Source organism: Periophthalmus magnuspinnatus, chromosome 2 (genome assembly GCF_009829125.3).
Source record: "Periophthalmus magnuspinnatus isolate fPerMag1 chromosome 2, fPerMag1.2.pri, whole genome shotgun sequence".
Taxonomy (NCBI): domain Eukaryota; kingdom Metazoa; phylum Chordata; class Actinopteri; order Gobiiformes; family Gobiidae; genus Periophthalmus; species Periophthalmus magnuspinnatus.
In genome coordinates, this window is record NC_047127.1 from 15,609,204 (window position 1) to 15,677,578 (window position 68,375).

The following is a 68,375-nucleotide window of genomic DNA, read 5'->3' on the forward strand; positions in this document are numbered from 1 at the left end:
GTATTTCTAAGGGACTACTTTGACTTCTGGAGTATCTCACCTGCTTGTTAGTTATTGGTACAGGAACATTTAATTCACCTGGGATTATGTATTTATTTGTTTTGTTTGTATTTTTCTGTATTTGAACTAGGCGCCCATGAAAAGGAGAGTTTGAGTGCTGTCACTGGACTTGTGTAAATAAAGATAAATAATAAATAAATATGACATTCCATTTCAATTATAATAACTTCAGTTATAATAACGTTCACATGTATAATTCAGCTTTACTTGTGTTTGGTTTTTTTGACTAATCTAAAGGACACACGTCACCACAAAAGATTAAAATACGTTACATTTTAATAGAAATATAATTAATAAGAACAACATCACAGCAGACACAAATAAAGCCAAACCATTTTTGACATTCCCGGTTTAACAAAGACAAATGCTTTAATTAACATACATTTTTGTCCAATCAGAGCCTCTGGACACCGTGTCATCGTCCAGTCAGGGCTGAGGAACCCCTGCAACCTGCGGAGTCATGCGACCCAGACGCTGCTGGAGCCAGGTCATGTGACGTGACAGCTTGGTGAGGACCAGGATGTGAGTGCTGCCCCCTTCAGGAGAGGACCCCCTTGGCACCGTGGAGGTCAGCAGCCCCACCAGATACGCTGTCCCCCGGTCCACACTGACCACGGGGCTCCCCTGGAGCAAACCCTGGACCCTGGACCGGTCCCGGGTCAGACCTGCTGAGTTCTGATGATTCTGGTCTGGTTCGTTTAGGTTCTGCTGGGGATGGCTTTCCTGTTTGTCCTGGTTTAGTCTGATTTGAGTTGGTTTTGGATGGTCATGAGGGTCCTGGTTTAGTCCGGGGTGGTCGTGGTTTAGTCTGGGGGGGGTTTGGTTTAGTCCTGGGGGATGTTGATGGACTTTCAGTTTGTCGTGGTCCTGTCCGGTTTCAGTCTGGTTTGTCATTTCCCTGTTCAGTTTTGTATCAGCTTGGTCCTGTTGGTCTGCTGTTTCTCCTCTGACGTCAGTTTCCTTGTTCTTTGGCCCTTTTTCTTTCTGTGGGTCTGGATTCTGATCCCTGGCTCTGATCCTCGTTTGGCCCAAGTCTGGATCAGTTTGGTGCTGTTCAATTAGGATCCTCGGGCGGACATCTAGTGCCTCATATCTTCTTCCATTTTGTCTCTCTTCAGTTTCCCTTTTTGGCCTTTCCTTCTCAGCTCCTCTGCTATGCTCAGGCCTTCTCTGGCCCTGATCTGAGGCGTGATCCTGGTCTCTGGTCCGGTCTCTGGTTTGGTCTATAGCCCGGTCTCTGTTCTGGTCTCTGGTCTGGTCTCTGTTCTGGTCCCTGGTCCGGCCTCTGTTCTGATCCCTGGTCTGGTCCCTGGTCTGGTCTCTGGTCTGGTCCCTGGTCTGGTCCCTGGTCTGGTCCCTGGTCTGGTCCCTGGTCTGGTCCCTGGTCTGGTCCCTGGTCCAGTCCTGTCCCAGCTCTGGGTTAGTCCTAGTTTCCAGACAGAACATCTTGTTGGTTAGGCCGTGGCTGAGGTTCTTGTCTCTGCACTCCTCCAGTGATACAGGTCTGGCACCAGATCCGTACCCACCCACAAGCAGTGCCTTCCCATCATGCATCAAGACTTTCTCGGCATGGTCGCGGTGGGCAGGGATGCAAAGGTGAAAGAGGGTGGAGCTCATGTGAAGGGGGCGGGGCATCTGCAGCAGGGCAAGGTCATAGTCGTGAGCCAATGAGAATCGTTCGTGCACCTCCACAGAACGCACCTGGAATGCCCTCTGCTGCCCACCTGCGGAAGTACAGGAAAACCAGAGCTAAACCAGGTCTTAACCAGGTCTTAACCAGCACTAAACCAGGTCTAAACAAGGACTAAACCAGGTCTGAACCAGGTTAAAACTAGAGCTAAAGCAGGGTTTAACCAGGACTAAACTAGATTTGAACAAGGAATATACCTGGACTAAACCATGACTGAATAAGTACACGGGCGAGCCAGGGTCTAAATCAGGACTGAACCCAATAATAGGTAGAACTAAATAAAGTCTCAAACTAGTTTATATCAGATTTAACAGCAAACAGATCTAAACTGTACAAAAAAACAACGTCTGACCCAGGTCTTTCTCTGGTCTAACCCAGGATTCTCCCAGAACTCACTGAAGCGGATGTAGATCTGGGTTGGATCCAGGTCTGGTCCCAGGTGAGACTGCAGACAGTGAGCAGAGGTCAGGATGGACATGAGTCCAAGCAGGGCACCTTTACAAAGCTCCACCCCCCTCCAGTTTAACACAGACACCTACGGAGACAAGAACCAGGACTAGAACAGGACTGAGCCAGGACTGGACCAGGACTGAGCCAGGACTAGACCAGGACTGAGCCCAGACTGATCCAGGTCTGAAACAGGACTGAACCAGGACTGAACCCAGACTGAGCCTGGACTAGACCAGAACTGAACCAGGTCTAAACCAGCACTAGACCATCACTGAGCCAGAATGGAGCCAGGTCTGAACCAGGACTAGGAGGGCGGGACTTACCTGCCAGGGACAGTGCTGATTGGTGCAGAGAGAGTCTGAGGAGTTGGACTGAAGCTGGTCGGGGATCTGCCCACACGGGAACTCCACTGAGGCACACACAAGTACAGGGTTAGAGTGTTCATCACAGTAGTATAAGTAGTACTAGCACCAGTAGTAGCAGTAATAGTAGCAGAAAAACTAGTAGTAATAGTAGTATAGTAGGAGTAGTAGTAGTACTACTAGCAGTAGTACTGGTTGTAGCAGTAGAAGTAGCAGTAGCAGTACAAGTACAAGCAGTTGTAATACTAGGGGTAGTAATAGTAGTAATAGTAGTAGTATTAGCAGTAGCAGTACTACTAGCAGCAGTAGTATTGGTAGTAGTATTGGTAGTAGTACTAGAAGTAATAGTAGCAGCAGCAGCAGTAGTAGTAGTGGTAGAAATAGCAGTAGCAGCCCCAGTAGCAGTAGTTGTAACAGTAGCATTGGAAGTAATAGTAGTACTAGTAGCAGTAGTAGTAGCTGTAGTAGTAACAGTATTCGTGGTACCCTCTGGCTCGCAGGTGCGTCCATCGGCCTGTAGTTTAAATCCCGGTAAACAGGAGCAGGTGAATCTGAACTCTGAGGCTGTGCACAGCTGCTCACACGAGGACGGCCCATGGGTCGGACACTCTGCAAAGTCTGGATCAGAACCAGGATTAAACCGGGACTAAACCAGGATTCAACCAGGACCTGCATCAGTTTAGATCTTTTCGTCTTGAATGAGTCACATGTGTGACCCTGGTTTAGTCCTGATTTAGTCCTGGTTTAGTCCTGATTGGAGCCACAAGGACAAAATAAGACTCATTCACATGAGACTGGAGGAAGAGGCTTTGAGCCTGGACTAAAATAGTCCTGGTTTACCTACCTTTAAACTGTGGTACTGCATCCTTGCTCAGTTCTGGGATCAGTGCAGTCTTAGGTCTGGATGCTGGTCCCAGCTCACAGGTCTCTCCGTAGAAGGGGGTGGGGCATGTGCAGTAGAACCCACCCATCAGGTCGCTGCAGTTTCCTCCGTTGGCACAGGGAGCAGACTCACACTGGTCCCCGTCATAGTACTTGGCCCAGAACACTGCCTGGTTCAGGTTTGGTTCAGTTAGACCTGGTTGTTTGGGACACTGTTCATGGTTAAATGTGATTTTTACCGTTTGTTGGTAGTCCTCAAACACCTCCCTGGCTTCCTCGTAGCTGCACATCTCCTCCATACACTCCCTCTCCAGGTTCCCCTGTAGAACCTCCTCCAGGAGGAATGAGTTGGCCCTTTTGGACCTCAGGAATGGGCCAGAACCTGACCACAACAAAGGGATCCTTCAGTGACTCTTATCCTAACCCTGTAGTGGTCAGTCTTTGAATCTACCCTAGGGCCTTTCTGCTGACAGGTGAGTGCAAACCACTCCTGATACTACTGAAGGCTGTGCCAGTGCCGAGCAGCCAATCACACAGCTCTCTTTTGTTTACATAGTCATAGTTACACAGTCCGGTGCAGTGCTCTCCCTCTTCTGGCTATAGGCTTAGGCCTCTACTCCTGCTTTACACTCAACTGAAGAGGAATATGTAATAACATATTCTCTAACATGTCTCCTGAAATGACTCTTACCTTGGTGCTGTCCAAAAACATGAAGAAAACTCAGTATGATCAGAAGACTCAAGTGGACCTGCGAGACCCAAGTGGACCTGCTCCTCTGCGCCATGACGCCTCAGCTGTCAATCACACAAGACCCGCCCACAAGTGTCATAACATCCGCTCATGACTGTCAATCACACAAGACCCGCCCACAAGTGTCACAACATCCGCCCGTGACTGTTAATCACAGAAGATCCACCCACCACTGTTGGTCGCACAACACCCGCCCACCAATGTCAGTCTCACAAGACCCGCCCACAACTGTCAATCACACAAGACCCACCCACCACTGTCAGTCACACAAGAACCCCCCACCACTCTCAGTCACTCAAGACCTGCCCACAACTGTCAATCACACAAGATCCGCCCACCACTGTCAGTCATACAAGACCCACCACCTGTCAATCACATAAGACCTGCCTCCTTTCTTATTTAATTCTTTGCTTTGGGCTATGGGTTAGGGTTGTTTCTTTCTACTGATCATGTCAAGAGCATCTTTGCTGTTTAAAATATTTTACTGTACATGGCTTATTATGTTCTGTCAAGCATTCAGACTGTTCATTTGTAAACACGTGTGTTTGTCCGTGGAGCAGAGATCAGCAGAGTCTGGCTCAAATGGACTTTGAACTGGACAAAAACAAACTGAAACATCGATATTTTGTGTTTGTTAAGTTCTGTAAACCGTAGAGTCATGGTTAACGCTAAAAACCCAGAGTTGCTTCACGAGTCATTTAGAAGCGCTTGCCTCAATCACAATAAATACACTTTGTCTTTTTAAGTTGAAGATATAACATAAGATATGCCTTTATTAGTCCCACAGTGGGAAATTCCAGTATTGCACCACACTAAGAAGACTTCAACAGGAAACAGTCAAAATGGCTGCCAGATGAGACAAAATGGAGGAGTCAGAATTTGAAAAGAACTTTATTTCAAACAAAAACAGTGATTTAAAAAAGTGCTGCAGACCCAAAAGGCCCTGATCGAGACTGTGGTATCAGTTCAGTCTTAGTTTAGTCCTGGTCCAGTCCTGGTCTAGTCCTGGTACTTGGTTACAGATATAAGACCTGGAAGCTTCTTGGTCGCTCTTGGTTCTGTTGTGGTTCTGGTCCAGTCCATTTGGTCTGCAGTAGATCTTCATCTGGTACAAAACCCTGTTCAAAATCAAATTAGCAACTCATTTACTACATCCCTGTGTGTCAGGTGCCCTCCCCTCCTGTCTCTGACCTGGTTTGGTGGTGGTCCCCTCTTCCTTCTTTTGGGCTGGTCCTGGCTTTGGTCTTCTCTCTGTGGGACTAAGACCTGGATGCCATCCCGTATCCAAGGAATGTATTTGGAGACCTGTGTGTAGACTCCAAATTTGCCACGGCGTGCACAGCCTTCGCCCCAGGATACGATGCCCGTGATAAAATAAGTCCCACTGAAGCGAGTGACGTGAGGCCCGCCAGAGTCACCCTGGCACGCGTCCTTCCCACCTGTTTCATAGCCAGCACAGAACATCCGCCCTGAGATCCGGAACTGTGTGGACTCCATGCATTTCGCCCGATCCACGTACGGCATCGCCAACCTCTGCAAGATGGACGACGGCCGCGAGAACTCACCCAAGCGACCAAAACCTGAGACCAGACCATCAGGCTCGCGCATCAGCACCTGCACAGGGTTAGACCTGAGTTAGACTAGAGACCTGGGTTAGACCAGGGTTAAACCTGAGTTAGACCAAGGTGACACGAGTTAGACCACAGACTTGGGTTAGACTAGGATTAGATCGGGGTTAGACCAGAGACTGGGGTTAGATTGGGGTTAGACCTGGGTTGCAATTCCAGCTGGTTGTGGTTCTGCCTTGGTCCAGTCCTGGTCTAGTTCTGGTCCAGTCCTGGTCTAGTCCTGGTCCAGTTCTGGTCCAGTCCTGGTGGAGTCCTTAGTACCTTCTCTGCAAAGTCCTTGGTGGGCAGACAGGCTGGAATGATGTATCTAGAGAAGGTGATATGAGTCTTGAGTTTGATGAGGGCGATGTCATTGTGGTATGTGTCTGGTCTGTACTTGTGATGGAGCAGGACCTTCTCCACCTGGTGCACCGCTTCATTCCCGTGTTTCACCTGTGTGTCGAACTCACCTGAGGACAAGATCAGCAAGCAATACAAGAACTGAAGGCAAAACCTCACTTAAGATACAAAAACTCTGAACCTGAGAAGAACTCCACAGAGTAATGAAACTAAACCGGAGTAATCCCAACAAAAGAGTTATACCTCATATACAAGAGAAATGACCTGTCAGGAGTAGAGGACCAGATCTGAGCCAGGATCCTGGTCAGGAGTACCTAGCGGGACCCTTCTCCAGATCTGAGACTCAGGAATTGAACTTGAAAGCCTTTGACTGTGAAGTTGGGCTTACCCAGGACCACGTAGATGTGCCGTGATTGGTTCATGCAGTGGGCAGCAGTCAGAATGATGTAGTCATTCAAAATGGTTCCTCCACAAAAGCCTCTGTGCTCTTCATTCAGCAGCAGGGCCTGGAATACACCAGAATCAGAACCACACCAAGCCCAGCCTAGTCTAGGCCTGGGATTGTATGTTTTAGACCAAAATAGTCCTGATTGGTCTGATGTAAACCAGGTTTTGTCCTGTTGTATTCTTGTTATCTTGACAGTCCTGGTTTAGTTCTGATTTAATTCTGGTTCAGTCCTGTTTTAGTTCTGGTTCAGTCCTGTTTTAGTTCTGATTCAGTCCTGTTTTAGTTCTGATTCAGTCCTGTTTTAGTTCTGGTTCAGTACCTGCCAGGGACACTCTCCTGGGGGACAGTCCTCTCCGTTAACGATCCGAGTCCAGGAGGCCATCTGAGATGTGACCAGCTCCTCCTGGACCTGGTCTGGATTTAGGTCTGGATTCTCTGGGCCAAAGTCTAGACCCCGGTGACCCTGGTCCAAGTCTAGACCATGGTCTACACTAGGCACCAGGTGGGCTTGCTCCCGGTGGGACTGTGAGGAGAAGGCGTCCTCAGCCGAGTCCAGGGTGTGGATTGGACTGTGCACTGTGCCAGTTATGTTATGTCCAGAGGAATTTGTGTGGGTCTCGTTGGACCAGGTCTCGGCCCAGTCTTGAGTCTGGTCTTGGGTCTGGTTCAGGTTCAGGCTTTGGTTTCGGTCATACCTGAAGACTGTCCTGGTGTGGTCTGTGATGACGGCTCCACATCTGAAAGGCTCTGAACCCAAAGAGACACAGCTCTGTCAGACCCACTCTATATACTACTATAACTACTGCTACTACTATTTCTGTCCACACAGCTCAGTTAAATCTGTATATTCTCTACTGGGTCTACATCTGTCTATACTGTTTATCTATGTCTATATCTAAATCTGTATCCATATATATGACCGGACTGACCGTTGGAGTCACATGACTGCTGGTCATCTGACAGGAAGTATCCGTCTGCACACGAGCACACGACACTGCCGGCCTCCACATCACAGAAGTGCTCACAGCCACCATTTTTGTTTTCACACAGCTCTGGGATCACTGCAACAGACCACAAGAAGTTCTGGTTTAGACCTTATCTAGTCCTGGCTTACTCCTGGTTTAGTCTTCGTATTAGACGTGGTCTAGTCCTGGTTCAATCCTGGTTTAGTCCCGGTCTTGTACCTATCTCACAGCTGGCTCCTTGAAATCCAATTTTGCAGAAACAGTCGAAGCCCCCAACGGTGTCTTTGCATACACCCTGGTGCATACACGGATTGGATTCACAGGCATCTCCATCTGGACCAGAATCAGAACTGGATTAGGACTGGACTATAATGTATTAAAACCATTACAATCCAAATTGTTGAGATAAAAGTGAGTCTTACCAACGTATTTGGCCCAAAACTCGTTCTGAAACAGAAGCACAGTGTAATATCTCTCAGTGGCAGCTATCTCTATGGTCCAGGTCTAGACTGGATCTAAACCATGTCAAATCCAGTCTAGACCAGGTGGTCTTGGACTCACAGTTTTCTGGACATCCTCAAAGATTTCCCGGGCCTCTTCGTAGTCACAGCGTTCCTCCACGCACTCCCTCTCCATATTTCCTTTCTTCATCTCCTCCAGGAACGAGTTAGCTCTCCTGCTCCGGACCAGGACCTGCTGAGCCTGCTGCCGAGACATGAAGACTGGTCCTGGACCTGGACCCAGACCTAGACCTGAGTTAGAGCAGAAGAAGAACTAGGATCACAACATCACTCAAAACACTGAGCACCTGAAGACTTAGCATTCCTGAACCAGGACTTTCCTATGAACATGGGCCCAGACTTGACCCTATGTAAACGGGAAGAATGTGGCTATGAAATTATTAAATTTGGCCAGAAACCAGGACTAAACCAGGACTAACACAGGACTAATACAGGACTTAACTTCTAGGTGTACACTGGGTCCAAAATAAGTCTGCACATAAGCTGAACAGAGGTAGAACAGGTTCTAAACCAGGAATAAACTGGGACTAAATAGTTCAGTTTGTAGTTCACTTCAAATGGATCAAAAAACTAAAGTCTAGACCAAAACTGACACCCGCTCTAGACAAGGTCTCAAGAACCAATGAAATGTCTAAACCAGGTCAAAACCAGGTCTAAACCAGGTTTGGTTATAGTCCAGGTTTTACCGTGAGTCCAGACCAGGTCCAGGAGCAGCAGAAGTCCGAAGATCCGCAGCATGACTTTCACTCTCTCCTCGCACACTCGCTTCCTCTCCTCCCCTGCCTCCTAGCTCCTCATTTCCTCCTCCGCCTCCTAGCTCCTCATTTCCTCTCCTCCCCCGCCTCCTGGTTTCTCGTCTCCTCACCCTGTCTCCTACCACCTTGTGTCCTAGCTCCTTTTCTCCTCTCTTTCCTTTGGTGAATAGTGTATGATGGGTAGGCTGCAGAGGTCTTTGTCCCAGAGTTCACTGACCCAGACCAGGTCCTGAACTAGGTCTGAACCCGGACTAAAACAGTTTAAGGTCCGAAACAGGTCTAAAACTGGACTAATTTAGACTGGTGTAAAACCAGAACTTGAAACACACTCTAAACTGAACCAACACTAACTCTAGGACTCTTCATATAGACTAGTCCCTTCAGTGATCAGACCCAGGTTTTACTTCAGATGACCTCCATGCCCCCTCCCTAAAACAGTGATGTCGTTCCTGTATGAGACAGTGTGTGGCGACCCCATGTGGACATATTAGATCAGGACACTCTTCTTTATTATTTATTTAAATATGATACAACAGTGAAAATAATAATTATAATAAGGTTATCCTTCTGTTGTAAATCTTCTGGTCCTGCGCTGGGGGCAGGGTCCTGTGAAGGGTCTCGTGGCTGGGTCTTGGTTTAGATACTGGTCTAGACTCTGGTCCTACATGTGCCTCTGCTCCAGCCCTGGTGCAGTTGGCTTCTTGTCTTGTTTCTGGTCCAGACCTTGGTCTTGCAAGGTCTTGTGGATCCACTCGATGAAGTGTGCCACGTTTGTGTAGACGCCGTAGAACCCTGGCTCGGCACAGCCCCTCCCCCAGCCCGCCACGCCCAACAGGAAGTGGGTGGAGCCAAACTCTGTGATCAAAGGACTGCCGTCATCACCGCGGCAACTGTCCTGGCGCCCGCTCAGGTACCCAGCACAAATCATGTGATCGGTCAGGTTCAGCCCGGACCTTTGGGCACACAAGGGGCGCTGTGGAGACAAGAGAAATAGAAATATATATAAAATATAAATGTGAAATCTGATTGTTATTGAGTTTGCATAAACACTCAGTGTTTGTGTGTGTGAATAATTTGGTATGGAAGTGTGTGTGTGAGTTGAATGTTTTTAGAAATGTCATATTTGGATGTGAGATGTGTTGTATTTGATATATGTATCATAGATTTACGGGTTTCTCATCCATCTACACCAAACTTATTTTTATTAAACATCAGCCTGTCCAGGGACTACAGGTGGAAATTAGTATTTATGCTATAACCTGGCACCAGACATCTTTCCTGTTTTTTAAGGTCAATGTAATGTCGTGCACTGTCCCTGTTTCAAATAAAAGCATACCATACCATACCATACCATACACAGAGAGCCCATAGGGGGTGTTGCTAAGCACAGGTAGCTGTGTGGAGCCACACACGTCAAAACATAATTCAATTCAATTTATTTTTGTAAAGAAATCACAACAGCAGTTGCCTCTTAGGACTGAACATGTGAATTGATTTAACCAACAGAAAGTTAGAAAATCTACAGTTTGTAGCAGTACACTAGACTATACAGTACTCTGCAGTACTTGTACTGTAGTACCTAGTACAGTAGTACCTGAATAATGGGCACTTCCATTCTCCTCATGTGTGGGCCTCCAGGTGCACTTTGGGAGTTGTAGTTCTTATTTCCTCCGCTGGTCCTCTGGCCCCAGCCTGAGACCGTGTGGTACCGGATCTGGACCAGTTCTTTCTCGGTCAGGTCCAAATTTGGTAGACAGATTGGGACCACATTTCGGCCCAGAACCAGGGCCTGGTCTAACTGGACCAGAGCCAGGTCTCTGTGCCCAGACACCCAGCTGTACTCAGGAGCCAGCGCCACAGACCGTACCAAGACCCTCTGCTCAGAACCCGACCAAGACTCTAGGTCCGAGACCCCTAAAACAGAACCAAACCAGGTCTCAGTAACACAGGGAGATTCTGGTCACCTGCCTAGGGTTATGGGGTTTGAGTTTTGTGGTTATGGGGTTAGGGTGTTACCTGCAACCACAGACAGGTTATGGGGGGGTAGGTCCGATACACAGTGAGCTGCAGTCAGGATCCAGTCTGGTCTGATAAGCACCCCCCCGCAATGAGGCATCTGGTTCAACTCCAGCAGCACCTAGCACAGAGAGGGGAGGGTCTCTTAGAACGACGTAATAATACATATGTAAATGAGGTCATGTGACACACCTGCCAGGGACATGCCCCTTTTGGACATTGGTTGGACCCCACAAGTCTGGTCTGTGGTCCCTGGGTCTGGTTCAGCTCAGGTTCTGGGGCCAACTGCCCACACGGGAACTCCACTAAAACATATAAACCGATTTAGATTCTGGTCTCGACCTGCTCAGGGTCAGTCCTGATTTGGACCTACTTTAGTCCTGGCTTAGATCTGCTTTAGACCTGGTTTACACCTACTTTAATACTGCTTTGGTCTCACTTTAGTCCTGATATAGTGCTACTTTAGACGTGGTGTAGGCTTGGTTTAGACCTGCTTTAGTCCCAGCTTAGTCTCAGTTTAGTTCTGGTTTAATCCTGGTTTAGACCCACTTTATTCCCAATTTAGACCTGTTTTAGTCCTTGTTTAGTCCTGGTTTAGGCCTGGTCTTACCTTGAGCCACACAGCTGCGGTCGTCCTCTCCAAGCATGTATCCATCTAAACAGGAGCAGCGCCGTTTGGCTCCGGAGCCGTCACAGAAGTGCTCACAACGGCCATTTTGGAACAGGCATTTCAGAGAGTCCTCAAACACTGCACGTAAATATTACAGTACAATACAATATAATACAGTACAGTACAGCATAGTACAGCACAGTATGCTATACAAAACAGGCACTTCAGAGTCCTCAAACACTGCAAGAGTAACATAGTAAAACCTCCACTACAAACTGTAGAGATAAATCAAATATTGTGATAACCCTAAAGCTACTTCAGTCTTGCAGTTGCAGCAGTAATAGTAGTAGTAGCATAATCATTAGTACTGATCTGACAAAGGGCTATTGTAGTACATGTATCAGGGTTAGTAGTAATAGTAGTATTTTGGTAGTACCGGTCTGACAGTGTCGTCCCTCGAAGCCCTCCGTACACAGGCAGGAGTAGGATGCCCCGATGCGGTGACAGGTGCCATTGTTCTGACAAGGGTTAATATTACAGGGGTCGGCTCCTGGATCAGACACACAGGTATACTTGTGTATACTTGTGTATATATAGGCAAGTATATGCAAATGTACACAAGTATACGCAAGTATATGCAAGCATACACAAAAATACACACATATACACAGGTATATGCAAGTATACATAAGTATACACAAATGTACAGAAATATACGCAAATATACACAAACATACACAATCGTACACAAGTATACACTAATATTCACAGGTACATACAGTTACACTGTGTACTTTACATTATTCATTCACTGTTTGTGGGTGCTTATCTTCAGAGGTCAAACCAGATCAGACATTCTTAAGATGGTATGAGACGTTCTTAAGCTGGTATCAGGCACTCTTAACGTAGTAGGCACTCTTAAGGTGGTATCAGGAGTTCTTATGGTGGTATGGCCGCGCTACTTTAAAACTGTCTAGTGTACTCTAACCTTAACCTCACTTTTGGTTGTGGTTCAAAACAGAAAAACAGAAATGAGGCTCAGCTCTCTGCTGTTAGTTTTATTGTCTTCACACTTTCATGTTTGGTCATGCTGGTAACCTCTCTTGACCTTTGTGTGACCCCTGTGTGACCCCTCCTGTGTCGGCGGCTCTGATTGGTCAGTTTGGAGATTGGAGTTAAATCACAAGCAGATGTTTGAGATACTTACGAGTGTAGGTCTTCCAGAACTCCCTCTGAAAAGAACCAAAAGACTTTTAGACCTGGTTTAGTCCTGGTTTAGTCTTAGTTTAAACCTGGTTTAGTCCTGACTTCCCTGTGTGTATATTGTGTTTGTTTATTGTGCAATGCAGGATAGGGTCGTGGCTTACTTACAGTTTAGTCCTGGTTTAGTTCTGGTCTAGTCCTGGTTTAGTCATGGTTTAGTTCTGGTTTACTTCTGGTTTAGTCCTGGTTTAGTTCAGTTCTAGTTCTGGTTTAGTCCTGGTTTAGTCCTGATTTCTCTGTGTGTATATTGTGTTTGTATATTGTGCAATGCAGGACAGAGTCTTGGTTTAGTCACGGTTTAGTCCTGGTTTAGCCCTGGTTTAGTCCTGATTTAGTTCTGGTTTAGTCCTGGTTTAGTCCTGATTTATTCCTGATTTAGTCTTAGTCTGGTCATGATTTGGTCCTGGTTTAGTCCTGATTTAGTTCTGGTTTAGTTCTGGTTTAGTCCTGGTTTAGTCCTGGTTTAGTCCTGTAGTTCTCACAGTCTTGGTGTCGTCCTCGAACACTTCTCGCGCCTCCTCGTAGTCGCAGATCTCCTCCACACACTCTCGCTCCAAGTTCCCCTGTTTCAGCTCTTCCAGGAACCCACTGTTGGCCCGTTTGGACCGTACCAGAACCGAGTGAGCCTCAGAGGGGTCTATGAACACTGGGGCACAGAGAGGGTTAGACCTGGACTAGTACTACCTTAATCCTGGTTTAGTCCTGCCTTAGTCCTGCTTTACTCCCACTTTAATCCTACTTTAGCCTTAGTTTAGACCTGGTCTAGTTCTGTTTTAATCCTGGTTTAGTCCTGCCTTAGTCCTGCTTTACTCCCACTTTAATCCTACTTTAGCCTTAGTTTAGTCCTTGTCTAGTTCTGTTTTAATCCTGGTTTAGTCCTGCTTTAGTCTTGCTTTAGTCCTGATTTAAATTTACTTTCATCTACAATATTAATCCCAATCAAGTAGCAGTTTAAATGGTCATTTAAACAATTAACCAACTGCAAAGACTGCAACTGGTTTCTCAATGGGGTCTTATTCTGTGTAAAAGTTGCTAACCCTAAAGTTCATACCTGTACAGATGTGTGCTGAAAATATGAGATTCTTAAGATTAGTTTAAAGTTCAGACTTCAGTCTGTCAGATGTGAATACTCATGGGTGTGTTTAAAATATGACCTATGACCTCTGACCTTACTGTTTAAACATACAGTTGAAACAAGAAGTTTATGTACACTATATAAATATATATTTTTTCATTGTCTGACTAAACTTTTCCTGTTTTAGGTCAATTAGTCTTACCAAAATTATTTTTATTCACTAAATGCCAGAAAGTCAGATGTTTACATACATTTCACTAATATTTGGTTCCATTGCCTTTAAACAGTGTGACTTCGGTGAAACATTTTTGGATATCCTTCCACAAGCTTCTCATAATAGTTCATTTTTGGCTGATTCCTCTGGACAGAACTGGTGTAACTGAGCCAAGTTTGTGGCCGTCTTACTCACACATTCCTTTTCTAGTGTGCCCATAAATTTTCAATAGGATTGAGATGAGGGCTTCGCAATGGCCACTCCAAAACATTGACTTTGTTATCCTTAAGCCACTTTGTCACCAGTTTGGCGACAAAGTGGCAATGACCCAGTATACTCTGGGTCATTGTCAATTTGGAAGCCCCATTTGCACCCAAGCTTTAACTTCCAGGCTGATGTCTTGAGGTGTTGCTTGAGCATGTTCTTTCTTCATGATGCAATCTATTTTGTGAAATGCACCAGTCCCTCCTGCAACAAAACAACCCCACAACATGATGCTGTAACTCCCATATTTCACAGTTAGGATGGTGTTCTCAGGCTTGGCAAACTTACCCCTTTTTCCTCCAAATGTAACGATGCTCATTATGGCCAAACAGTTCAGTTTTAGTTTGGTTGGACCACAGGACATGTCTCCAAAAATGAAGGTGTTTGTCCCTGTGTGCATTTGCAAACTGCAATCTGGCTTTTTATGTTTCTTTTGGAGTAATGTTTTCTTTCTAACAGAGTGGTCATTCAGCCCTTGTCGGTACAGTCCTCGTTTCACTGTGAATAATGACACACTCTCACCAGCTTCAGCAGCATCTCCACAAGCTCTTTTGCTTTTGTTCTTGGGTTGATATTCACATTTGGAACAAAAGCACGTTCATCTCTGGGACACAGAACCATCTCCTTCCTGAGTGGTGTGATGTCTGGACATTCCCATGGTGTTTATACTTCAGGCATCTGGAAACTGCACCAAGGATGAACCAGACTTGTACAAGTCCACAGTTCTCTTCCTGATATCTTGTCTGATTTCTTTTGACTTTCCCATGATGTTACACAAAGAAGCAATGCGTTTCAGGTCTGCAAATACATCGCCAGGTCTGTCTATAATTAACTCAAATGTTGTCAATAAACCAATCAGAAGCTTCCAAAGATATGACATCATCATCTGGGTTTTCCCACAATGTTTAAAGTCATAGTAATTTACTGTATGTACAACTCTGACTTTGAAGAAATGAAAAACTGTCTCTCATTATTCTGGTATTTAGCAAATAGAAATAATTTTGGTAATCCTAATTGAGGTAAAAAAAAAAGTTTTGTCTGATTTCATGTCAGTGAGAAAAAAAAGTGTAATTTTTATATAGTGTATGTAAACTTCTGGTTTCAACTGTTAATCTACTTACATTGCTTCAGAATAACTCCGCTTTTAATGTTTTTCAGCCTTTATTCCTGGTTTAGCATCCTGGATTAGTCATAGTCTAGTCTCCTGGGTTAGTCCCGGTTTAGTGTCCTGGATTAGTCCTGGTCTAGTGTCCGGGATTAGTTCTGGTCTAATCTCCTGGGTTAGTCCTGGTCTAGTCTCCTGGGTTAATCCTGGGTTAATCCTGGTCTAGTGTCCTGGTCTAGTGTCCTGGATTAGTCCTGGTCTAGTGTCCTGGGTTAATTCTGGTCTAGTGTCCTGGATTAGTCCTGTTCTAGTCTCCTGGATTAGTCCTGGTCTAGTCCAGGGGTGGGCAAACTTTTTGACACACGGGTCACAATGTGTTCTAAAGTTTGACAGAGGGGCGGGCCAGGATATTTATATGTATATATGACATTAGAGATTTGGCCTGTAACATGTAGCAAAGTATGAATATGCAAGGCTCATTGTACAAATTGTTTTCCAAATGCATTAATTAATAATTTATTTATAAAAAATTCAGTTAAATAAACACAGCAGAAAAACTTTGAACAAGGTTTACCCTTAACTATTTTAATATAATTTGGTCATGTTCAGCGGGCCGGATTAATAAACCCAAAGGGCCATGTGTGGCCCCTGGGCCATAGTTTGTCCATGTCTGGTCTAGTCCCTAAGTAAGATTTTTAGTCTTGGTTTAGTCCATGACAAATTTAAAGGGACTGACCTGCAGCACTAGAGAAAGACCCCAGAGAGACCAAGACAAGAACCAAGACCAGGATTGGACCTGGGACCTGGCCTAGACCTCGGAGCAGACCTTGGACCGCACAGATCTTCGTAGGAGACATGTTGCAGCTCTGAAGTGAGTCCTGGGTCTAACTCAGAGTCCAGGAGCCAGGACCTCTGCATTGGCCAATCAGGTGAGAGAGTGTCAGGTCAACGATCCAATCAGAGGCTGGTCAAACACACTCTGGCCCTGTTTTTGGTTAAAGCTCATGTTTTTTCACATTGTCTTAAATCTATTAATAATAATAATAATAATAATAATAATAATAATAATAATAATAATAATAATAATAATAATAATAATAATAATAATATTATTAAAGTGATTAGTTTAAGGAGTCAAGCATATATTGATTCAATTTAAATGGATTAAATAGTGTGATCATTTTAAATTTCTATCTCCCAACCCGACCCCCACAGGGCCACTGACCTACAACAGTGCAAACATATGTGGATTTATGAGAAAAAAACAGGACCAAATAAAAAACAACTTTATCAAGAGCAAAAAGAAAAAATGAACATATATGAACTTTTATTTTCTTTAGTATGAGAGTATAATTTGTTTATGTTTAGATTAAATAAATAAACTGAGGGACAGTAATCATCATTTCACATTATTTAGACGTAGGCTCAGGTCACTCCCAATCCACTGCCTCTCTTAAAGCTGGTTCTGGGTCTAGTCCTGGTTCTGGTCCAGCTGTAACCCAGTCCGGTTCTGTTGTGGTCTAGTCTCCACCCGGTTCAGCTGTGGCCTGGTCTTGAACCGGTTTAGCTGTGGTCTGGTCTTGAACCGGTTTAGCTGTGGTCTGGTCTTGAACTGGTTTAGCTGTGGTCTGGTTTAGGCCCGGCTTACTCTTCTGGTCTTGAACCAGTTCAGCTATGATCATGGTCCTGTTTTGACCTGGTTCAGCTGTGGTCTGGTTTAGACCCAGTTCACTGTTCTGATCTTGACCCGGTTCAGCTGTGGTCATAATCTGGTTTTGATGTGGTTCAACTGTGCTCTGGTTTTGACCCAGTTCACTGTTCTGGTCTTGATCCAGTTCACTGCTCTGGTCTCCCCCTGGTCCCAGTCCAGTCCTGGTTCTGATCCAATCCAGGTAGTTGGCGACGCGTGTGTAGATACCGTACTGACCCGGTCTGGCACAGCCCCGCCCCCAGGACACGACCCCCGTCAGGAACCAGGTCTCTCTGAAGCGGGCCACCAGGGGCCCCCCTGAGTCACCCTTACACGAGTCCTGCTGCCCCCCCAAAAACCCAGCACACATCATGTTCCGGGTTAGAACCAGACCGGTCTGGTCCTGGCAGGTCTGAGTGCGGACCAGAGGCACCTGAGGCACAGACACAATACTGTTACTACTACTACTACTACTGCTGCAGCTACTACTGTTGCTGCTGCTGCTGCTAATATTACTACTACTGCTGCTATTGCTACTACTGCTGCTGCTACAACTACTACAAATATAACTACAACTACAGCTACTGCTACTACTGCTGCAACCAGGTACTTTGGTATGGTCTCTGGTCTGAACCTGGTCTCTGGTCTGGATACGGTCTCTGGTCTGGTCCCTAGTCTAAACCTGGTTTAGTCTTGGTCTAGCCCTGGTCTCTGGTCTGTACCTAGGCTTTGGTCTGGTCTCTGGCCGAGATCAAATCTCACCTGTAGTCTCTTGAGGACCCGGGAGGTAGGTCCAGCCTCGTGCACGCGCCCCCAGCCGCTGACCAGGTGCGTGCTCTTGCTTTGGAGTTGTATGTGTGCGTGTGCGCTTGTGGGGAGGCACACGGGCACTGCATATGATGTCACAGCGAGGGGCGTGGCCACCCGCAGCAGGGCAATGTCATTATCTGCCGTGCTCGGCTCATAGTGCTCATGCACGTGAAGTGCCGATACCTGAACCCTCTGCTCCGAGCCCTCCGATAGCTCCACGTCATGCTCCCCTGAAACAGAACCAGAACAGGATCAGAACAGGATCAGAAGGACTAAATCGGGGTCTAAACCAGGCCTAACCTTGGTTTAAACCAGGACTAAACCAGGACTAAACCAGGTCTAAACCAGGACTAAACCAGGACTAAATCAAGGTCTAAACCAGGACTAAACCAGGGACTAAATCAGAGTTTAAACCAGGGTCTAAACCAGGTCAGAACCAGGTCAGAACTAGGACTAAACCAGGACTAAACTAGAACTAAACCAGAACTAAACCAGAACTAAACCAGATCAGAACAAGGTCAGAACCAGAACTAAATCAGGGCTAAATCAGGATTAAATCAGGACTAATTCAAGACTAAATCTGGACTAAACCATGACTAAATCTGGCTCTAACCCTGTTGTATTGGGCGTGTGACATACCGGCGACAACCTCCAGATGGCGCTGCTCAATGTCTTCCAGGCAGTGGGCTGCAGTCAGGATCCAGTCCGGACTCAAAAAGACCCCACCACAGAACGGCCGTTTTTTGTACAGGAGCAGGACCTGGACCAGAATAGGGTCTGAACCAGATCTGAACCATGTTTGAAACAAGTCTGGACTACGGTTGCAAGATTAATTACAATCTAATTGAAAAGTCTGCACTTTTAAAATATTTCCTCCACAAATAAAATCTCTTGTGTTAAATGTGTTCTGGAATGTTCCTGTGTGTCAGAGGCCCTCCCTGTGTCTTCATGTGTCTTATTGTGCATAAAAGCTGCTCAATAGTTCTAGATCTGTACAAACATGTTCTGAAATGTGATTGTTCATTTTCTCATTTCAGATTTCAGTCTTTTTGTCAGTTCTTCTGGACATGTTTAAAATGTGAATGTTTGAACAGAATCATATTATTAAAATTTTAATCTCAAATCTATATTGATATCAGAAAAATCACAATTCGATATTTTTTCCAAATCATGCAGCCCTAGTCTGAACCAGGTCTGAAATAGGGCCAGAACAGAGTCTGGACCAGGACTAAGTATGGGTCTTACCGTCCAGGGACACTCTCCTCGAGGACACTCGGACCCGCCTACGATCCTGCCTCTAGGGTCCAGAGAAGGAATAGATCTGCCCTGAAGAACTGGAACCATCCCACAGGCGATGGGTTCTGAAACAAGACTAGGACTAGACCAGGACTAAGCCAGGACTGAACCAAGGCTAGCCCAGGACTAGACCAGGACTGAACAAGGACTAAACCAGGACTAGCCCAGGACTAGCCTGGGACTAGACCGGGACTAGACCGGGACTGAATCAGGACTAAACCAGGACTAAACCAGGACTAGACCGGAACTAGACCAGGACTAGACCAGGACTAGACCAGGACTGAACCAGGACTAGACCGGGACTAGACCAGAACTGAACCAGGACTGAACCAGGACTAAACCAGGACTAAACCAGGGCAAGATTAAACAAAGACTGGACCAGGACTGAACCAAGACTAAATCAGGGCTAAACCAGGGCTAAACCTCTCTCCTCCTCACCTGTCTCCTCCTCCTCTCTCCTCCTTTCTCTCTCTTTTCTCCTCTCTCTCCTCCTCTTCTCTCTCTCTTCCTCTCCTCTCTCTCTTCCCTCTCCTCCTCTTCTTTCCTCCTCTTCTCCTCCCTCTCTCCTCCTCTCCTTTCTCCTCCTCTTCTCTTTCCTCCTTTCCTCTCTCCTCCTGTCTTGGTACCTGAGCTGATGCAGTTCATCTGGTTCCGATCCAGGTGATATCCGTGTGCACAGCTGCACTTAGGCCCCGCCTTCTGCTCTTCACAGAAGTGCTCACATCCTCCGTTCTCAACCAAGCAGCGCCGTCGAGCCGCGCGGTCATCTGTAACGGAGACACTATAGCTCACAGAAAGCACTGGGGAAGACTACAGCTCCCAGAATGCACGGGGCACACTACAGCTCCCAGAATCCACCGGGCCCAGGGATACATGAGGCAGCGTAAGCAGTTGCTGGTTCAAATCTGGCTGAGTTTATGTGGACTGGTCTGAGTGAAGTCTGTGGGTGGCAGTTGGTGTCTGTGACAGGTGAGGGCTGTGGGTGGCAGGTGAGGTCTGTGACAGGTGAGGATTGGTGACATGTAAGGGTCAGTGACAGGTGAGGCTCTGTGGGTCGCAGATGAGGTCTGTGGGTGACAGTTGTGGGTCTGTGGGTGACAGGTGAGGTCTGAGACAGGTGAGGTCAGTGGGTGGCAGGTGAGGTCTGTGGGTGACAGGTGAGGTCTGGTTAGGTGTGAGCAGGTGTTGTGGTGTTCCAAGTTGCCAGGTGAGTTCAGAGGAATCCTGATGTTAGACTCTGGGTTAGACTGGTTAATTTCTGGGTTAAAGTCTGGTTGAACGGGCAAGGTCTGGGTTAGTGTCTTGTTGAACAGGTGAGGTCTGGGTTAGGGTCTGTGGTTGAACAGGTGAGGTTTGGTAAGGTCTGGGTCAGTTATGGGTCAGGTGTGGTCAGGTGTAGACAGGTGTAGACATATGTGGACAGGTGTTGTGGTGTATTCTGTACCCAGTTGGCAGTTGAGCCCAGAGAAGTCAGGGGGGCACAGACAGGTGAAGCCCTGCCCCAGGTCCAGACAGGTGCCTCCATTCTGACAGGGTCCAGACAAGCAGCGGTCCTGGACTGTAGAGATGAGAGGACTGTGTTACCCAGCATGCACCACTATAGAGCACGCTCAGTACAAACACAAAAACTCTTACCTCGATATGTTTTCCAGAACTCATTCTGAAACAAAAGACAAGTTAGAACCAAGACTGAACTAAGGACTGACTCGGGACTGACTCAGGACTAAACCAGGACTAAAGCCAGGACTAAGTCAGGACTAAACCAAGACTGAATCAAGACTTAACCAGGACTAACCCGTGACTGAACTAAGACTGAACCAGGACTAAACCAGGACTAAGTCAGGACTAAACCAATACTGAACCAGGACTAAACCAGGACTAAACCAGAACTAAACCAGGACTAAGTCAGGACTAAACCAGGACTAAACCAAGACTGAACCAGGACTAAACCCGGACTAAGTCAGGACGATATCAGGACTAAACCAAGACTAAGTCACAACTAAGTCATGACTAATCCAGGACAAAACCATGACTAAACCAGGACTAAACAAAGAATAAACTAGGACTCAACCAGGACATATAAAACCTTATAGATTAAATATAAAACCTTATAGACTGTATATAAAACATTATAGACTCAGCCCTCAACTGGTCCCTTACCCAAATACCCCCCTGCTTGCCCTCACCTGCCTTCTGCCATAGCTGTTATCATCAAGAGCTAGGACACACAGGGGCGTACAGTCATGATAAAGGTAATATCAGTCTGAGGCCCTGTGATGCAGCTACATCTGCAGTTACACCATGTAGACTGATTAATAGAAGCACACCTAAACTGTCCAATCAGAGAAATTTAGTTTACATGAAGTTAATATGATTAACTAAGATTCATGAGCAGGACCACATCTCAAACTCCTCCTGCTCCTCTCCAGCGAACCACAGCTCACCTCTACCTCACCTCTCGGGTCCTGTTTGCAACAGTAAACAGATTAACAAATCCCACAGCTCCACTGCCATTAGAACTCATTTCCACATCTAAGTACAATGAGTTGAAGTAATCTTTAATGACAAGGTTCAGGGCATTAGAAATGGCATCAATTCCACAATGCAAATAACAACCCAGCACCCACCTAGACACTTAGAGATGACTCACTTTGCACCTGTAACTGCCCCACCTGTAACTGTCCAAGAGATTGTCACCAGTCTGAGTTCATCTACATTCTGTCTCGATGTGTTACACACTAGATTTCTAATGTCTATGCTCAACAGTTTGCTATCACCACTCGTTTGCATAGTTAATATGTAACTTCAATCTGGAACATTCCCAAGGGCTTTGAAAACTGCGGTTATCAAGCCTCTCTTAAAGAAGAGCAGTCTTGATGCCATGATATTGAACAATTACCAACCAATCTCAAATCTGCCGTTTTAGGCAAAATCCTTCAAAAAGTTGCTGACCAACAGCTTATTAACTTTCTCCAAATGAACAACTCCTTTGATGTTTTTCAGTCAGGTTTTAGACCCCACCACAGCACTGAGCCTGCTCTTATCAAGGTGACAAATAACATCCACCTGAACACTGATGCAGGCAAAGTCTCAGTGTTGATCCTGTTAGATCTGAGTGCTGCCTTTGACACTGTGGATCATAGGATTCAGGATTACAGAGACTAGAGGACTGGGTGGGCATCTCTGGTACAGCACTAAACTGGTTCAAGTCCTGTCTAGAAGACAGGAAGATCACATGGCCCTGACCCCAGGGGTCATTCCTGAGACCCCTGTTGTTCAATATCTACATGCTGCCGTTAGGCCAGTTAATACGCAGCAATAATGTGTCCTACCACAACTCTGCAGATGACACTCAGATCTATGTCTCACTGCAGCAGGTGAATATGGACCAGTGGATTCACTGCATCGAACAGATCATTGTGTGGATGCAAAACAACTTTCTCCAGCTAAACTCAGAAAAGACTAAAGTCATAGTCTTTGGCCCACAGAAAAATAGAGAAAGTGTCAGCAGTCACCTCCAGTCTCTGTCTCTAAAATCTTCAAATCAGGCTAGAAATCTAGGGGTAATAATGGACTCAGACTTGAACTTTAACAGACACATCACATCTACAGCTTTTTACCATCTAAAAGACATTGCGAAAATTAAAGGTATACTGTCAAAACCACTTGGAGAGACTTATCTATGCATTTGTCTCCAGTAGGTTAGACTACTGTAACGTCCTGCTCACTGGCCTCTCCAAACGAGCGTTAAGACAGCTGCAGTACATCCAGAACACTGCTGCTTGGGTCCTGATTACAACCAGGAAGTACTTCACACATGTGTCCTGTGCTCAGGTCTCTGGCTCCTGTGGCTCAGAGAATAGACTTTAAAGCAGCTCTGTGTGAACAAGTCTCTCCATGGACCAGCACCAAAGAACATCTCCCACATGTTAGAGCCACATGAACCATCTCACACTCTGAGGACTTTAGGGACCGGCCTCCTGCTGGTGCCCAGAGTGAGGACTAAACATAAGGAATCAGAGTTTCAGTTTTATGCAGTTATAAGTAGTATCAGTAGTATGCCTTCCTGGCAGTAGTAGTGTTAGTAGTATTTGCAGTATACATACTCAAAGTAGTCTCGCTGTGCTCAAACACCTCTATAGTTGTTGTAGTAATAGTAGTAGTAGCCTAGTATTTGCAGTATATCTACTCATGGTAGTCTCTGAGTGCCTAAACACTTTTCTGGCAGCAGGAGTTATAGTAGTAGTTATAGTTATAGTTATAGTAGTAGTAGTAGTAGTGGTAGTAGTAGTAGCAGAAGCACTCACAGTAGTCTCTGTGTGCTCAAACACCTCTCTGGCCTCCTCGTAGCTGCACAGCTCCTCCACACACTCTCGTCTCAGGTCTCCTTTCTGCAGTTCCTCCAGCCACCCCGTGTTAGCCCTGCGAGACCGGACACGAGCTGGACCAGAACCAGGACTGGGGTTTGGACCACGGTCTGGACCAGGACCTGAGCCTCTGATAGACCACACCAAGTTAGGACCAGACCTGAGCACCCGGTGAGCCTGCTCTGCGTCCAGGAAGACTAAGACCAAAGAGAGTCCAGAAGTGACTAAACCTGGAATAAACCTGAACAAAACCAAGAGTAAACCTGGACTAAACGGGACTAAACCGGGACTAAACCGGGACTAAACCAGGACCAACCCAGGACTAACCTGACGCAGACCAGACCGGGGAGAGTCCCAGTAGAACCAGTAAAACCAAGTCCATGATGATCCAGACCTAACTGTGGACCAGAGGCCAAAGTCTGGTCAGCTGATCCTCAGGAGTCAATCAGAGCACAGGGAGCAGTCACATGACCTCACGATCAATAATGTCCACAACATCAAATTGTTATATTTATTTAAAGGCAGCAGAATAATCACAGTGAAGGTTCGGGTTAATATAATAACAATTTTTTTATATAATATATATATATATATATATATATATATATATATATATATATATATATATATATATATACACATACATACATACAGTTGAAACCAGAAGTTTACATATACGATATAAAGATTTTACCTCAATTAGGATTACTAAAATTACTGTTTGCTGAATGCCAGAATAATGAGAGAATGACTTTTTTTTTTTTTTTTTTTTACATTTTTTCATTACTTTCTTCAAAAGTCAAAAGATTACATACAGTAAGATTACTATGTCTTTAAACAATTTGGAAAAACCCAGATGATGATGTCATATCTTTGGAAGCTTCTGATTGGTTTATTGACAACATCTGAGTTAACTATAGACACAACTGTGGATGTATTTGAAACACACCTGAAACACACTGCTTCTTTGTGTAACATCACGGGAAAGTCAAAAGAAATCAGCCAAGATATCAGGAAGAGAACTGTGGACTTGTACAAGTCTGGTTCATCCTTGGTGCAGTTTCCAGATGCCTGAAGTATAAACACCATGGGAATGTCCAGACACCACTCAGGAAGGAGATTCTGTGTGGTTCTGTTTCCCAGAGATGAATGTGCTTTGGTCCAAAATGTGCAAATCACCCCAAGAACAAAAGCAACTGTTTGACCATAATGAGCATCATTATGTTTGGAGGAAAAAGTGGGAAGCATGAGAACACTATCACAACTGTTAAATATGGGGGTGGCAGCATCGTGTTATGGGGTTGTTTTGCTGCAGGAGGAACTTCACAATATAGATGCATCATGAGGAACGAACATTATGTGGAAAGACATCAGCCAGGAAGTTAAAGCTTGGGAGCAAATGGCTCTTTCAAATGGACAATGACCCAGAGTATACTTCCAAACTGGTTACAAAATGGTTTAAGGATAACAAAGTCAATTTTTTGGAGTGGTCATCACAAAACCCTGATCTCAATCCTACTGAAAACTTATGGACAGACCAGCAAAGGCATGTGCGAGCAAGACGGCCCACAAACTCAGGCTTAGTTACATCAGTTCTTTCAGGAGGAATGAACCAAAATCCCTGTCAACTATTGTGAGAAGCTTGCAGAAGGATATCCAAAACATTTGACCCATCTCATGCAGTTTAAAGGCAAAGGTTCCAAATACTAATGGAGTGTATATAAACTTACAACTTTGAAGAGAGTGATGAAAATTGTCTCAAAAAATCATATGTCTTTCTGGTTTCAACTGTATATATTTATATGTACAGTCAATGGTTTAACCACAGTTTTATCAAAACATTTCATTATGAAATTAACGATCCAGCATCAGTCTGTATGCTCACAGAGTTCAGGTTTAGTCCAGGAGTAGTCCAGTCTACTCCTGGTCTAGTCCAGGTTTAGTCCTGGTTTTAGTTCTGGTTTAGTCATGGGGTTGCCTTGTTTTTTATCCAGGTTTAGTCCTGGTTTGGTCCAGGTTCTGAGCCAGCTTTCAGAGCCAGATCTATAACCGGTCTGAGCTGGTCCTTGAGGTCCTGAGGGTCTCCTTCGTTTGAGATGATCCAGTCCCACTCCACACCAGAGTCCAGACCGCATTCAGACTCTGCGTCATCCACCCCTTCAAAATAAAACACATCACCTTCAAAATAAAACATATGATATAAGCCTTCAAAATAAAAGGTCGTTTTCACACTGCCTCTAGTTAGGTCAACGTAAAAGAGAGTTTGCTCCGAGAGTAGTGCTTGGGCTGGTGTGAACCCAACAGTCACACTCTGGACTGCAGGAAATGGCCGATCTGAGTGTTTGAAACAAGAGTTCTCGGAGCAGCACCACCTGCAATCTGTGAACCTGCACAGCCTACTGTGACAGTAAAAGTGCTTGGAATTGGTATCTGTGTAAACCCTCAGTCGTCCAGGTCTGATCCATAGCAAAAAGCATAGTTAAATCTGTCAACTGGACAAATCGTTGTAGGAGTGAAGACGTTTCACTGCTCATCCAAGTTCTGTTCAGTTCTGTTCAGTTTCTGTCCTGTTCTGTTCTTCAGTTCAGTTTTGTTCTGTTTCTGTTCTGTTTCTCGGAACGGGACCATGACTTGACCAGGACTTGACCAGGACTTGACCAGAACTCTACCAGGACTCTACCAGGACTGAAGCAGGATTAAATGAGGTCTCACCTGCAGTGAAGCTCCACCCACGGCTGGTCCTAGTCTGATCTGAACACTGGACTCGGATGAACCGGGACTGAGCCGGATACTGCGTCTGGAACCAGGCCAGGTCTGAGATTCTACGGGCATCACTCACCAGCTGTACACACACACATGTAGGTGAGTAGTGTAGGAAGTAGTAGTAGTAGCAGTATCAGCAGTAATACCAGCACTATTATAGTAATAATTGCTGTGTCAGTGCTCAGGTCTTGAGTAGAACCAGGAAGTACTTCACACATGTGTCCTGTGGCTCAGGTCTCTGCACTGGCTCCTGTGGCTCAGAGAATAGGCTTTCAAGCAGCTCTGCTTGTGAACAAGTCTCTCTATGGACCAGCACCAAAGAACATCTTCCACATGTTAGAGCCACATGAACTATCTCACACTCAGGGACCAGCCTCCTGCTGGTGCCCAGAGTCAGGACTAAACATGGGGAATCAGAGTTTCAGTTTTATGCAGCTAAAACTTGGAACAGTCTTCATGAAGATGTGAGACAGGCCTCTACTTTGACAATGTTTAAATCCAGGCTCAAAACAGTTCTGTTTAGCTACATGTGACTGAAAGGTTTTTATTCTGCACTCTTCTGTGTTAATGTTAATTTTATGATGATTATTTGTGATTATTTATGTTTTGATTTGTGTGATTTTAATGTCTGTCTTATTCTGTAAAGCCCTTTGAATTTGAATTGTGTACGAATTGTGTTGTACAAATAAACTTGCCTTGCCTTGCCTAGTAGTAGTAGTAGTAGACGTTTAGTACTATTAGTAGTAGCAGAAGTAATAGTAGTAGTCATAGCAGTAGTAGCAGCACTGGTGGCTGTAAAAGTAGTAGCAGTAGTAGAAGTAGTAGCAGCAGTACTAGTGGTTGTAGTAGTAGCATTAGTAATAGTGGTAGTGGCAATAGTACTAGCTGTAGTAGCACTACAATAATGGTAGTAGTAGTTGTAGTACACAGGTAATACAGGCGTCATACCCAGACTGGCTGAGTGGCGTCCCTTGTTGCTAGGCGACAGAAGAACCCTGGGTCACTCCTCCTCTGGGCCTCCCCCCACTGAATCATCTGAGACCGGAACTGCTCCTTATACGGACCAGTACCCAGCAACAAGTTCAAGTCCAGACCGTGGTTCTGAGGAGAGATCGGGGTCAGACCGGAAAAAGACTGGGGTTAGACTAGGGTTAGACCGAGGTTAGAGTGAGGTTAGAGCAAGGACCAGGGCCATGGTCCAGAGGCGAGTTAGACCAAAATTAGATCAAAGAAGTACCAGGATTGACCAGGGTTGACCAGGGTTACACCAGGGATACCACAGTCAGATCAAAGATCAGGGTTATAGATCAGAGACAAAGTCCAGATCCTACTTTGTCTCTGATCTAACCCTGATCAAGCCCTCTAAGGGTTAGAGTAGGATCTGGACTGGTTTTACTGGACTCTGTGAGGTACTGACCTGAGCGAACTGCTGCTTCAGAGGACCAGAAAGACGGACGATACACGAGACCTTAGTACCTAGACTGAGGACACAAGAAGACAAGGGGAGAAGAAGAGAGGAGAGAGGAGACAAGGAGCAAGGGGGGGAGGAGAAGAGGAGAGAGGAGACGAGGAGTGGAAACAAAAAATAGGAGATGAGGAGAGAGGAGACCAGGAGAGAGGAGAGGAGGTAGTAAGGGCAGAGGAGACGAGAAGGGAGACAGGGGTTAAAAGGGAGGAGAGAGGAGACATGGTGAGTAATTTTTAAAGTTGCTGTAAAGGTTCTGGGCTGGTCCGTTCAGTACCGAGCCTGTAGCAGGTCCGTCACGTGGTCCTTCCCGGATTTCCTCTTCCCGCTGAACACCAGTACCAGCACCGGTCCGGTCCGGTCCGTCTTCTCCATCCTGAAGCCTAAAAACTGCACCCAAGCTCGTGTCACACTCACGCCGTGCACCGGTCTCTCACCCGGAGCTGCAAAGGGTCTAAAGCCCGGCCCAAAGCCCAGTTCAAAGCTCGGTTCAGACCACGGTGAGGAGCACACAGACACGGTCCAAAGTGCACAGACCCGGTTCAGACCCCGGTAAGGAGCACACAGACGGACGTAAACAGTATCACGGTGGCTCCACGCTGATCCGGGGCCGTAACTGTGAAACTAAACGTCACTCAGATCCACAAAGTCACGTTTTAACTGCGAAAACCCGCTCCAAAGAACAACAAACTCTAAAAACACTTAAAATAACTCTTAGGTCAGTCACGGCCACAGAAGAGCGTGTTTTCATATAGTTTTTTAATTCAACTGTACAGTAAACAGTGAACAGTTTAGCGTCATTACGGTAACACGTGACGTTCGCCAGAGCCGGACTGTACCACTGCGGCACGCGGGGGGGGACCTTTATTTCACTAAAACAAACTTTATCACCATCGACTGGAGATATATAATATTCTGTTATGCAATCTATAATTATTACTTAGATAAATACGAATTGGAAATCTATATAAAGTTAGTATCTACATTAGTATTAAACATTAGTATCTAAAATCATTACACTAAAAAGGACACGGATTTGGTTCTTACCGCGTGTCAGATGCCCTGGCTGTGTGCCAGAAGACTTGGTTCCTCAGTTTTATTATAATTTTACCATATTAATTAAAGTTATAAACGTGTTGATGGAAACAGACTCAGATTATGCCAGTGGTTTAATCTCTTTATTGTCAAATTTATTTAGCAAAAGACATAAAAACATTTGGCTGAAGCGCAGGTTTTCATTCAGCTGTTAGTCAAGGAAATATGAATATTTCATATTGCACATTAAAGTAATTGGATTCAAGCTCATAACAATCATTTAGAATAACAAAAATATAATCTAAAAACAACCTAAAAATATCAGTGCTTTTTCTGCTTTGAATAATTAGAAATAAATGGTTTGAAATGTCCCTTTGTTTCCAAACATGTTAAGCATTCTTCTCTCTGTTAAACTAAGAGAAGAATGCTTAACACTGAAATTATAAAAACTTGAACTTATATATTACTATAATAAAGTGATACATAAACAAAGTTTCTTCTTAACACTGAGATCTGGATTTATTCTGAAAACTGCAGCAGTTTAAACATGTCAAAAGTTGGGCCTCCACAGACAAAGCGGTTCATTGGCACAACCAACCAAGAGCCAGGTTTAGTCCTGGTCCAGTCTTGGTTCAGTCCAGGTTTAATCCAGTATTGAGTTCATTATATTTTAATTAGTGAAGAGGGACGCGGGGTTTTGTGCTCTCCTTATATGGGCCTTAGTGGGCGGTCCACCACATGGCAAGCAGCGAGCAGAGCAGACCAACCAGAATGCTGGCTGAGGCAGCGGGGGCGGAGTTACACAGGTTTGTGGTGCAACAGTCAAACGTGAAGCTGGGGATCTGTGATGGAGAGAGAGGAGGGAGGAGAGAGGGAAAGAGACAAGGAGAAGGATGGAGAGAGGGAGGGACAGGGAGGGAGAGGGAGGGAGGAGGAGGGAAATAGGAGAGGAGGAGAAGAGAGAGAAAGAAGAGAGGGAAAGAAAGAAGAAAGGAGAGAGGAGAGAAAGAAGGAGTTAGGGGAGACAGGAATGGAGGAGAAGAGGGGGAGAGAACAGAAAGAAAGAAGAGGGGAGGGGAGAGAAAGGGGAGAGAGAGGGTTAGGGAGAGGAGAAGGGAGAGAGAGAGAGGTAGAGAGAGAAAGAGGAAAGAAAGGAGACCGGGAAGGAGAGACAGTGGAAAAAAGAAAGTGTTACTGCTGATTACCTGATGACCTACACAAATATTCTCTCCCTGTGTGTCAGATGCCCTCCCTGTGTGTGTCAGATGCTCTCACTGTGTGTACTGGAGGATATTTTACCTGAGAGTAGACAATGGACAGATGATCAAATTCACACTTGTCGTATTTCATACAGGAGCGATACGTGTCTCCTCCTAAACACAAATGATTTTAAGAAAATGTGATGGATCAAGACGAGGAGAAAGGGCAGTAGAGGTGGCAGTAGTATTATTAGTAGTAGTAGCACACACTTGAGCAGGCATCTTAAGTCTGTCTGAATGTGCCTGTTTGCAAAGGGATTTGCAGTACTATTGTAGTAGTAGCAGTACAATACTACTGCAATACTACTACAGTAGTATTGTAGTAGTAGTACAAACCCCAATATCAGTAGTAGTAATAGTAGTAGTAGTAGTAGTAGTAGTAGTATTGCAGTACCTCTGGCCTTGAGGGTGAGACAGGCATCGTCCTGAGAACAGACTTTGGTTTTGGAGCAAGAGCCGGTGTAATCCTGACAACTGTAGCACTGAATGCACTGTCCTGAAACATCAACACAAATACCACATTACAACCGAGTCCAGATCAGGACCGTGAGCAGACCAGGACCTGTGTCCAGGTGAACCCAGAGAAGCATGTGAGAAAATCAAACGTACCTAGACTCAGCAGAGCACTGAGCAGAACCAGAGTCAGACCCAAGGAGTGCTTCATCTTCACTTCACATCTGCAACACACACACAGTTAGACCGGGCCCACTGGACCAGACCGGGTTTAGTCTTGGTTTAGTATTGGTTTAGTCCAGGTTTAGTCCAGCTATAGGCCTGGTGTAGTCCAGGATTAGTCCAGGATTAGCCCAGGTTTAGTCCAGGTTTAGTCCAGGTTTAGTCCAGGTTTAGTCCAGGTTTAGACCTGGTTTAGTTCTGGTTCAGTCCTGGTTTAGTCCTGATTTAGTTCTGGTTCAGACCTGCTTTAGTCCTGGCTTAGTCCTGGTTTAGTTCTGGTTCAGTCCTGGTTTAATCCTGGTTTAATCCTGGTTCAGACCTGGTTTAGTCCTGGTTTAGTTCTGGTTCAGACCTGGTTTAGTCCTGGTTTAATCCTGGTTCAGTCCTGGTTTAGTCCTGGTTTAGTCCTGGTTCAGACCTGGTTTAGTCCCGGTTCAGTCCTGGTTCAGTCTTGTACCAGACGCTCTTTGAGTCAGATTTGATTGACAGCTGGCTCTCAGTGACATCATCACCACGCCACTGAGGCCACACCTTCTCAGAGTGGGTTAAATGGTTAGGTGTGAAATATGTTTATTTTAACAAAGATTTGCCTCAAATGTCTCCTTTCCAGATAATGACGCCATTTTGAGGATTTTTCATCATAAAAAAGATTTTATATTTTGAATTGTAAATTGCCATGGCAACAGTGGCAGTTTGTCATTGGTCCAAATTCAAGGACTAAACAAAATCTGATTATTCTGAATTTAGAACTCAGCTCAGAAGTCCCGAGATTTTTTACTGAGTCCTGGTCCAGTCCTTGTCCAGTCCTTGTTTTAGAATCATGACCTGGTCTAGTCCTGGTCTGACCCAGACCCTGGACTCTGGTCTGTGATGTCTCTTTTGTTGTGCCAGACAAAGCTCTCAGAGAGAGAGACAGAGGCTCCTCTGTGTCTGACCACAGCTGACCTCAGCCTGACTCACATCTAGGACCAGGACAAAGACTGAGACCCTGACCCACATCTGAGACCCAGAACTAAACCAGAACCAAGACTGAGATCGAGACCAGGACATTTTTTACTTGGCCTCCGTACATTTGTTCTGTCAGAATTGCATTTTGTTGCCAGCTAATACATAGGTATGTATTTGTTTCTGAAGTGTCAATGTGCTTAACTGCACAGAGCTGTACTGGTGTGCAGTGTATACTGAGGGCGCAGACACAGGTGATCTTTCTGGGAACTCACAGAGAGAATTTAACTCTAACGCGACCAAATCCCCAAACCAGACGCGACAATTAAATAAGTGACCAAACGATTCAAGCGTTTGGAGGGAACGCTCCATTTAAAATGTATATATTTCAACTCAATCAGAAAACCAGACTTACGCAGTTTGTCCTTATCAGCTGATTCGCGTGTTGCCAGTTCCGTGAAAAAAGTGCGCTAGCCTCCTTCTCCCTGCGCTGTCCCACTTCTCCCTATGGTGTCCTCCCTTCTCCGGCGCTGTCCCCCTTCACCCTGCGGTATCCCTCCTCCCTGCGCTGTCCCCTTCTCCCTTCTCCTTGCGGTGTCCCCCCTTCTCCCTGCGCTGTCCCCCCTTCTCCCTGCGCTGTCCCCCCTTTTCCCTGCGGTGTCCCCGGTTCTGCCTGCGCTGTCCCCCGTTCTCCCTGTCCTGTTCCCCCTTTTCCATGCATTGTCCCCCGTTCTCCCTGCGCTGCCCGCCCTTCTCCCAGCGGTGTCCCTCCTTCTCCCTTTTTTTTCTCCCTTTTTTTTCAAAATAGCCCAAATGTGCGTGAAAACCTCCAACTTGGCAACTCTGGTTGCTCCTGCCTCTTCCGGTGCTCTGCGTGCTCTGCGTGCTCTGCGTGCTCTGCGTGCTCTGCGTGCTCTGCGTGCTCTGCGTGCTCTGCGTGCTCTGCGTGCTCTGCGTGCTCTGCGTGCTCTGCGTGCTCTGCCACGCACTGCGTAATTGCGCACCTGTTGTAGTGAATAGTAGTGTAGTGAGTCGATCTGGTTTAACACTGTAGTTCTCTGCATTCCTACTTTAGAATAATTATTTTGGTCGTCATACTTCTATTTCACAAACTCAGTCCTCCCTATTAACGGTACCAGAGTTTTAGTATTATAAATGTGTTTACCAGCACATTGATAATTACATTTTCTTTGTTTTAATAACATGCCAAAATTATACTACAGAATGTACTATAAAGATTTTTTTTTTTTTTTTACATTCAAATACCGTTCAATGCGGTTGGAAACATTGGTCTGTGGCAGTAGTAGTTACCTCTTTAGCTAAAAAGCTTTAACACGTCACAAATGGTCCTCAGGACTTCTGCAGTCGCTCATGAGGCAGGTGGACATTTTAAATGTCAGATTTTTGGAGAATTTTAGCTCAGTGCAGTGCATATTTGGAAAATATGGGATATGTACAGGACGAATCTGCTCTCTCTCTATTTTTTTTTTTACGTGCAGTAATAATTCAGGGTAAACAGAACATATGGAAATCCCCAAACTCCAACCCTGTATCACAATGAGCTCAAATGAAAAGAAAAACATTCCCTAACCGAGAAAAAAAATAATGTAAGGTAGGTTCCCCTCCTTAAACTAATATATACACCTGATTATATGAGAAAGTGACTACATAAAGAAAATCTGCCCAATTCCCATTAATTGTATAATCACATATCTTCTTTTCTACAGAGGGTATAGTATTATCCATCTAAAGATTCCAATCAAAACTAGCACCTTTCAATTTAAGGTCTATTTTCACATCCATTTGCTGTGAACACCACTCCTTTTTCAATCCCATAGTAGTTAAAAATAATGTATCTATATATGCGTGTGTGTGTGTATGTGCATATGTTTTATGGTATAGGTGTGTGCAGTTTACTTTAATCTTTTATGTATTATTTATATATTTTGTAACATGCATGTCTTGTTCATGTGGAGCCCAGAGAGAGGGAGGGGAGGGGGGATGTCACCATGAGCTCAGGATTGGGGTCTCTTTAATTTTACTTTTGTGGGGGATGGGGAATCTCATTTGTCATCTTGATTTTGTAATTATACAAAAAAACAAAACCAAAAAAAAAAGCCTTTTAGCTCCCATTTATTTCTGTTTGAGGTCAAGTCTTATGCCAGCTGAGGAGCTCTGCTAAAGTTCAGACTCCGAATTTACAAAAAGAATTCAAATAGAAGAGTGAAGTGCTTTTATTATTTTCAGATTTTATTAAATGCCGCAACATCGACCGACTGCACCAGGTCATCGAAGGCTGTGATCTGCTCCTCCAGAATGTCTGTGCCCACCTGAAACACAGGTCATCCTCGACATCAGATAATCCTCAGACCCCCTCCTCAGTTTGTTAAAGCATGAATTACCTTGTCATCTTCCACCACACAGTTGATCTGTAGTTTCTTGATGCCATATCCGACTGGGACCAGTTTTGCTGAAAAATAAAAAGGTCAGTTAGAACTTATTTAAAACTTAACCTAAAGTAATCCTAACTAGGCCAACTAGTGCAATAGACGATCAGATCTAAAAGTGGCATCACCAAAACTCAGCCGAAAGATGGTGAAAAGGATCATCATATCCTCAACAATTTGAGAAATTATAGATTCAGAATCGCAGTCTCTGTGTGTGATTCTGTGACAGGGAGGAGGGATACTTACACTGTCCCCAGACCAGCCCGTCCATCTGGATGGTCCTCACACACTCCTCCATCCTCTTCATGTCCGTCTCGTCGTCCCATGGCTTCACGTCCAGAAGGATTGATGACTTTGCAATGACCGCAGGCTCTGAGGATGGGAACCCAGGTCAGAACCAGAACCAGGGCTAAATGTGGTCTAACCGAGTACAGTCAGACCCAGGTCTACAACCGGTCTAATACCAGCCAGGTAAAACATGCAGTACTCTTAAGGTCAAAGTACATCTTACAGTAGTTGTCACTGTAGTAGTACTCACTCTTTGACTTCTTAGCAGCGTAAGCAGCCAATCTCTCCTCTTTGATACGAGCGGCTTCTTCATCCTCCTGAAAAACAAAAAACAAAACTTACAATCCACCAAAACCAGTTACAATCCCTCTAAAACTTACCTCTTCCTCTGAACCAAACAGGTCGAGGTCATCATCCTCGTCTTCGTCCTTACTGGCTGCTGGGACTTTGGGGACGGAGTCTGTGCTGTCAGCCACACCTGCTGGACCATACTGACCCAAAGGCTTCTTCACTCCAGGTAGACTGGACCAGGACCAGAGCAGAAGACTTGTCAAAACTAAAACCAGCTGAATACTAAACCAGGACTAGATTTAAATGATGACGTCACACTTCTCGCAGTTATGTGCAGTGGTGGAATTATGGATTTTGTTGAAGTAAAAGTATCGATACCAGGGCAAAAAAAATTAATGCATGAAAGCAATACATGGGAAAAAAAAATAAATCTATGCAAGTATTACACAGTATTTATTTAAAAAGTACTTCAAGTTTTGAGATGTAATAAAGCTTTAAATGTAGTGATTTTGATAGCTTTGTCCTGAAATTTGTTCAACAGAATTTTAATTGATAATTATTCTTTGTATGGTTTGTTTTTAACACATTTGTAATTTGAGCAAAAAAAACTGCTAGACTTTCCAGCAGGTCTCCAATAACAATAAACTACTTCACAATCCTGTTTAAAAAAAATGTAGTGAAATAAAAAGTGCCCACTTTAAAGTTGACTTATATAAAGTACCCCACTGGTTACGTTGGATCTGATTGACAGGTTTGTGGAGGCAGGTGGCAGTCAAAAGTATGCAAAATCTGATATCAAAACTAGTATTAAAACTCATTTGAGCAAGACAGAAATGTGAATAGCTATAGAATGAGTTTGAGCTGTATCAGAACAAGTATAAGACACAGAATAGTAGACGCCCATGGACCACTATGGAACCTATCTGGACGACTGAGGGATTACACCAATATAAGGCCACATGTGAATATAAAATAAAGTACCATTTAAGGTTGAAAATCACATTCTATTGTTAAGTTAGCAAGCTATTATTAAGTAGCAAGTCTACTCAATAGTATCAAAATGGTGTTTGAAATGTTAGTATGGCGCACTAGTGGGGGAATCAGCGTTTAAGTTTCATGCAGCTAAAACTTGGAACAGTCTTCCTGAAGATTTGAGACAGGCCTCCACTTTGACAATGTTTAAATCCAGGCTCAAAACGGTTCTGTTTAGCTGTGCATACGACTGAAAGGTTTTTATTCTGCACTCCTCTTTTAATGTTAATTTTATGATGATTATTTATGTTTTGATCTGTGTGATTTTAATGTCTTTCTTATTCAGTAAAGCACTTTGAATTACCTTGTGTACGAATTGTGCTATACAAATAAACTTGCCTTGCCTAGTGGCAGGTGCAGACAGTCACTCACCCGGCCTTGCTGCTGCTGTAGGACTTGATGTGATTGTACCAGCGCAGGGCATGGCACAAGTCAGCAGGGGGCGCTGCAGAGAGGGCCTCAAACACAGCGACATCGGCCTGAGACGGAACGAACCTGAACAGAACCACAAGCACAAGTTACAGGGCAAATACTGAACAGTAAACTTCAGGTCATGGCTGTCCAAACTACAGCCTGGGGGCCAATAAAAATTGGCCAGAGGGCCTCTAGCTGAATAGGCCTAAATGATCATAAGTGCAAACAGTAACTCTGCCATGCAATGTTGCAGGTTATAGTGGCATTGTGAGTCAGACCTAAAATTAACATTCCCAGCTGTCACAGCCATGTTAAAAGCGCCCATCTGAATCATTCGTGCGTATTGACTCTCACTCTGTGGCCTTCCGCTGCAAATGTATGCAAGTGTACGACCCTTAGTCAAAAAGTTTGGACACCCCTGCTTAAAGTCTACACCTGTAGAGGGTCTGGGGTTAGGCCGGAAGTGATGGGGTGTAAAGAAGGTGGTAGGACAGGCGCTATGGAGTTGGGTGCAGTTTTGGAATAGAGGATCAGATTTCAGAAGCGGCATCATCAAATTCAGCCGAAAGATGGTGAAAGAATCATCACGTCCTCTGGCCCAGAGACCAATATCACTGGACTAAGGCAGGTTCCCTCGTGATCTGGTCGCAGTGACAAACTGGGTTTCAGTTCGGTTAATGTTCCGTTCGTTTTAGTAAAGGACAGCACAGAAGAGCTAGCGCCATGTGACTCTGCTCAGACCCGGGCTAAAACCCGCGTAATGTCTTTACTTTTCGGTCCAAACGGGTCCAGCCCTCTCTGACCCGGGTTAAACCACCACCCGCTGTAAGCAGCACCAATAACGCGGTCCATGACCCTGCATTTTCACTTTTATCACCAACTTTAGCCGCGTTCTGTGCCACATGAGCCAACATGGCGGCGGACAGAGCCGAGCCAACATGGCGGCGCCGGGTGGCAGTTTCTCTCTTATGTTCATTTTGAGGCTCTAACGCGGTTCTACTGGGCCTGGGAAATGTCCCGGAGGTTCGGTACTGACCCCTCGATGTAGCTGCGCTCCGAGAGGAAGTCGTTAAGCACTTTGAGCCCGGAGGCGGAGCGGAGATCACCGAAGCCCATAGTCTTGTTGCGGCGGCGAGAAGAAGGAAGAGACCGAGGAGGAGCCGCTTTAAGGCCGGGGACAGGCTCCTCCTCCCGGGTAGTAAGGCTGCTCCACCCCGCTGCTAGTCACACCTCCAGACCCGAGGACTAACACCAGACCCGTGGACCGAGGACCATAGAGAGACCCAATCTGGGACCGGGTTCGAGGAGCAGAGACGCGGGGGAGATCCACTGGAAAACACAAACCGGGTCCATTCTCCCGCTATATTTCTCCAACTACACCACAACATCTGGGAGGGCATCTCACATACCATAACATCCACAGATGAACTACAGACAGCTGACCTGCCTCATCTAGCATTACAGGGATACAGGAGGATGGGAGGGCATCTGACACACAGGCATAGAGGAGCAGGAGCATTTTGAGCTTTGGAGATGTAGAGATACTAATAACAAATGATTACTCAAACATGTGTGAATGAAACAAAACACAACTCCAGGGATTGTTTTTGAGGAGGTAACAGCATTATAACTGGCTGAAAGCTCACAAGTGTCAGTTTTGTGTAATTAAGGCCCTTTAATAGAAGCTGAGCTGCCTACACAATGAGCTTCGATGAGCTTCATTAGACTGTAGCCAAACGCTGTGGGTGACGTCACACTCACTTAGTCCACTTAAAAACCAACGTGTTTTAAAAGTTGCCCTTGACCTTGGGGAACAATAAAGGTTGTCCAAGTCTAAAAACAATATCATTAAGTGTGAGTGTGTAAATATGATGAGGGATTAGGACTGTTGTCATCACAATTAACAATTTAAAACAAAATACTATATCTTTTGGATGGGAAAAAGTCCTCAAAATGTAGCATATAACAGGATACAATTCTGAAATGGAAAGTTGGTCAGTGCTCAGTGTTATGATTCAAAAGAAGCTTGCACTTCTGGAAATATCAAGGCAATTGCGATAATTCAACTATATTTTGGTATTAAAGTTGCATTGCGTGAATTTTCTGTCAATCATTACTCATAAAACTTTCATCTGAGTAAATAGTTTTATCTGTAGAACTGTACTGACAAAATGAAATACATAAGCAAAAAGAGTAAAGGTTGTGGTTTGAGCAGGTTATCAAGTGATTTCTGATTTTAAAATGTGCTGTATTAATTTATTTTAAAGGTGCTCTATGTAATTGTAATCTAACCCACTCTACATGGTCCTGATGTTTTTATTTTGCTATTGTAAATAAAGATATGAACATTAATAACTGACAAACTGGACGTCTTCTTTCCCCAAAGTTGCTCCCGCTAGCTTTAGCAACAAGTTTGATTGAAATTGTTGCTAAGCACCCGCTTCCTGCTAAACCAGTGGTGTGGGCGTAAAGGGGCGTTAACTTCAACAGCCTCGCTCTAGATTGGCTCTTTGGTTGCTATGATACTCGCCCCTATAACTGCTCTAGCCTCGATGAGCTTCATTAGACTGGAGCCAAACGCTGTGGGTGACGTCACACTCACTTAGTCCACTTAAAAAACAAATATATACTCTTTGGGAACAGACAAATTTCTAAACAAATTAAAATTAAAATTAATGATATAGAAATAGAAAGAGTGCATGAAACTAAAATTTTAGGTATCAGCATTGATAGTAAAATAAGATGGAAACTACATATAAATAATGTAAAAACAAAAATATCAAAAACTTGCTATAATGTGTAAAATGAAAACTTTTTAAAACCAAAAATCACTGTTTATATTGTATTGTTCTCTTTTCCCTCCATACCTTAATTATTGTGTGGAAATATGGGGGAACAATTATAAATCCAATATGAATCCAGTATTTTTACTTCAAAAGGAAGTGATTAGGATTGTCAGGTAGGCAGAATATTATGCATCCACTAATCCACTCTTTATTAAACTAAAAACATTAAAACTAAACGATCTGGTTGAGTTTAATACAGCAGTTGTTATGTATAAGGCCCATAACCATATGCTTCGACACTGTGTCCAGGAGCTGTTCAGACCTAGAGAGAGTCGCTATAATCTGAGGGGAACTGGTATCTTTCAAAAAACTATGGCAAGAACTACAAAAAAAACTATGTGCATCTCAGTTACAGGGTTTAATTTATAGAATCCTTTGGATAATGAATAAAAAATCTGCACATCAATTAAAGTATTCAAAAAAATGTATAAATTAAAAATTCTAGAAAAATAAATAGCAATAGTATAACTGTTACTATGACAACTGAACATTAATGAACATAGTATAAACTTTGTCTATTACATAATATAAATTATGTAATAAGACAGTAAAACAGATAGATAAGAAAGCCATAAGATAAGAAAAAAATACTAATAATAATGATATGTTGATTAAAAATAACACCTATGATCATAATAATAAGGACTACTAATGATTATTATATATATATAAATATAAACTCAGAGGTAACTGTATGAATATAAAAACAAATGTATTTCTTCTGTATTGTATAATTATTTGAAATTGTTGTGTTTTCTCTTGTTGTGTATATTGTTATTTATATTGTTATTTATATGTGGAATTAGGCAGGCATAAATAAGCTTAGCTTCAGCCAATGCCTTTCAGTTACAATGGACGGATTCTGTGTGTGTGACTGTGACATTGTTTTGTTTGTTTTCTGTGTGTGTCTGAATAAATTAACTAACACATATGCAACACTTCTATATACAGTTTATGATTAGATCATGATTTGATTCTTATCACCATATTTATATGAAGACAGGAAAAAATAAAATTTATATATATATATATATATATATATATATATATATATATATATATATATCTATATATATATATATATATATATATATATATATATATATATATATATATATATATATATATATATATATATATATGAGGAGATTGATTTTGAGATAGTGATATGACTTACATATGACAGGGTTTCATGATATTCTAGTTATGACTTGGTTTGGCGGGATAGTGCTAGTGATATTTAGCATAGTTTTATATCAGGTACACAGCAGTTTGTGGGAAAAAATAAGAAGACAAATAATACAAAAGAATAGAGGATGTAGTGTTGAGCTCTAAAAAAATATCCCTATAGCAATATCCTCGACACAGAATTCAGCCAAAATCCCAAGACAATTAATATGTATTAGTGTAATTATGACAATTGTGTAATTTAGACAAGTTTTGGCCTTCGTTAACATTATCGTTGTAAGTTATAATTATGGGATTACTGTGTATGTCATATCTGCTGCCTGTGTCCAACAAGAAAGTAAAATGATAATGAAACCCTTTTTTTTTTGTAAAATTTCAGCTTAGTGATGTTTTAGTGAATGTTTAAGTCTACCTGCTATATGCATTTTTACTTTTTATGAACATTTTATTGTCTTTGTGAATAGGAACTGAGCACCAAAGCCTCTGCTGGAGACCTGAATCAGTGAGTTCATCTTGAAAGCTTTAGATACGATGTCTAGTTTCTTTGAGTTTTGAGATAAATTAAAAAAGTATTTGACAGTTTTTCGAGTCACTTTTTTGTCTTTGTTGTTGAGTTAGACAGACGCTACTCTTCATTTATTTGCATTGAGAGAAGCAAAAGTCGGGAATTTATAGATTCTCCCATTCCTGAGTAATTTGGAATTTTCTTTTTAACAATTCATTGGTTGATTTATCTACAATATTATCTGACTTTATAATCTGCTCAAATGTTAGGGATGTGCAGCTTGACAGACACTACTCTTCATTTAGCTGCATTGAGGTCACTCCAAGGAATTGTTCAAGTCCTTCTTCACGTCGTCAGGAAGTAACACCGGATTTGCCAGTCAATTCTCAGTAAGTTGACCATTACAATGCATTCCTTTCAAAAGCTTCTTTGCATAACATTTCAGACAAAACTACACTTAGACTAAAAAACAAAAACAAAAAACATGCTGTGACAGGGCTTATCTCTCCACAGACCTGACTTGTGACTTTTCAAAGGGTCACTTTTCCACCTTCAAGGCACTCAAAGCACTTTACTCACTCACTCTCAGACACACATTCAGAAGCCTGATATATCACTACAGAGAAATATCCCAATAAACGATAGTACTGAAACTACTTTATGCCACTGACACAATAACAATAATGTAAGATAATCCCAGTGAAGCATTTTTAAATAGATGCAATCATGAAGTGACCTGAGCTGCAACAAATCAAAAGCAGAATGACGCAATAAGAAGTGACTTTTTCAACCCTCTACAGCTCAAATCTTTTTGTATTACAACAAAAATACCCCAAATCTCCCCTCCTTTACACACGGGAAATATTGACCCCCAAATATACAGGGTGTCCATAAAGTCTGTTTACAATTTAAAAATGTATGACAAAGGATCTTGATTAGATATTTTAATCAGACTTGTTCTATTGTACTCAGTGGTTTCCAAAGTGTTTGACCTCATCTCTACATGGGCATTAGTCACATGAAGCACATCAGGACAGGACTGGATTTCTTGCCGTGTTCTCTGTAGCAGAGCCTCATCAGTGGTTGCAATCGCATTTGTATCTTTTTCTTTAGTTCAGTAATGTCACGCACTTTTGTTCTATACATGATATCTTTAACACAGCCCCATAGAACCCATAATACACACTGTGCCTTCTCTTGAGGAAGAGCCATTTCTTAGGGGTTCATTCAAATCAACAGGATGCCTGACATACAAAAATGCAATGTGATTAAAAACTTTTATAACCACTAGGTACAACAGAACTACTCTGGGGTTTGAGTGATGGAAAGCACCGTTGTCATGGCAATTACCAACTCAACACAAAATGGTTGATTATATTAAATCACACATGCATACTATTACTTTTGAACAGTTCATTAACCAACAAATTATTAGTATTTTACCGTCTCTATCCAAGTGCATATACAATTGGCATTTTGCTGCAAGTTACCTTTTCACCAGCAGATGGCAGAGCAGTATAACACCAAACACTAGTAGCACAGACAGAACCAAAGAAGAATACAAGAATAAAACTAGAAAAATGCATTTAATCTACAGTAGAAAAATATTTGCACACACACATTTTACATTGTATTGCAAAACCTTAAAAATAAGAATCAAGTAACTTTTTTGGCACAAGGTGAAAAATATCATCCAATATTAATCTCAGTATATACACAACTGAATCAAATATGTAAATAAATTAAACTCTGACACGAACAGCCAGGTCTCCATAGGGAAAGGGGACAGGATTCAACCACACACAAAACATAGGACAGATACCACAAGGGGAAAGAGCTGAAGGCTTGAGGTCAGGTGTGTGTATTGTGTGTGTATATTTTCCATGTTATACATTTCCTAATAAAAACATTTATATGCCATATTTGTCCTTCAGTGAGTGGGCTGTTCTGAGATCAAACATAAAATCCTGCCAACCTTCAGTTTCTTGGCTTTAATAATTTATTTTGCTATTAATTTACAATGAGATGTAGTGCTTCTGTTTAATCTTTAAATTGTTCTTTTTTTTAACAATAGTTACTTAGTTGTTATTGTGAATGTTAATGTTAAGGATCTGTTGTTTAGACTAATATCTGTGAGGGAGAAGTCTTGATTAGGGGGCCACCATAATCTCCTCTATTAATGGGACACACTGGATTTGTGTTCTGTTAAAGTGTTTAAAAAATATTTACCACTTTGATATTTGATTTTTTTTTTTTTTTTCTAAATCTAAAGAAAAAAAATCTAGAAAGGCTTACATGGAATTGTTAGAACAACAAAGTGTTGAATTTGTTTTCATATTTCCATTGTTCAACAGTATTTTGTACAGTTGTGCACACAGCTTATTTGTAAATAAATTAAACTGTTTACTGAATACCTTTTAATTGTTCAAATGACTAGTATCCGCTAGTAGGCTAATAATAGCCTCTTCATAATAGCATAGTCATTGAATTTATGATTAGGTCGTTACACCCGCCTTCGAAGGACACACAGGCATACAGGAGGTGGGAGGGCATCTGACACACAGGCATACAGGAGGGGGGAGAGCATCTGACACACAGGCATACAGGAGGTGGGAGGGCATCTGACACAGTTGTAATAAACACAGAGTATATTTGAGTGATATTTTATTGAGTGAATCTTTGGTCTCATCACAGTTGTGTCTCTGCTCCACTGTGTTTCAGACAGAACATCTCAGAACTCACGAGGACAATGGAATGTGTCTGTTATCAGCTCATGAAGAGAGGAGGAGGAAGAGGTGGAGGAGGATTAGGAGAAAGGAGAAGAGAGAGCAGATAAGGAGGAGCAAAGGAGGAGGAAGAGGAGAGAGTGGCTGGAGTGATGGTATTTGGATATAACAATAGTATACATGTGTAAATCTATGTTTCTCCTCTATCTCCTCCTCCTCCTCTTCCGCAGAAATCACATGTTTAAAGTTCTAGATCCCAGAGTCTGGAGCAGAGACAGAACTTTTCATCATAAACAAAAACACTTGGTCCAAATGTGAAAAAGTGAAGCTTTGGGTTAGAGCAAATATGAAATATAATGAGGGATGCACCGATCCAATACTGGTATTGGCGCTGATACAGAAAAAATAGCTATGTGGGATACTGGCTTTCAAATATCGGTTCAGCCAATATACTAGTGTGGCATATAAATGTGTGTAATTAAACAATTTACTGGTCATAGTCGGCCCTGAAAGTCTCAGAATGCTTGAATGTTTATTTACACAAAGCTGTTCTGTAGTTAGCCTACATAAATAACAGCTACATAACACATTTGGATCAGTTTTGTCTTATGTCCATTTTGTTTAGAGGACTGGTATCAGCATCGCAGATTGTCAGACACACTATAGCTTCAAAATCATTATCAGAACTGAAAAAGCTGGATCGGTGCATCCTTAAATATAATATTATATATATTTTTTTTTTTTTTTTTTTTTTTTTTTTTTTTTTTTATTTTGAAGAACACCCAGTGACATAGAAACACATACAATATTTACAGCTTACTATTTACAGAGAAAGTTGTGTTGATGTGTAAAAGTGTTAGGGGGGGGGGAGTACAGTACGGTACCTGCATTATTCTGTCTTGGTTGGTTTTCTTTGTAAGTATGCGTGTGTGTGTGTGTGTGTGTGGGGGGGGGGGGGGGGGTGTATGAGTGTGTGTGCGGAGATAAAGAAGTAATACTAATAATATTAATAATAAAAGTAAAGATAACGATAACAGGTTTTATTATTGCTGTCATAGTCAGTGTTGGTCAATATTGCTCTATGTTAGTTTTGTGGTCCTAATGGTGGTATTGGTTATTTAGATTTAAATGTAAAATGTGTGTGCATGCGTGTCCTGTACAATGCATTAAAAGAGGCAAGGTTTTGGTGAGCCCGCACTCAAGGGGCAGTACCCCCTAGCAACGCGCCCATTCCTTGCTAACCCTAATCTTTTTATGTATTTGTTGTCAATTATTATTATTATTGATTAATAATTAATTTATTATGATTAATAATTGTTATTATTGTGTATATATATATATATATATATATATATATATATATATATATATTATATATATGTGTGTATATTTAAATTATTATTTAATAATTCATGTTCTTTATTTTAATATTTAATATGTGTGTTTATATTCATCCATTTATTTATCTCCATCAGAACCACAAATTAATTCAATAAATAAATTAGTTAATGAATAAGGCAATAATAATGACAATAATAGTAGTGACAGCAACAATAGAAACGTGTACATACAATGAAAACAATAACACAACAATAATAGTGATATACAGCAATAGTGGTGGTATGATTGCAATTATTGTAATAAAGTTTACATAATGTCGTGTGTGTATGTGTGTGTGTGTGTGTCTTTGTAGGAATGGGGGGGGGTATAGGAGTGTGCGTGGCATTCTCATAATTACTATGTTAATGGTGTTGTAATAGTCTATTGGTGGAGTTTATGTTGTTGATATTGATGACTGATTGAAAACAATATTGAAGTGGTTTATGAATGGTGTCCAGGTTTCCATGAAAGACGGTATGTCATCCTCAAAGTATGCTGTCATTTGAGAGGTTGAAATGTGATGGATGAGTGAGTTAGACCAGTGTTTGATGTTTATTGACTGTTTTGATTTCCAGTTTTGTAGAATTATTTTCTTGGCGATAGTTAGAGATGTCAACAAACTGTTTTTATATTTAGGTGGTATGGTGAAAGTTGTAATAATGCCAAGTAAACATAGGGATGGGGAGGGAGGAATTCTGCAGCTCAGGATGTCTGTGAGTTTGTGTGTAACTGTGTTCCAAAAACCCTGAACTGGTGAACATTCCCAGAGTGCATGTAAATAAGTGTCTGTGACTCCCATGGTGCATTGTGAACAGGTGTCTGTGTCTGTTAGTCCCATTTTGAATTTCTTGTATTGGGTGATGTGTGTCCTGTGGATAACTTTGTATTGGATAAGTTGTAGATTAGTGTTGGATGTCATTGAGAATGTATTTTTGCAAATTTCTGTCCAGAGTTCGTATGTAGGTGGTGTATCTATATCTGTGTTCCATTTGAGTTGTGGTGCATGTATTATATTGTCTGAATGGATAAGTTTGTATAGTTTGGAAATGAGTTTCTTTGGTTTCTTGATATTCTTTATGTTTTCTAATAGTTGAGGGGGATCCAGGGTATTATTAGTTATATTAATCTTGCTTTGGATAATGGATTTGATTTGTAAGTATTGAAAGCGATTATTGTTGTTGATTTCGAACTGTTCCATAAGTTGTCTAAATGTTATGAATTTATTGTTGTGGAATAAGTGGTGAAGGTGAGTGATGCCTTTTTGTTCCCATGTGCGATAGTGAAGTGGGGTACTATTCATGTGAAAGTCAGGGTTGTGCCAGATGGGGGTGTATTTACAAGGTGCCGTGGAAGAATTAGTTAATTTTAAGGCTTTCCACCAGGCTGTCAGAGTTGTTGAAATGACTGTGTTCTTGAAGCAGTTATGTTTTTTGAGAGTAGTATTCATTGAGGGTATGTCTGCCAAAGAAAGATTTTTTAAATATGACTGTTCCAAAGAAATCCATGTGTTATTATTGTATGTTTGTCCTGTCCACTTAACTAGATATTGTAGTTGATTTGCCAAGTGATAGTGGATGAAATTTGGTGCTTCGAGGCCGCCTTGTGCTTTGTTTTTTTGTAATGTTGAGAGTTTGATTTTTGCTTTTTTGTTCTTCCAATAAAAGTGTATCATTAATGAGTCTAGTGTCTGAAACCATTTGTCCGGAGGTGTAGCTGGGATGTTTGCAAATAGGTAATTCAGTTTGGGGAGGATTTTCATTTTTACTGATGCTATTCGTCCTATTAGTGAAAGTGGTAAGTTTGTCCATCGTTCAAGGTCGTTTTCTATTGTTTTAAGCAGAGGGTTATGATTAAGTGAGAACAACTCTGACAGCCTGGGGGAAATGTTAATGCCTAAATACTTAATGTTACCTGTGTGCATACCAGGGAATGAATCCTGAGCTGCAGAACTTCCTCCTTCATCTGAGAGAGGGAGTATTGTTGATTTGTTCCAGTTGATAGTGTAGTCTGATATGGATGAGAATGTATTTATAATTTTGAAAGTTTCGTGTAATGATTGCTGTGGTTTTTGTAGGTACAGTAGAATATCATCTGCATATAGGCTGATTTTATGATGTGTGTCCGAGACGTATATTCCTTGTATGCTGTTATTTTGGCGTATTGCTACTGCAAGCGGTTCAATGAATAAGGCGAACAGCGAGGGAGAGAGCGGGCATCCTTGTCTAGTGCCCCTGTGCAGTGTGAACGAAGGTGAGGTGATACCATTAGTTGTGACTGTGGCTCTAGGTGAGGTATAGAGTGTCTTAATCCAGTGGATAAATGACTCCCCGAAGCCAAATTGATGGAGTGTGTGGAAAAGAAATGTCCAGTTTACCTTATCAAAAGCTTTTTCTGCATCTAATGAGGTTATGATTGTCCTGATATTTGATTGTTGAGCGATATTGATGAGGTTGAATAATCTACGAAGGTTGTCTGAAGAGTTTCTATTTTTGATAAATCCTGTTTGGTCGGGGTGAATTAATAGTGGTGTAACTTTTTCTAGCCGGAGGGCAAGTGCTTTTGTAATGATTTTTAAATCTGTATTAAGTAATGAAAGAGGTCTATAGCTGGTGGGTTGGGTTGGGTCTTTGTCTGGTTTAAGTAATATTGTTATGGCTGCTGTATTCATATGAAGAGGGATTTGAGATGTATTTTTTATTTCAGTCACTGTCCGGTTGAAAAGTGGTGATAGTAAATTCCAAAAGTGCTTATAAAATTCAGGGGGGTATCCGTCGGGACCGGGGGCTTTGTTGTTGGGCATCTGAAGGAGGGCTTTATGGAGATCTTGCAGTGATAATGGTGCATCTAAGAATTCAGCCATATCGGAGGGTAATTGTGGTAGGTTTATGTTTTGGAAAAATGATTTAATTGCTGTTGGATTGGATTCTTTTTCTGATGAATATAAGTTCTTGTAGAACATACGGAATGTGTTATTAATTTCTTGTGGATCATGAGTGATTTGATTTTCAAAGGTCTGTATTGATGGAATTATTGATTTGTCTTTTTTTCTTTGAAGTAAGTTTGCAAGATATTTACCAGATATATTATGTTTTTCAATAAGTTCATATTGGAGTTGTTGCATAATAAAGTTGTTTTTTTCCTGTAAAATTTTGTCTAGTTGTAGTTGTGTGTTTCTCAATTCAGGCATATTTCCGTTTTCTGTCAATGTTATTATCTTTTGATGTAATTGTTGTTCTAATTCTATTTGTTTTTTCTTTTTGTAGGTTGAATATGAAATAATTTTCCCTCTTAAATATGCTTTACCGGTTTCCCAGAGTGTTATTGCAGTGGTCTCCGGGGAGTCATTCAGTTCCATGAAGGATGCCCACTCCCTCTCTACCATCATATTGAATACTGAGTCTTTGAGTAGTGAAAGATTGAAGCGCCATCTCAAGGAAGGTTTGGTGTAGTAATGAAATTGTAGTGTTAGACTGACTGGTGCATGGTCACTAATTGAGATAGGATGAATTGTGGTTTCTTTTATATTAGACAAGAGAATATTGCTTATGAGGATATAGTCAATTCTTGAGGAAGAATGATGTACCGCAGAAGAGTGTGTGTATTGTTTTTTGTGTGGGTGTGACAATCTCCAACTATCGCCAAGTCCAAAGTCTGTCATGTATTGTTTTATTGTGTCTGTGGAATGCCAGTGTCTATTATGTCCTGCGATGTGTGAGCGGTCAAGGTTTGAATCCAGTACTGTGTTGAAGTCTCCAGCGATGATTATATTTGAAGCTTCGTTTAATTTTGAGAATATACAGTGAAAAAATGAGGGGTCGTCGGTGTTAGGTCCGTATATATTAACTATTGTAAATTTATTGTTGGACATGGTGCCATTGATGATGACATACCGTCCCTCAGGGTCAGTTATTGTCGAGAGATGGTTGAATATAAGTTTGTTGTGTATTAAGATTGATACTCCTCGTTGTCTGCTGTTGTATGTAGATGAATATATACTGTTAAATTCTTTAAATTGTAGTAGATCAAGATCTGAATTTGATAAGTGAGTTTCTTGTAGAAGGCATATGTCTGGTTTTAGTTTATGAAGTTCGCTGAAGATTTTTTTCTTTTTCGCCTGTGTGCGAATGCCACGCACATTCCAAGTGACAAATGTTAATGTGTTTGGTGTCTGTATGCACATGTGTTTGTGTTAGGTGTGCAAAACCAAGACAGAGCAGACAGTAAATGCATCATTTGAATGAACTGATAACAGGAAAAAAATGTTGAAACTTGAAAATAAGAAGTAGATATAAAATAAACAAAATTGGATAGGGGGTTGAGAAAAAGAAAGAAGAGGCATGGCAGTATATGTATGTCTGCAAGTGAGTGCGAGTGTAGGAGAGAGAAAGAGAATGAATAAAGATAAAAGGGAGAGTCATAGTCCAGAGCCATTGGATAGAGTTATTAACTGGGAGTGAGGAGACTAGTGCAGTTCTATATGTCTAAAGTAGTTAGTTGAGACCTGGGTTATATGAATCAGTTTTGTATATGAGAGAGCGAGCAAGAGAAATATAATATTATATTTAAGAAAAGGCCTGAATCACATTTGAGTGAAACTGCACTTTTCTGGGATAGTGAAAAAACATAGAGATTTAAAGTAGTGCTGCGTCGCCACAGTCCACAGGAAAAAAAAAAAACAGATTATGTCATAACCTTAAGACTATTGCTGCATTCATGTGATCTTGGAAATGCAGAAGAGCTGGCCTTCAACTTGGAAAAACAGGAATGAACACAACTCAGTGCAACTCAGATGGGAATTTCAACTGAGAAACTCGTGTGGAAGCACTGGTCTTAGAATTCCCGAGTTTATGTCACCAAGACATGAGTCTGATTGGGATTGGAGAACAGCGTGGAGACAAACTGAGAGGGAATTTATACTATATTACACCAATGGTTTTACTTAAAAAATTTAAGACATTTAAGACAAATTTAGCTTTATATTCTATGTAATTCTTACTCAGCAATACAACTTTGCAAAAGCTTCCTAGATAATTAGTTATCTTCAATTTCCCCATAAGAAACAGCATCCCGTCACATAATTCTCTGTTTACAACTACAGGGTTTCTGAACAACTCCCCATTTGAATGAAATGAATGGTTGTTGCACGAGCGCTTCACAGGCTGCTCTCATGAACCCTCTGATTTTAGAAAGTTGGATGATTATGTGGCTATTTCCGAGTTTCCAAGATCATGAATGCAGCTCTATTACACAGGGACATGACACACACAGAAAAGTTAGAAAACAAGTTAGGACTTAGGACTGTGAATGAGGAGGCTGTTCTGACAATTAGTGCTAGAAGGGTTAGTGTTAGCAGGGTTAGTGTTAGCAGGTGGAGGACACAGCGGTTTTGCCGTTTGTCTAAAAGCGTCTCCCATAATGCTTTGTGAGGTGACGTCACAATCTATTTTTAGCAACTATTAAAAGTGCTCTTATATGTATGATAATATATTTATTCTGTATTTCTCAAACAGGACTTTTGTTGCAGAACATCACTCCTCCCACTCGCCTCTGGCCCCGCCCTGGACATTCTCCTCTGGCTCCAGTTTCTTCTCTGGCTCCTCCTCCAGGTCCTTCTCTAGATCTATTTTGGGGCTCTGGTCTGGATCCTGGTCTGGATCTTGGTCTGAACTCTGGTCTGGACCCTGGTCTGGTTCTTGGTCTTGGGGCAGGGTGGAGGACAGGGCGTAGTCCGCGCTCATGCCCTCAGCGCTCTCCTGGTCCTGGCTCTGGTCCAAGCTCTGGTCCTGGCTCTGGTCCTGGCTTTGGTCCAAGCTCTGGTCCAGCTCCACTGGGGCCTCCTGCTCCTCGTGCCCCACAGATGGAGCATCGTCCTGGGGCAGAGCATCAGGCGAGTCCATGGTCTCAGCCACGGCCTCTAGAGTCTCCACCTGAATCTCAGCTGAGCCACGAGACTGGAACAAAAAGAGGATTAAACCAGGACTAAACCAAGACTAAAATAGGACTAGACCACCTCTATACCAGGACCAGGATTAAACCAGAACTATACCAGGACTAAACCAGACCTAAACCAGGACTAGACCAGAACTAAACCAGCACTAAGCCAGGACTAAACTAGGAATAAACCAGGACTAAACCAGGACTAAACCAGGACTAAACTAGGACTAAACCAGAACTATACCAGGTCTGAACCAGGACTAAACCAGAACTAGACCAGGACTAAACCAGGACTAGAGCAGTACCTTCTTGAGTCCAAATGAAACAGGAGACTTGAGTTTGAGTTTCTGGCGTTGTTCCACTGACACAAGTTTGGTTCCGATCTTCGTCATTTTCTTCTCGATGTTCTGCTTTGAAAACGCCTTCTTGAGAGAGTCCACCTGCACCAGACAAGACTGGGTTTAGATCAGACCGGGTTGAGACCAGGTTGAGACCAGGTTTAGACCAGGTTTAGACCAGGTTTAGACCACAGCCAGAGGAGCAGAAAGGAGCAGACCTTCTTGAGGCTGGATCGTTTCAGTTTCTCGGCTCTCGTCGGTTCCAGATTTTCAAGTTCCAGGTCTTGGGGCCAGTCGTCGTCGAGCTCTGCTTCCAACCCCGCCTCCTCGTCTGATGATAAATCGATGGTGTGAAGCCCCGCCCCCTCCGGCTGAGGCTCCTCCCCCTCTTCTGTGATGTCATCGCGAGGAAACGGCGGCTGGTCTTTGACGAAGACCGAGGCCGGGATCTCGGTCTGTTCCTGGTCAAAAGAGCAAGTACATACAGGTCACTCTCATATAGATACTTTACAGCTGATGTCATCAACATTCCCTAGGGGTGTGATGCTAACTGTGGGCACTGCTCTGTTTGAAGCTCTGTTACTGAAGTTAGACTTTAATCTAAGTATTGTTTTAACACAATCTGACCTTAAAAAGTCGACTTACACACGTGGACATAATTGTTGGTGCCCTTTGGTTAATGAAAGAAAAACTCACAATGGTCACAGAAATAACTTAAATCTGACAGAAGTAATAATAAATAAAAATTCTATGAAATTTAACCAATGAAAGTCAGACATTGCTTTTCAGTCATGCTTCAACAGAATTATATTTAAACATTAACTCACGAAACAAAAATGATGGTACCCCTTGAAAAGACTGAAAATAATGTGACCAAAGGGACATGTTAATACGTGTCCACTAATTAAGATCACAGGTGTCTACAATCTTATAATACAGGTTGTCACTGTGGTGTTTGGTGGCATGGTGTGTACTACACTCAACATGGACCAGAAAAAGCAAAGGAAAGAGTTGTCTCAGGAGATTAGAAAGAAAATTATAGACAAGTATGTTAAAGGTAAAGGCTATAAGACCATCTCCAAGCAGCTTGATGTTCCTGTGACTACAGTTGCACATATTATTCAGAAATTTAAGATCCATGGGACTGTAGCCAACCTCCCTGGAGCTGGCTGCAGGAGGAAAATTGATGACAAATCAAAGAGACGGATAATATGAATGGTAACAAAAAAGCCCAGAAAAACTTGTAAAGAGATTAAAGGTGAACTTCAAGCTCAAGGAACATCAGTGTCATATCGCACCATCCGTCGTTGTTTGAGCCAAAGTGGACTTAATGGGAGATGACCAAGGAGGATGCCATTGTTGAAAACAAATCATAAAAAAAGCCAGATTGGAATTTGCCAAACTACATGTTGACAAGGCACAAAGCTTGTGGGAGAATGTCCTATGGACAGATGAGACAAAATTGAACTTTTTGCCAAGGCACATCAGCTCTATGAGACAGAACATGGAGGAGGCTCTGTTATGTTCTGGGGCTGCTTTGCTGCATCTGGCACAGGGTGTATTGAATCTGTGCAGGGTACAATGAAATCTCAAGGCTATCAAGGGATTCTAAAGAGAAATATGTTGGCCAGTATCAGAAAGCTTGGTCTCAGTCGCAGGTCATGGGTCTTGCAACAGGACAATGACCCAAAACACACATCTAAAAACACCCAAGAATAGCTAAGAGGAAAACATTGGACTATTCTAAAGTGGCCTTCTATGAGCCCTGACCTAAATCCTACTGAGCATCTTTGGAAGGAGCTGAAACATGCCGTCTGGAAAAGGCACCCTTCAAACCTGAGACAACTGGAGCAGTTTGCTCATGAGGCTCAAAAGGTTGTTGTCACGGTCCCTGCTCTGCTCTCCCCGTGTCCTCGTCTTCCCTCCTCCCTCACCTGTCTGTCTCCGGAGCGGGGCGGAATCCGGACTCCTCCCACGCGCACCTGCTCCCCATCAGCGCAATCAACGCCACCTGCCGTGGATAAGAGGGGTTCGGACGAGTCACTCGGCGCCGGAACGTCCGCGTGTTTCACGTGATTATACTTTTGGCTTTGTACTTTTGATTCATGCTCGTCCTCTGTGTCTCACTGGAATCCTTTTGTCCTGCTCCAGATCTCCGTCCCAGAACCTGCTCCGGACTACCCCAGCACCCGCACCTCCGCCTTGGTATGTCCTGTATCCTCACTGCCGTGCACTGTGTCTCCCTACGCTCACGAACCCGCACCCACGCTCCCCAGCTACGTTGGACCTATGAACTCTGATCTATATGAACACTTCTATGAATTTTGTTTTTGATGAACATTTATTGTAGCTACATTTGATCCATGAACTCTGATCTCCATGAACTTTGATTTCTATGAACATTTATTGTGGCCACGTTGAACCTACGAACATTTATTGAGATTAAAGACATTATAAAACTTTGTGAGTCTCGCTACTCTGGTCCCTACGCCCCGCTGGTTACGACAGAACGTTCCGGCCAGAAATGGACCAGGCGGACTCAAGACCAGACACCACGCTTCAACAGGCGTTCACTCACCACGGTGACGTGCTCGGTCAGCACGAGAGGACCATACGGAACCTGCTGGAGCAGAACCAGTCCCTGGCGCAGCAGGTGTCCCAACTCAGCAATCAGGTCACCACGCTGCTCACGCACCTCTCTCCTGCTGCTGCCGCCGCGGGACCCGCTGCTCCGCTCTACCCTCCGGAATCCAGGAGCACCGATCTGGAGCCGTTTGCGGGGCAGCCGGACCTCTGTCGGGGGTTTCTGTTCCAATGCCGCTCCGTGTTCCAGCAGCGCCCGGCCCGTTTTCCCACCGATGCATCCAAGACGCGTTATGTATGTGGGCTGCTCCGGGGCAGGGCGCTCCAGTGGGCGGAGGCTAGGTTCTCTAACTCCGCGTTGGATACTACGGACTTCGAGGCTTTTATTAATGAGTTCAAGCTCGTTTTTAGTCACCCTCACTATCGTGCGGACGCCGCCTCCCGCTTACTCGCCATCACTCAGGGCTCCAGGACGGTGGCGGATTACACCGTGGAGTTTTGGACACTCGCCGCGGAGGTGGACTGGTCCGACAGCGCGCTCAAAGCAGTGTTTGCCAAGGGGCTCCGTGACACACTTAAGGACGAGTTGGCCTCACGGGACGAGCCCTCGGACCTCAAGGCGTTGGTCACGCTAGCCAACCGCATTGACAACCGTCTGCAGGAGCGTCGGCGGCAGGCTCGGCACTCTCCTGTGCGGCCCACGGCCCGCTCCCCGTCACCGACTGCGGAGGAGCCCATGCAGATCGGGAGGGCGCGTCTCACGGCCGAGGAGCGCATACGACGCCGGGCGGCTGGGGAGTGCTTCTACTGCGGGCGGAGGGGACACTTCGTCGCCGCCTGTCCAGCCCGGCCAAAAGAGAGAGCCCACCAGTAGCCCTGGGAGTACTGGTGGGTCAGTCACAGATCCCAGCGAACTGTAATAGACTGCAGCTCCCGGCCACCCTCTGTCTCCGCTCTAGGACTCTGCCTGTCCAGGCCTTGGTGGACTCCGGGGCCGAGGAGGATTTTATCGACCGCCACTTGGCGGAGCAGTGGGGCATCAGCCTGGAGCCTCTGAATCACCCCCTCACTGCTCGCGCCCTCAATGGTTCGCTGTTAGCACGAGTAACTCACGTCACGGAACCTGTTACTCTGCTGTTATCCGGGAACCACCACGAGTCCCGCAGATTCTATGTCATCGCCACCCCTTCCTCGCCGGTGGTGCTGGGCTACCCCTGGCTTCGGGCCCACAACCCGGTCGTCGACTGGGTCCGGGGCAAGATCGCGGGGTGGAGTTCCGACTGCCATGCTGGGTGTCTGCGGTCCGCCCGGTCTCCTGCGGAGGGGGCCTCCCCACTGAGCGGTCCCGTTCCCAAGGCCCCGGACCTGTCGGTGGTCCCGGAGGAATACCATGACCTGCAGGAGGTCTTCAACAAGGACCGGGCCCTCTCCCTGCCTCCGCACCGCCCCTACGATTGCGCCATTGACCTGTTGCCTGGGGCCCCCTTACCTGCGAGCCGCCTCTACAATCTGTCCCAGCCCGAGAGAGAGACAATGGAATGGTATATCCGGGACTCCGTGGCCGCAGGTATTATCCGCCCGTCCTCCTCTCCCGTGGGGGCGGGGTTCTTTTTTGTGGCCAAGAAGGACAAGACTCTTCGCCCTTGTATAGACTATAGAGGTCTTAATGAGATAACTATTAAGAATAAATACCCGCTGCCCCTCATTGACTCGGCGTTTACCCCTCTCCACGGTGCCACTATATTTTCTAAGTTGGACTTACGTAATGCTTATCATTTGGTGCGGGTGAGGGAGGGGGATGAATGGAAAACGGCCTTTAAGACTCCTATTGGACATTTTGAATATTTAGTTATGCCCTTTGGACTCACTAATGCCCCAGCTGTGTTTCAGGCCCTTATTAACGATGTTCTTCGTGATTTTCTGAACCAATTTGTGTTTATTTGGATGACATTCTGATTTTTTCCAGGTCCCTGCAGGAGCACAGACAACATGTCCGCCAAGTGCTCCAGCGCCTGTTAGAGAATAGACTTTTTGTTAAAGCAGAAAAGTGCGAGTTTCATGCCGATCAGGTTAGCTTTCTGGGGTTCATTATAGGGCGGGGCCAGGTGAAGGCGGATCCGGAGAAGGTCAAGGCCGTTAGGGACTGGCCAGTCCCTACTAATCGGAAGCAGCTCCAGAGGTTTATTGGGTTCGCCAACTTTTACAGGAGGTTTATTAGGGATTTTAGCAGAGTTATTGCCCCTCTCACGAGACTCACATCCCCTGCTCAGACGTTCACCTGGTCTCGGGAGGCCCAGGTCGCCTTTGATAGACTTAAGACTATGTTTACTTCCGCTCCCATCTTGCATCAACCTGACCCCTCTCGACAATTTATAGTGGAGGTGGATGCCTCCGACACAGGTGTCGGGGCGGTCCTCTCCCAGAGGTTCGACCCCCACGACCGACTGTTCCCCTGCGCCTTCTTCTCCCGGCGGCTGTCCCCAGCGGAGGCGAACTACGATGTGGGGGATCGCGAGCTGCTCGCCGTCAAGCTGGCTCTGGAGGAGTGGCGGCACTGGCTGGAGGGGGCAGAACTACCATTTCTGGTATGGACAGACCACAAGAACCTCTCATATATTCAGTCTGCCAAACGCCTTAACTCTCGCCAGGCTCGCTGGTCCTTGTTTTTTAGCCGCTTTAACTTTGTTCTTACTTACCGGCCGGGGACTCGTAATGTGAAGCCAGATGCCCTCTCCCGCCAGTTCGCTCAGGAGGAGACCAGTGCTGCTCCGGAGACCATCCTCCCCTCGTCCCGTGTGGTTGCCGCTCTCCGCTGGGAGATTGAGGACTTGGTACGGGAGGCCCAGCGCGATGACCCAGCTCCAGGTAACGCGCCCCCCGGCACACTATTTGTCCCTGACTCTGTTCGCTCCCAGGTATTGCAGTGGACTCACGGATCCCGATTTGCTTGCCACCCCGGAGCCTCCCGCACCCTGTCGTTACTCAAACGACACTTCTGGTGGCCCACCATGGACAAAGACACTAGGGCCTATGTCTCTGCGTGCGAAGTGTGTGCCCGGGGGAAGTCGTCTCACTCCCCGCCGTCGGGATTGTTGCACCCACTCCCGGTCCCGAGGCGACCATGGTCCCATGTAGCCGTGGATTTCGTGACGGGCTTACCTCCGTCCCAGGGTAACACAGTCATTTTAACCATTGTTGACCGTTTTTCCAAGGCAGCCCACTTCGTCGCCCTGTCCAAGCTTCCTACTGCTAAGGAGACGGCTGATCAGCTCACTAATCATGTGTTCCGCCTGCACGGCATCCCTACTGACATTGTTTCCGACCGGGGACCCCAGTTTACCTCCCAGGTCTGGCGCGCCTTCTGCGAGGGGTTGGGGGCCTCGGTGAGCCTCACCTCGGGATTCCATCCGGAGTCAAACGGACAGACCGAACGCACCAACCAGGACCTGGAGAGGGCTCTCAGATGCGTGGTCTCCGCCAATCCGGCCGCTTGGAGCACCTATCTCCCGTGGATAGAGTACTCTCACAACTCCCTGGTGAGCTCAGCAACTGGAGTCTCCCCATTCCAGGCCTCGTTGGGGTACCAACCTCCACTCTTCCCTTCCGAGGAGAGGGATCTGGCGGTGCCTTCCGTCCACCACCACCTGCAGCGCTGTCGTCGGGCCTGGCGGAGGACTCGGGCGGCGCTCCTCAAGGCGGGGGCCCGCACTAAGATGATGGCTGACCGCCGGCGCATTCCAGCCCCCAACTATGCACCCGGGCAGTCGGTTTGGTTGTCCTCAAGGAACATTCCGCTCAAGACGGACTCACGCAAGCTTTCCCCCCGATTCCTTGGTCCGTTCAAGATTGACAGGGTCATCAATGACTCTGCAGTACGACTACAACTTCCCCCCTCGCTCCGCATTCATCCCACGTTCCATGTCTCACAGATCAAGCCGGTCCGCACCAGCGGTCTCCTTTCCTCCCTCTTCTCTCTCTCTCTCTTTGTACAGTTATAAACATGCCCCCCTCTCTCTTCTTTTCTCCCCCTCTCCTCTCTCTCTCTCTCTGTACAGTTATAAACATGCCTCCCTCTCTCCTCTTTTCTTCCCCTCTACTCTCCTCTTTCTTCTTTTCTCCCTCTCTCCTCTCTCTCTCTGTAATTATAAATATGCTCCCTCTCTCATCGTTTCTCCCTTTCTACTCTCCTCTTTTCCCCCTCTCTCCTCTCTCTCTGTACAGTTGTAAACATGCCCCCCTCTCTCTCTTTTCTCTCTCCGCCTGTAGTTATAAACATGCCCCCCTCCCTTCTTTGCCTGTACTTGTCCTCTCGCTCTCCCTCTCTCTTCCTCTCCTCTCCACATTCTCTTCCCTTCTCTTCTCTCCCCTTTCCTCTCTCTCTGTTTTTGAGAGCGTCTCCACGACAACGGCTCAAACTCATTTCTAAAAGCATTTCCACATTTTTCCACTAACGCCCAAATACGGACATCCCCCACAGAAGACATGCTCTGATTGGCTCCTGGAGTCACATGACTGCCTCAGATCTAAAAACATCTGCAACAAACCAACTCCCCCCTAACAAGCACAAGTACTACTGTGATACTACTGCAAAACTACCGGTACCACTGCAATATTACAAATACAACTGCAATACTACTACTGCTACAAACCAACTCTCTTCTCACAAGTAAAAGTACTACTGTAATACCACTACTACTATTATACTACAAGAACTACTGTAATACTACTACAACAACTACTACTACTGTGTTATCTTGAGGTAATAATTTACTCAGACTTGAACTTTAACAGCCACATCAAATCAGTAACATCTGCAGCTTTTTACCACCTAAAAATACTGCAAAAATCAAAGGTATACAGTCTAAACTTGGAGAGACTAATCCTGCATTTGTCTCCAGTAGGTTAGACTACTGTAACGTCCTGCTCACTGGCTTCTCCAAACGAGCGTTAAGACAAGTGCATCCAGAACGCTGCTGCTCGGGTCCTGACTAGAACCAGGAAGTACTTCACACATGTGTCCTGTGCTCAAGTCTCTGGCTCCTGTGGCTCAGAGAATAGACTTTAAAGCAGCTCTGTGTGAACAAGTCTCTCCATGGACCAGCACCAAAGAACATCTCCCACATGTTGGAGCCACATGAACCATCTCACACTCTGAGGACTTCAGGGACCGGCCTCCTGCTAGTGCCCAGAGTGAGGACTAAACATGAGAAACTGTTTTCCTGAAGATGTTTTGACAATGTTTAAATCCAGGCCCCAAACTGCTCTGTTTAGCTGTGCATATGACTGAAAGGATTTTATTCTGCGCTCTTCTACTTTAATGTTAATGTTATGAGGATTATTTGTGATTATTTGTTTTGATTTGTTGTATTTTGATTTTAATGTCTTTCTTATTCTGTAAAGCACTTTGAATTAGCTTGTATATGAATTGTGCTATACAAATAAACTTGCCTTGCCTTGCCTACTACTACTACTACTACTACTACTACTTCAAAGATCCCTCTCATGTGCTCAGACAATATGAGCTCCTGCAGTCTGGGAGGAGATACAGGGTTCCTTTATGTAAGAATAACAGGTATAAAAACATGTGTGTTCCCCAGTCCATAAAATGTATTAACAACATGGACTGACTCTGCAGAGGTGTGGAGTGATTGTATATCACTCGTGTTTTATTTTTGTCATTTGTTATGTCATGTCTGTATGTTAATGCTACTGACCCTTGCTCCCAGACATATTTCTCCTTCTGCTACTACCACAAAACACAGAACAAATCTGAACAAATTCAAACTTGATGAATCAGAGCCCATCCCAGATCTGGTCCAGAGCCAAAGTCAGAGCACTCACTAACGACTTCACTTTCTATTGAAAAAACATGGCCCCTCTCTCTGTAAATGCTGCTGTCAAGCTTGTCATTCTGACCATAAAATGTTGGTTTTAACCTGCTTTGCATGACCCTAGGTTTTTTATTTCACTATTTTGTCTACAAATCAAGATATGAATATTAATAACAAACAAATCAAGCTCCAGATTAGCCACTATAACTGCTAGCCTCAATGAGCTTCATTTGGAGCCGAAAGCTATGGGTGACGTCATGCTCCCTCAGTCCAATGGAAATATACAGACTATGGGGTTATCCTGTAATTGTGTTTCTGGAAACAGGAAGAGAAGGCAACACTAGAACAATGATGAACCCAGAGGAACCCAGAGGAACAATGAGTTCATTAGCTTCAGGAAACCTTCATTCAGCTGATCCTCTGATTGGAGAACATCCAACACGGAACATCTAACACGGAACATAAATACAACACAGAATATTCCACAGGTCATGCCCTGCTCAACTTTGGGTACTTTATTCCAGATGCCCTCCCCTTACCTTCTGTGTGTGGTCATGCAGGAGTGATTTAGGGCATGAGGGTAGATATGGCTTTTCCTAGAAGATTAAAACTCTGAACTGGTTTCAGCTTCTGGGTCTTGGTTAAGGGCTGTTGGAGGGGTAAAACAGGGTATTAAGGGGGTATATGAGGTTTATGGGGCTTTATTACCTGGAGAATTAAGATTCTGAACTGGTTGCAGCCTCAGGGTCAGGGTTAGGGGCTGTGTGAGGGGTAATTGGGGGTAATGGGGGTATATGAGGTCTATTTGGCGTTATTACTTGGAGTAGGGGGCTGTGTGTGAGGTAATATAGGGTAATAGGGCATAATAGGGGGGTAATAGGTGGAGTATATTACCTGAAAGATTAAAACTCTAAACTGGTTGCGGTCAATGAGGTGGGCATGGTTTGCCTCCAGTTTCTTCACCTGAGCGCCCTGTTTCTCCATCTGAGCACGCACCTGGAACACGAATAGATAATAATATATATAAATATATCCACATGGTAATCAATAAACTTTGTATAATCATACACAGTTATTCTGCACTTAAGTGTCTGAGCGTGCATGGGGGGGGGGGTATGTGTATGTATATTATTATATATACACTATTACCTCTTTCATAGTCACAGACAGCTTCTTGCTCTTGTCCAGTAGTTTGCTGACCGTATTGGCTGTGTGGCTGTGGCTCTTGGACAGTTTGGTCATGTCGGCCTGGATCCCTCTGACCACACTCTCCATCTGCACCTGATGCACCTGTGACATCATTGTTACATCAGTGAGGTTGCAGTGACATAACCTCCTGTTTGTGTGTAGGTGACATCACTTCCTGTTTGTGTGTAGATGTTAAACAGTTAAACTCAGGTCTGACACTGGCCATTAGCAGCTCAGTGCCACATTCCACATATGACTGTGTACCTACAGTATTTTAAACTACTGCCGTACTTTGAAGTACTGCACATAATACAGCAGTACTATATACTGCAGTACTTTATACTACTGTACAAAATACTGCAGTACAAACTAAGTACTACTGTACATTATACTACAATACCACACATTTAACAGTACTACACATTACTGTTGTACCAGAGAAGTATTAGTATCTTGGCCTGTTCCACAGGTTCCTGTCAGAGCTCCCTTATAGTTTGATGTTTATTTATTAGTTTAAATTAAAATAAGTTTTAGGTTTGATTGATCTGACCTCCATGTTGTGCTGGTCCCTCTAATACAGGTTTATACCAGTTTGACATGTATGTTACAGTTTTATGTTGGTTAAAATGAGTTTAAATATAGTTATTATGTTATATCAGACCTCCATGTTGTGCTGGTCTCTGTAAGGTTAGTGCTACATACAGAATGCAGGTTTATAACAGTTTAACTCGTATGTTAGTTTTAGATTAGTTGAAATCAGTGTGTATATAAGTTTAAATATGTTAAATGTAACCTCCATGTTGTGCTGGTCCCTCTGCACCGTGTCCAGCATTAGCACCAGTTTGTCCAGCAGCGTGAGGACCGTGATGGCGTTCGGACCCGAGTCCTGGTTCAGGTCTAGACTAGGGTCTAGGACCTGGTTCAGGTTCAGACTCGGGTCTAGACTCGGGTCCAGACTCGGGTCCAGACTCGGTCCTGGGTCAGAGCTCGGGACCTGCAGCTCTTGGCTCTGGTGCGTCTCCAGCGTCACCATCCTCTCCGTGCGCAGGCGCAGAAAACTCCGAAAACTGAAGAAAACTTGTGTAAACTGAACCGAACCGAGACAGAACCAGAGGAACAGAACCAGAGGAACAGAACTAGAGGAACAGAACCAGAGGACCAGCAGCGGCAGCAGGAGCAGCGGCAGTACCGGGCAGAGTCGCGGGACAGTCCGGGAGCAGAGTTTCCGAGCCTCGCCCTTCGCCGCAGCTCCAGCCTCAGTCCGGAAATATTTAACCCGTCACCTCCCGACGGCTCCCGAGAGCAGAGTGTTGTCCCGCTGCAGGAGGGCGCCAGTGGGAGGGAAAGACACACTCAGAGATAAAAACATAGAGCTAAAACGCATGTAAAAGTGAATACATTTGGTATGTAAAGGTGCACAATGTAACTTTTCTAGTTAGGGGTCCACCCGCTGCTTGTCTCCATTGCTTTGATTGGGATGTTGCACAGCATGGCATTAAGCTTATCTATCTTGCATCATAAAAACATGCATGTGTGGAGACAAGGGCTTCTCCATGGAGGTAGATCAGTTTTATTCCCTACTGTAGAATATTCCAGGCAAAGCAAAAACGAACCCCTAAACAGAAAAGTTGTGCATTTTTAAGTAAAATTAAAATAAATAACAAAATGGGTGCCACTGTAAGAATGTTTGTTTCTGGTGTAAGCCTCAAAGAGGACCAGGAGACTGAAACATAAAGTCAGAAGGGTTTAATGAGTTCAACACAGGTAAAGTGAACAATGAAGCTGTTAGGAAAAATATCGGTGCTTAGCTCTTCTGCATAACTATTGCCATAGTTTATTATTGTATTGTTATTGTTCATTATTGCAGCAGTGCTTATGAGAAGACGAGGACTTGATTACAGCTGTGTGACGCAGATATATGTTCAGGACATGTACAACACATTCTACGTCTATCTATAAATCTAATCAAATAACTGAGCAGGGCCATGACTTATTGATAGGCATGTACTGACTCATGACTGGCCACCCTGGTTAAACCAATTCAATTCATTTTTTTCAATTCATTTTATTTTTGTAACGCCCAAAATCACAACAACAGTTGTCTCGAAGGGCGTTCATGTTTTGATTGATGGGGGAAACCGGAGTACCCGGAGGAAACCCATCCAGACACGGGGAGAAACATGCAAAACTCCACACAGAAAGGCCTGGGCAACCCGGGGATCGAACCAAACCTTCTTGCTGTGAGGCATGAGTGTTGCCACTCAGCCACCATGCCCCCTACACACACAAACCAACAAAGTATGTGTCAGCAATCGGAGCAAGAGACAACAAGGATGCTCTGATAAGACTGTGCAATGTGCCAAGAGGCCTGCCTGGCCTGGGCACCAACGAAGAGCCACTAAGTCTAAACCATGGTTGCCTCCCACTATAGCCCATGTGTCAAACTCAAGGCCCGGGGGCCAAATACATGGTAAATTAAAAGGTATGATGGTCTTAACATGTCATTTTATCAAGAGATATGTCATTACACAGCCATATTTTTTATATCTGTGCAAATTTATACGCAATATTTGAAACTTGATTAAGTAATAAACACAGAAACAGTTCATTAACAAGTTAAAAAAGTAGTTACATTTATTTTACATCTGGCCCTTTGAGGACAGCCATTTTGCTGATGTGGCCCTCGGCGAAATTGTGTTTGACGCACCTGCACAATAGTATGCATATAAAAACTCATTGTATAGGCGTAAACATTTAGTCTCTGCCTGGGAATGTCAGTTGCACAGACTCCGTGTACAAGTATTGCTCTTGACTGGGTGATTGAGTAAATTCCTTTCTGAACTTTATCTCTGTTTCAGGGTTATTCTTTGTCTTAGCAGAAACTAATGAACACGAGAGGAAAAGGCTAAATTCCCCAACAAAGCAACAGACTCTACCGAAAGGACAGGTGGAGAGCCCTGAGATGTGCATGTTGACAGCATTTATAGGACCCCCAATGCGTGTGTGTGTGTGTGTGTGTTTGTGTGTGTGTGTGTGTGAGGGTGTGGGTATGAGGAGGGTCCTTCTTCTAGTCTGAACAGTGTCTTCATAAGGCCCGCACTGTTCTGCATAGTGCATACAGCCCAATGGTGGGCACATGTTATTTACTCTAGCTGTAGTAAATCAAGATAACAGTTGATGTAGTGCTGCACTGCTAAGTTGCTAAGTGTAGATACCTTACACCACACAACACACACACACACACTGTATTTAAAACACACATTTTTCCCAGGTTTAAAGGGAGCAGAGGAGAGTCTTACCCCAACCCTGTTGAACAGGTCTGAGGACTAAAGTATGACTAACCATAGTCCAGGTTTAAAGCGCTGAGAGTGGAGGAGGGTCTCACCAATAGTCTCTGGTCTCACCCTACCTCTGTCTAACAGGTGTGAGACATCATCTGATCAAGGACTAAAGTAGGACAAGGTCTGAGGACTAAAGTTGGTCTAACACAGTCCAGGTCTGAAGCCCTACAAAACTCAGGCCGCATTCAGCCTTACATTCTCTCCCACAGTTTATATACAGACACCATATATATATATATATATATATTATATATATATATATATATATATATATATATATATATATATATATATATATATATAGATAGATAGATAGATAGATAGATAGATAGATAGATAGATAGATAGATAGATAGATAGATAGATAGATAGATAGATAGATAGATAGATAGATAGATAGATATAGATATATATTTATCTAAAATTCTCAGAGCTTGAGGGTTCTGCGCAGTATCTTTGCTGTTCCTAGTACTGCGCTTTCGTGGACTGAGATGTCTGATATTTTTTCTGGGATCTGCTGGAGCTACTCCTCCAGTTTGGGGGGTCACTGTCTCGAGTGCTCCGACGACCACAGACACCACTGATACCTTCACCTTCCAGGCCTTCTCCAGCTCTTCTTTGAGCCCCTGGAATTTCTCTAGTTTCTCATGTTCTTTTTTCCTGATGTTCCCATCACTCGGTTCTGCAATGTCCACCACAACGGCTTTGCTCTGTTCTTTATCCACCACCACAATGTCCGGTTGGTCTATCACCATTCTGTCAGTCTGTATCTGGAAGTCCCACAAGATCTTGGCTCGATCATTCTCCACTACCTTTGCAGGTGTTTCCCACCTTGACCTTATGGTTTCCAGTCTGTATTTTGCACAGATGTTTCTGTACACTATGGCTACACTTGGTTATGCCGCTCCATGTATGCTTTCCCTGCTCCATCTTACACCCTGCACCCTCTATTGCTCTAGTGCTCAATACCTGCTCCTGTGCAGCCAGGATGAGCCTCTGTCCTGACCAGCTCTCTCAAGCCATTAGTAGGATTTCTTGATATCAATCACTTCAGTTATGTTCTGGTGATACATCCTGTGCAGGGGCTTGTCCTCCCATGATGGTTCCTCCAGCACCTCTTCCACTGCGCTCCACTGTTGGGACCTTGTCCTTGATGTACTTATGGATATTGGATGTTTCATCCTGGACAGTGCCTCTCACATGCTCTAGTCCTCAGACTCCTTCCTTGTAGCCCGGGTACAGTCTCAGAGTGCTGCATTTGGGATGGAACCCTCTATGCATGGTCAGGAGCTTTCGGGTCTTAACGTCTGTGGTCTGTCCTCCTTTGGCCAGCTTATAATTCCGCTGGGTATCTGATTACTGCCAGGGCATAGCTGTTTATTGCCTGGGCCTTATTCTTGCCATTGAGCTGACTCTTTAAGACTTGTCTTACTCATTCGAGGTATTTGGCTGTGGCTGGTTTCCTTGTTTCCTTTTCAAGGTTGCGATTTGCTTGTGGGATACCACGGTACTTGTAACTGTCCTCAGTGTCTGCAGTGTCGTTCCTTCTGGGAGTGACACTCACCCCTTCTGTTTGGACTACCTTCTCTCTTTCTGAGACTCTTTCCTGGATGCCTGCCACTGTGACGGTGACTGGATTCTGTTCAGGGAGGTTGCTGTGGTCTTCTCTCACAGCCACCAGCCACTGTGCATCACTGTTATGTGATGCCTTCTGCCATATGCCTTTCCACTACCTTTCAGTTTGCAGTCTTGGTGGGTCTGCTCTGGTGTCATTACTCTGCCATTAAGCGTACACTTTTTGTGTTGAGAACAGACAGTTTATTCATCTGGCTTCATTATCTTGCGTGTACGTCTTTAGGCAGCTGGCCAAGGCTTGGAGTCTTTGTTTGGCAGTTTTACAGTGCTTCAGGTATGGGCATCTGGCTGTACCTCTTGGGCACTAGTTTTTTCATTGCACCCTTCTGGGCCTCTGACAGTTCGCTCACTTTTCTCCGCACTACCTTGATTTTAGCATCTAACCATCATTCCCATGGTGGGTATTGTTCCTCATGGCTCCCATGGTTGCTCTTATAGCCAAGCATCTCTAGGATCACTGCTGCTGAAGTGTATATCAGCTCACTGGTTTCTGTGATGGTTGACATAGGAATCGCTCTCAATGCTGCATTCACATCTCCTAGGAGACTTTCCGATGGTACACAGAGTACACAGACACTGGGGGCAAGGTGGGTTAAGTGTCTTGCTCAAGAACACAACAACAGCATTCATCTATGGGAGCTTGAATCCCACCTCCAACCTGTGGGTCATTGGATGTGAATGATCAACCAATAAATAAACTTAAATTAAATGTTTGATTCAACCAAAAGTGTGACAACAGTCCACAGATCTAGGTTTAGTCTATGCTGTAGCCCAGTCATTCCATAAGTGTACTGTGCATCTCTATCAATGTGAAGATCACACAGAACCCCTCTCATAATATTTTACACTACATGTAAAAAAAACCCATAAAAATAAAAATATAGTTTTCTCCTTAGATTTATATATTCAAACAATTCACGTGGGTTTACAACTATACATACAAAGAAATAGGAACAAACATCTTATGTAAAGTTGATTTAAAAGTTCTTGCTTGCTTGGTGTGCTGATAATTTTTGGAGGGCCCCCTGTAATGCTCCCCAGGGGCCCCTGACCCCACTTTGGGAAAATGGGGTGAGGGTTTAGGTCTGTCTGATTAGAGCATATGTACACGTATTCTATTATATACTTTATGTGATTTTATGTTATAATAACCAGACCTTGTACAGAGAGAGTTTTTACTCCTAAACACTTTATTTATCACAGTTATTATAATGTTTATGATGTTTGCGGCTCCGACGTGTTGAGCAGAGAGAGCCGGGCCTGAGCGTCATGTGACGGACTCCGGAGTCAAACAAACCGACAGACACATCACTTTACACGGCTTTTACTACCTTTACCGCTCCAGAGCTCCAGAGCCACTGCACCTGCCCCAGACCGTCCGGACCCTCCTCTACCCGGACCCGGCTCCTGACGCCTCGATACAGACATGGCGTTCGTCACCGCGAGCTGGAATCCGCTGGGAGATGCCTTTTACCGGTGAGAGCCCCGCGGAAGCCCCGGGGAAGCTCCGGAGTTAGCGGCTAATGCTAAGAGCTAATGCTAAAAGGGCTGTGACTGCGCTGTTATTAAATCTATATTAAATTTTTACAGTGTTAACAAAACCGTGTCTTTGGTTCAACAGTCAGAATTATCAGAGGACATGATTTTAAACATGTATAAAAGGACAAAATGACAGAATGTGACCAATTCCTCAGAACTTCCCTGCAAATTCAGCTTAATTTTACCATCTTCTCGTCGGAATGGCCTTTTAGTCTTATTAAATATTGCAGTGCACTGATCTGTACAGAACAAGCACTTATTCTGAGGGATTCGGCGTAATGTAAAGGTTTAGAAAGTACGTAATTCAAAAAATATTGGTAAAACTTTGTGCTCTTCTGTATTACACTGCCATAGGTTTGATATTTATAATAACATCTGATTCACATGACTCAGATGAACGACACTTGTATGTGTATGTTTCCCATTATGGCAAAACAATACATGAATGTTAATATCTTAGTCGACCAAAAGTATATGTGTATGTTTAAGTCGACTAATAATTTTATTTAGATGATAAGGTTTTGTGTGGGAACAGATAGTGTGTGAGTGAGCTGAAGATTTGGTATTTCCTGGTATTTTTATGTAAAACGTCAGATTAAGCTCATGATTCTCAAGTTTTATCTGTCTTTAGATAAATGCATTGTTTCCTAGTACTTTTTTCTGCATAAATAGTAGTTTTTGCATGAACTCCTGTGCAGGTGTCATCTTGGATCAGATACACAACAATACAATACAAATACGGATACAATAGTTTAGAGAGCTTTTGTCACGCCCCCTTTTTAAGCGACTAATTGATTGTCAGAACATGTTTTATTTATTTAGTCTATAGGCCTATTTTCATGTTTGTCTCAGTCTGAGCTGTATAAGATGACTTGTATTTATTTATATATTTTGTGTCATATTTAAAGTAAAGTTAAACTTAAGTTTTAACAGTGTTCTCTGATATGTTTTCCCTCAGTAAGTCTGAGCTGTACGAGATGAGCTGGAGCCTGAAGGATGGGCTCAGGGACTCTCTGGTGGCGGCTGCTCCATACGGTGGACCCATCGGTAAACTCAGCTATAATATACAATAATCTGTACTGTATCTGCATCTCTAATGTATTTTGGTGTCATAGGTATGGACCATTAGAAAATAAGCAATACTAAAACTAGTATCGAAACTAGAT

At 43.9% G+C, this 68,375-nt stretch overlaps 7 protein-coding genes across 9 annotated transcripts in view; 1 reads left to right on the top strand and 6 right to left on the bottom strand.

The window, feature by feature from the left end:
• Nucleotides 1-318: 318 nt before the first annotated feature.
• Nucleotides 319-4,250, bottom strand: LOC129456779 (uncharacterized). Its single transcript, XM_055226462.1, has 7 exons — nt 4,136-4,250; nt 3,684-3,826; nt 3,407-3,614; nt 3,049-3,180; nt 2,524-2,609; nt 2,147-2,285; nt 319-1,784 (listed from the first exon to the last, which is right to left on the bottom strand). Exons 1-7 carry the CDS (start codon nt 4,227-4,229, stop codon nt 487-489), a joined length of 2,100 nt encoding a protein of 699 aa, XP_055082437.1. The 5' UTR covers nt 4,230-4,250; the 3' UTR covers nt 319-486.
• A 961-nt stretch (nt 4,251-5,211) lies between these two features.
• On the bottom strand, nt 5,212-24,019 carry LOC117381722 (uncharacterized). The gene is made up of 29 exons (XM_055228750.1): nt 23,889-24,019; nt 23,502-23,758; nt 20,830-20,854; nt 20,639-20,752; nt 19,821-19,961; nt 19,144-19,259; nt 18,538-18,658; nt 17,851-18,128; nt 16,930-17,521; nt 16,601-16,623; nt 16,135-16,264; nt 13,223-13,386; nt 12,685-12,709; nt 11,914-12,027; nt 11,478-11,615; nt 11,060-11,172; nt 10,868-10,988; nt 10,446-10,765; nt 9,517-9,824; nt 8,783-8,883; nt 8,137-8,327; nt 7,998-8,022; nt 7,795-7,908; nt 7,540-7,671; nt 6,930-7,357; nt 6,551-6,668; nt 6,085-6,272; nt 5,387-5,809; nt 5,212-5,313 (listed from the first exon to the last, which is right to left on the bottom strand). Exons 1-29 carry the CDS (start codon nt 23,941-23,943, stop codon nt 5,212-5,214), a joined length of 4,977 nt encoding a protein of 1,658 aa, XP_055084725.1. The 5' UTR covers nt 23,944-24,019.
• Nucleotides 24,020-24,342: 323 nt separating this feature from the next.
• Nucleotides 24,343-28,392, bottom strand: pmvk (phosphomevalonate kinase). The gene is made up of 5 exons (XM_033978005.2): nt 28,067-28,392; nt 27,742-27,805; nt 27,273-27,425; nt 26,274-26,403; nt 24,343-25,718 (listed from the first exon to the last, which is right to left on the bottom strand). The coding sequence occupies exons 1-5, from the start codon at nt 28,162-28,164 to the stop codon at nt 25,558-25,560; spliced, it is 606 nt and encodes a 201-aa protein (XP_033833896.1). The 5' UTR covers nt 28,165-28,392; the 3' UTR covers nt 24,343-25,557.
• A 555-nt stretch (nt 28,393-28,947) lies between these two features.
• LOC117381843 (CD59 molecule (CD59 blood group)) lies at nt 28,948-32,250 on the bottom strand. Of its 2 annotated transcripts, none has more exons than XM_033978885.2 (5): nt 32,119-32,250; nt 30,693-30,760; nt 30,478-30,579; nt 30,124-30,197; nt 28,948-29,666 (listed from the first exon to the last, which is right to left on the bottom strand). In XM_033978885.2, the coding sequence occupies exons 2-5, from the start codon at nt 30,745-30,747 to the stop codon at nt 29,544-29,546; spliced, it is 354 nt and encodes a 117-aa protein (XP_033834776.1). In that variant the 5' UTR covers nt 30,748-30,760; nt 32,119-32,250; the 3' UTR covers nt 28,948-29,543. The 2 variants fall into 2 exon arrangements, with proteins under 2 accessions (XP_033834776.1, XP_033834767.1); XM_033978876.2 differs by lacking the exon at nt 32,119-32,250 and adding an exon at nt 31,177-31,315 and having other exon boundaries at nt 28,949-29,666.
• A 1,685-nt stretch (nt 32,251-33,935) lies between these two features.
• Nucleotides 33,936-37,337, bottom strand: eef1b2 (eukaryotic translation elongation factor 1 beta 2). Its single transcript, XM_033978818.2, has 7 exons — nt 37,212-37,337; nt 36,134-36,256; nt 34,819-34,960; nt 34,689-34,755; nt 34,397-34,522; nt 34,106-34,173; nt 33,936-34,033 (listed from the first exon to the last, which is right to left on the bottom strand). The coding sequence occupies exons 1-7, from the start codon at nt 37,289-37,291 to the stop codon at nt 33,947-33,949; spliced, it is 693 nt and encodes a 230-aa protein (XP_033834709.1). The 5' UTR covers nt 37,292-37,337; the 3' UTR covers nt 33,936-33,946.
• Nucleotides 37,338-47,561: 10,224 nt separating this feature from the next.
• LOC117381742 (caveolae-associated protein 2-like) lies at nt 47,562-61,949 on the bottom strand. 2 transcript variants are annotated; one of them, XM_033978751.2, is made up of 6 exons: nt 61,488-61,949; nt 60,656-60,796; nt 60,401-60,502; nt 51,311-51,553; nt 51,060-51,194; nt 47,562-50,771 (listed from the first exon to the last, which is right to left on the bottom strand). In XM_033978751.2, the coding sequence occupies exons 1-6, from the start codon at nt 61,725-61,727 to the stop codon at nt 50,349-50,351; spliced, it is 1,284 nt and encodes a 427-aa protein (XP_033834642.1). In that variant the 5' UTR covers nt 61,728-61,949; the 3' UTR covers nt 47,562-50,348. The 2 variants fall into 2 exon arrangements, with proteins under 2 accessions (XP_033834642.1, XP_033834651.1); XM_033978760.2 differs by lacking the exon at nt 61,488-61,949 and adding an exon at nt 61,245-61,286.
• Nucleotides 61,950-66,907: 4,958 nt separating this feature from the next.
• The window catches only part of vps16 (VPS16 core subunit of CORVET and HOPS complexes), a 15,236-nt gene continuing 13,768 nt past the window's right edge, over nt 66,908-68,375 (top strand). Inside the window, exons 1-2 of the mRNA XM_033978650.2 lie at nt 66,908-67,146; nt 68,168-68,256. Coding sequence (XP_033834541.1) covers nt 67,097-67,146; nt 68,168-68,256 — 139 coding nt within the window. The 5' untranslated portion in view covers nt 66,908-67,096. The remainder of the gene's footprint in view (nt 67,147-68,167; nt 68,257-68,375) is intronic.

Excerpts from the sequence above, each read along its gene's own strand:
- LOC129456779 (XM_055226462.1), bottom strand. The coding sequence starts at position 4,229 with ATGGCGCAGAGGAGCAGGTCCACTTGGGTCTCGCAGGTCCACTTGAGT. Across the intron at positions 3,827-4,135 it reads TGTTTTTGGACAGCACCAAG|GTTCTGGCCCATTCCTGAGG; the intron begins GTAAGAGTCATT and ends TGTTGTGGTCAG. Across the intron at positions 2,286-2,523 it reads ATCAGCACTGTCCCTGGCAG|GTGTCTGTGTTAAACTGGAG; the intron begins GTAAGTCCCGCC and ends TTGTCTCCGTAG.
- LOC117381722 (XM_055228750.1), bottom strand. The coding sequence starts at position 23,943 with ATGGACTTGGTTTTACTGGTTCTACTGGGACTCTCCCCGGTCTGGTCT. Across the intron at positions 17,522-17,850 it reads GGGTCCTCAAGAGACTACAG|GTGCCTCTGGTCCGCACTCA; the intron begins GTGAGATTTGAT and ends TCTGTGCCTCAG. Across the intron at positions 10,989-11,059 it reads AAGGGGCATGTCCCTGGCAG|GTGCTGCTGGAGTTGAACCA; the intron begins GTGTGTCACATG and ends TCTCTGTGCTAG.
- pmvk (XM_033978005.2), bottom strand. The coding sequence starts at position 28,164 with ATGGAGAAGACGGACCGGACCGGACCGGTGCTGGTACTGGTGTTCAGC. Across the intron at positions 27,806-28,066 it reads ACGGACCTGCTACAGGCTCG|TCTAGGTACTAAGGTCTCGT; the intron begins GTACTGAACGGA and ends TTGTGTCCTCAG. Across the intron at positions 26,404-27,272 it reads ACGCCACTCAGCCAGTCTGG|CTGGTGAGTGATGCCCGTAG; the intron begins GTATGACGCCTG and ends GTGTGTGTACAG.
- LOC117381843 (XM_033978885.2), bottom strand. The coding sequence starts at position 30,747 with ATGAAGCACTCCTTGGGTCTGACTCTGGTTCTGCTCAGTGCTCTGCTG. Across the intron at positions 30,198-30,477 it reads TCTCACCCTCAAGGCCAGAG|GAGGAGACACGTATCGCTCC; the intron begins GTACTGCAATAC and ends ATTTGTGTTTAG. Across the intron at positions 29,667-30,123 it reads TGTCCATTGTCTACTCTCAG|ATCCCCAGCTTCACGTTTGA; the intron begins GTAAAATATCCT and ends TCTCCATCACAG.
- eef1b2 (XM_033978818.2), bottom strand. The coding sequence starts at position 37,291 with ATGGGCTTCGGTGATCTCCGCTCCGCCTCCGGGCTCAAAGTGCTTAAC. Across the intron at positions 34,756-34,818 it reads TGTTTGGTTCAGAGGAAGAG|GAGGATGAAGAAGCCGCTCG; the intron begins GTAAGTTTTAGA and ends TTTGTTTTTCAG. Across the intron at positions 34,174-34,396 it reads CGGGCTGGTCTGGGGACAGT|CAAAACTGGTCCCAGTCGGA; the intron begins GTAAGTATCCCT and ends TTTATTTTTCAG.
- LOC117381742 (XM_033978751.2), bottom strand. The coding sequence starts at position 61,727 with ATGGTGACGCTGGAGACGCACCAGAGCCAAGAGCTGCAGGTCCCGAGC. Across the intron at positions 51,195-51,310 it reads AACGATCCAGCCTCAAGAAG|GTGGACTCTCTCAAGAAGGC; the intron begins GTCTGCTCCTTT and ends TGTCTGGTGCAG. Across the intron at positions 50,772-51,059 it reads TTTCATTTGGACTCAAGAAG|TCTCGTGGCTCAGCTGAGAT; the intron begins GTACTGCTCTAG and ends TTTTTGTTCCAG.